Below are 72,089 nucleotides of genomic sequence, written 5' to 3'. Positions count from 1 at the left end.
GGAGCCTTGAGGGAACTTAGCATAGAAACAAGAAGCCCATTATTTAGCAGTCAGCAGCTGCAGCAACCCCCGATGGTGCACCCTGAGGGGACTCAGGATGAAAAAGCACAGGATACTGGCCTCAGATAGCTGAGGTCTATATCAAAGGAATGATTACAGTGAACCTAGATTTTTGCATCTTCTCATACATAGAAAAGCACCAAATTCCTAATTTTGAGATATCTGGCTTTCTTAACTTACCAGTAATCTTTAGATATTCCAACTACCTGGTCTCTATTACAAAAACTCCTATACATCCTGGCTCCTCTCCTTTCCTCTTCAGAGCAGTCTCTCAGAAATATCCAACACGCTTTGTCCCAGGCTGAAGACCTCAGTTTTGTCTGCCAAATAAAACATAACTCTCAACTTTTAGGTGCATTTTCTTTCAGTCAGCACAGTAATAGAGAAAGTATAAGACCTCAGGTATTCTGGCTGCAGTTTAGTATTTTGCTCCCCAGAAAAACATAAGCCCCTCGGGGACAGGTCCACACTGATAATGCCTATAGTAGAGCCTCAATATGTAGGTTACAGAAGGGAAAACAAATGGGTATGTTGACTCATGCCCATCCAGTCAATTTGCTTGGACTGTCAGGTCATAGCCCTTCCCATTATGACCCAGTTGCCCTGGTGACTCGGAGAAAGCTATGGCACTCCACTCCAGTATTCTTGCCTGGAAAATCCCATGGATGGAGGAGCCTGGTAGGCTGCAGTCCGTGGGGTCGCTAGGAGTCAGACACGACTGAGCAACTTCACTTTCAATTTTAAATTTCATTCATTGGAGAAGGCAATGGCAACCCACTCCAGTATTCTTGTCTGGAGAATCCCAGGGAAGGGGAGCCTGGTGGGCTGCCGTCTATGGGGTCACACAGAGTTGGACACTACCGAAGTGTCTTAGCAGCAGCAGCAGCAGCCCTGGTGACTCAGTCATAAAGAACACACCTGGCAAAGCAAGAGACACAGGTTCTATCTCTGGGTCAAGAATATCCCTTGGAGAAGGAAATGGCAACCCACTCGAGTATTATTGCCTGGGAAATCCCATGGACAGAGGAGCCTGGCGGTTTACAGACCATGGGATGGCAAAAGAGTCGGACATGATTTAACAACTAAACAACAGATATAATTAGATCTACTGAATTGAAAGGAATGCATCCCTTTCAACGCAGTGACTAGAGTCAAATACTTAAGTGCCTTAGGAGGGTTGTAGCCTGAGATCAGCTCCCCAGAGGTGATACACAGCACACCTGAGATGGTGCTCTCGCGGCACACCCAGGAAACTGAGTGGCTGGGGCTGGGGAGGTGATTAAGGCTCACAGTCCACCTGGGACAGTGCACTCGCCAAGCACCTGGTCGCCTGAGCTGTTTGGGCCTGGGAAGGGCACAAAACGCACGCCTAACCGAGTCTGCCTTTGTGGAGTACCTGAGAACCTGAACCTGGGAAGTGCATGAAATACAGAGCCTGCTTTGGACAGTTCCCCTGCAGAGCAACCTGGACCCTGAGCAGTGTAGATCCAGAAAGCTCACACCACTGTGAGCTGGGGCAAACCCAGTGTGGTCCATACACTGCAACCACTCCCCCCACACACCAGTGATATTTGTTTGCAGTGCTCCTCCCTCCCTAAAACACAGCTGAGCAGATGAGCCTAAATAAGTGACCACCTTCACCCCCTTGGGTCAGGATGGAAATTAGACATTAAAGAGACTTGCAAAAAGAGGAAGCCAAAATAAACAAAGAGGGAACTGTTCTGGAAGTGACAGGTGCAACAGATTAAAACCCTGCCGTTAACATTGACCAAGCATTGGAACCTAGATAGCATACTCGAAAGCAGAGACATTACTTTGCCAACTAAGGTCCGTCTAGTCAAGGCTATGGTTTTTCCTTTGGTCATGTATGGATGTGAGAGTTGGACTGTGAAGAAGGCTGAGCGCCCAAGAATTGATGCTTTTGAACTGTGGTGTTGGAGAAGACTCTTGAGAGTCCCTTGGACTGCAAGGAGATCCAACTACTCCATTCTGAAGGAGATCAGCCCTGGGATTTCTTTGGAAGGAATGATGCTGAGGCTGAAAATCCAGTACTTTGGCCACCTCATGCGAAGAGTTGACTCATTGGAAATGACTCTGATGCTGGGAGGGATTGGGGGCAGGAGAAGAAGGGGACGACAGAGGATGAGATGGCTGGATGGTATCACTGACTCAATGGACGTGAGTCTGAGTGAACTCCGGGAGTTGGTGATGGACAGGGAGGCCTGACGTGCTGTGATTCATGGGGTCACAAAGAGTCAGACATGACTGAGCGACTGAACTGAAGCATTGGAAGGGGCCTATCGACCTTGAGAAGAAATACAAGCTGGAACAAGAAACTATCTGAAACTGAACTGACCCCACACTGCCCACAACATCTCCAGAGAAATTCCTAGATATATTTTTACTATTATCATTTAAAATTAAAAAAAATTTTTTAAGTTCTTTATTACTCCTTTTTCATTTTTATAACCTTTCAAAAGGACCCATTTTTTAAAGCAAATTTCATATATATGTATATTTTAAAATAATTTTTGTGATTTTTGTTTTGTATTTTTAATATTGTATTTTTGAGAGTCTAACCTCTACTCTAGATTTTTAATCTTTGCTTTTCAGTATTTGTTATCAATTTTGTACCTTTAAGAATCTAATCTTCAGTATTCACTTTCACTTAGGGGTGTGATTACTTGCTTGATTGGTCTTTACCCTTTGACTCTCCCTTTTCTCCCCCAGGTCACCTCTATCTCCTCCCTTCCCCTTCTCTTCTCTACTTAACTATGAATCTCTCTGGGTGTTCTGGGCTGTGGAGAACACTTAGGGAACTGATTACTGGCTAGATTGGTCTCTCCCCTTTTGATTCCCCCTCTTCTCCTCCTGATCACCTCTATCTCCCTCCTCCCTCTTCTCTTCTCCATGTAACTCTGTGAACCTCTCTGTTGTCCCTCACTGTGGAGAATTTTTTCACCATTAACCTAGATGTTTTATCATCGGTGCTGTATGGATGGAGAAGTCTTGAGGCTACTGTAAGAATAAGACTGAAAGCCAGAGGCAGGAGGCTTAAATCCAACACTTGAGAACACCAGAGAACTCCTGATTCCAGGGAACATTAATAGATAAGAGCTCATCCAAATACCTCCATACCTACACTGAAACCAAGCTCCACCCAAGAGCCAACAAGTTCCAGAGCAAGACATACCACACTAAATCTCCAGCAAAGCAGGAACGCAGCCCTGAGCATTAAAAGACAGGCTGCCCAAAGCCATGCCAAACCCATAGACACCCCAAAACTCACTACTGGACTCTTCATTGCACTTCAGAGAGAATAGATCTGGCTCCACCCACCAGAACACAGACCCAAGCTCCCCTAACCAGGAAACCTTGACAAGCCACTAGTCCAACGCCACTCACAGGGAGCAAGCTCCACAATAAAGAGGAACCACAAACTTCCAGCCTACAGAAAGGGTACCCCAAACACAGCAATCTAAACAAAATGAAAAGGCAGAGAAATATTCAGCAGGTAAAGGAACATGATAAATGCCCACCAAACCAAACAAAGAAGAGGAGATAGGGAGTCTACTTGAGAAAGAATTCAGAATAATAGTAAAGATGATCCAAAATTTTGAAAACAAAATGGAGTTACAGATAAATAAACTAGAGACAAGGATTGAGAAGATGCAATGAATGTTTAACAAGGACCTAGAAGAAATTAAAAAAGAGCCAGTCAATACTAATGCAATAACTGAGATCAATAGCACTCTGGAGGGAACCAACAGTAGAATAACTGAGGCAGAAGACAGGATAAGTGAAGTGGAAGATAGAATGGTGGAAATAAATGAGGCAGAGAGGAAAAAAGAAAAAAGAATTAAAAGAAATGAGGATAACCTCAGAGACCTCTGGGACAAGATTAAAGGCCCCAACGTTCAAATCATAGGAGTCCTAGAAGAAGACAAAAAGAAAGGGCATGAGAAAATACTTGAGGAGATAATAGTTGAAAACTTCCCTAAAATGGGGAAGGAAATAGCCATCCAAGTCCAAGAAACCCAGAGAGTCCCAAACAGGATAAACCCGAGGCAAAATACCCCAAGACACATATTAATCAAATTAATGAGGATCAAACACAAAGAGCAAATATTAAAAGCATCAAAGGAAAAGCAACAAATAAACACACAAGGGGATCCCCATAAGGATAACAGCTGATCTTTCAATAGAAACTCTTCAGGTCAGAAGGGATGGCAAGACATACTTAAAGTGATGAAAGAGAAAAACCTACAACTCAGATTACTATACCCAGCAAGGATCTCATTCAGATATGAAGGAGAAATCAAAAGCTTTACAGATAAGCAAAAGCTGAGAGAATTCAGCACCACCAAACCAGCTCTTCAACAAATGCTAAAGGATCTTCTTTAGACAGGAAACAGAAAAGGTTTATAAACTCAAACCCAAAACAACAAATTAAATGGCAATGGGATCATACTTATCAGTAATTACCTTAAATGTAAATGGGTCGAATGCTCCAACCAAAAGACAAAGACTGGCTGAATGGATACAAAAACAAGACCGCTATATATGCCAAGATACCCACCTCAAACCAAGGGGCACAAACAGACTGAAAGTGAAGGGCTGGAAAAGATATCTCATGCAAATGGAGACCAAAGGAAAGCAGGAGTAGCAATATTCATATCAGATAAAATAGATTTTGAAATAAAGGCCATGAAAATAGACAAAGAAGGATATGACATAATGACCAAAGGATCAATCCAAGAAGAAGATATAACAATTATAAGTATATATGCACCCAACATAGGAGCACTGCAATATGTAAGGCAAATGCTAACAAGTATGAAAGGGGAAATTAATATAACACAATAATAGTGGGAGACTTTAATAGCCCACTCACACCTATGGATAGATCAACCAAACAGAAATTAGCAAGGAAACACAAACTTTAAATGATACAATGGACCAGTTAGACCTAATTGATATCTATAGGACATTTCACCCCAAAAGAATGAATTTCACCTTTTTCTCAAGTGCACATGGAACATTCTCCAGGACAGAACACATCCTGGGCCATAAATCTGGCCTTGGTAAGTTAAAAAAAATGGAAATCATTTCAAGTATCTTTTCTGATCATAACGTGGTAAGATTAGATGTCAACTACAGGAAAAAAAAAACTATTAAAAATACAAATGTATGGAGGCTAAACAACACACTTCTGAATAACCAAAAAATCACAGATGAAATAAAAAGGGAAATCAAAATATGCATAGAAACAAATGAAAATGAAAACACAACAACCCAAAACCTATGGGATTCAGTAAAAGCAGTGTTAAGAGGAAGGTTCATAGCAATACAAGCTTTCCTCAAGAAACAAGAGAAAATCAAATAAATAACCTAACTTTACACCTAAAGCAGCTAGAAAAAGAAGAAATGAAGAACCCCAGGGTTAGTAGAAGGAAAGAAGTCATAAAAATCAGAGCAGAAAAAAGTGAAAAAGAGACAAAGGAGACTATAGCAAAATCAACAAAACTACAAGCTGGTTCTTTGAGAAGATAAATTAGACAAACCATTAGCCAGATTCATCAAGAAAAAAAGGGGAGAAGAATCAAATCAACAAAGTTAGAAATTAAAATGGAGAAATCATAACAGACAACACAGAAATACAAAGGACCATAAGAGACTACTATCAGCAACTATATGTCAATAAAATGGACAACTTGGAAGAAGTGGATGAATTTTTAGAAAAGTATAACCTTCCAAAACTGAACCAGGGAGAAATAGAAAATCTTAACAGACCCATCACAAGCACAGGTATCAACACTGTAATAAAAAATCTTCCAACAAACAAAACCCCAGGACCAGATGGCTTCACAGGTGAATTCTACCAAAAATTTAGAGAAGAGCTAACACCTATCCTACTCAGACTCTTCCAGAAAATTGCAGAGGAAGGTTTGGAATGAACTGCTAAATTCATTCTATGGGGCCACCATCACCCTAATGCCAAAACCAGACAAAGATGCTGCAAAAAAGGAAACTATAGGCCAATATCACTGAGGAAGATAGATGCAAAAATCCTCAAGACAATTCTAGTGAACAGAATCCAACAACATATTAAAAAAGGTCATACATCATGACCAAGTGGGCTTTTCCCAGGGATGCAAGGATTCTTCAATATTTGCAAATCAATCAATGGGATATACCATATTAACAAATTGAAAGAGAAAAACCATATGATTATCTCAATAGATACACAGAAAGCCTTTGACAAAATTAAACATCCATTTATGATAAAAGTCCTTCAGAAAGCAGGCACAGAAGGGACATACCTCAACATAATACAAGCTGTATATGATAAATCCACAGCAAACATTATCCTCAATGGTGAAAAACTGAAAGTGTTTCCCCTAAAGTCAGGAACAAGACATGGGTGTCCACTCTTACCACTACTATTCAACATAGTTTTGGAAGTTTTAGCCACAGCAATCAAAGAAGAAAAAGAAGTGAAAAGGAATCCAGATTGGAAAAGAAGAAGTACAACTCTCACTGTTTGCAGATAACATGATCCTCTACCTAGAAAACCCTAAAGACACCACCAGAAAATTACTAGAGCTGAACATAGTAAATGAACATAATAAAGTTGCAGGATATAAAATTAATACACAGAATCCCTTGCATTCCTATACACTAACAATGAGAAAACAGAAAGAGAAATTAAGGAAACAATTCCACTCACCACTGTGATGAAAAGAATGAAATACTTAGGAATAAATCTTCCTAAAGAAACAAAAGATCTCTATATAGAAAACTATATAACACTGATGAAAGAAATCAAAGATGACACAGATAGAGAAATATACCATGTTCATGGATTGGAAGAATCGACATAGTGAAAATGAGTATACTACCCAAAGCAACCTATACATTCAATGCAATCCCTATCAAGCTATCAATGGTATTTTTCAGAGAACTAGAACAAATAATTTCACAATTTGTATGGAGATACCAAAAACCTCAAATAGCCAAAGCAATCTTGAGAAAGAAGAGTGGAACTGGAGGAATCAACCTGTCTGGCTTCAGACTATACTACAAAGCTACAGTCATCAGGACAGTATGGTACTGGCACAAAGCCAGAAATATATGTCAATGGAACAAAACAGAAAGCCCAGAGATAAATCCATGCACCTACAGACACCTTATCTTTGACAAAAGAAACAAAAATATACAGTGGAGAAAAGACAATCTCTTTAACAAGTGGTGCTGGGAAAACTGGTCAACCATCTGTAAAAGAATGAAACTAGAACACTTTCTAACACCATACACAAAAATAAACTCAAAATGGATTAAAGATCTAAATGTAAGACCAGAAACTATAAAACTCCTAGAGGAAAACAATAGGCAAAACACTCTCTGACATCAATCACAGCAAGATCCCCCATGACCTACCTCCCAGAGTAATGGAAGTAAAAGCAAAAATAAACAAATGGGGCCTAATTAAACTTAAAATCTTTCACACAACAAAGGAAACTATAAGCAAGGTGAAAAGACAGCTTTCAGAATGGGAGAAAATAGTAGCAAATGAAGCAACTGACAAAGAATTAATCTCAAAAATATGTAAGTAGGTCATGCAGCTCAATACCAGAAAAATAAACGACCCAATCCAAAAGTGGGCCAATTAACTAGACATTTCAAACCAAAGAAGACATTCAGATAGCTAACAAACACATGAAAAGATGCTCAACATCACTCATTATCAGAGAAATGCAAATCAAAACCACAATGAGGTGCCATCTCATGCAGTCAGAAAGGCTGCTATTCAAAAGTCTACAAACAATAAATGCTGGAGAGGGTGCAGAGAAAAGGGAACCCTCTTACACTGGTGGTGGGATTGCAAACTAGTACAGCCACTATGGAGATCAGTGCAGAGATTCCTTAAAAAACTGGAAATAGAATTGCCATACGACCCAGCAATCCTGCTGCTGGGCATACACAAGAACTGAAAAGAGACACGTGTACCCCAGTGCTCATCACAGCACTGTTTACAATAGTTAGGACATGGAAGCAACCTAGATGTCATTGGCAGACGATAAGTAAGTTGTGTTATATATACACAATAGAATATTACTCAACTATTAAACAGAATGAATTTGAATCAGTTCTAATGAGGTGGACGAAACTGAGACTTACCTACTATACAGAATGAAGTAAGTCAGAAAGAAAAACACCAACACAGTATATTAACCCCTGCTGCTGCTACTGCTAAGTCGCTTCAGTCGTGTCTGACTCTGTGTGACCCCATAGACGGCAGCCTACCAGGCTCCCCCGTCCCTGGGATTCTCCAGGCAAGAACACTGGAGTGGGTTGCCATTTCCTTCTCCAATGCATGAAAGTGAAAAGTCAAAGTGAAGTCGCTCAGCCGTGTCTGACTTCACGACCCCACGGACTGCAGCCTACCAGGCTCCTCCATCCATGGGATTTTCCAGGCAAGAGTACTGGAGTGGGTTGCTGTTGCCTTCTCCGATATTAACACCTACATATATGGAATTTAGAAAGATGGTAATGATGTGAGACAGTAAAAGAGACACAGATATAAAGAACAGACTTTCGGACTCTATGGGAGAAGGCGAGGGTGGGATGATTTGAGAGAATAGCATTGAAAGATGTTTATTACCACATGTGAAACAGATGACCAGTCCAAGTTCGATGCATGAAGCAGGGCACTCAAAGCAGTGAACTGGGTCAACCCAGAGGGATAGGATGGGGAGGGAGGTGGGAGGTGGTTCGGGATGGGGGACACATATACACCCATGGCTGATTCAAGTCAATGTGTGGCAAAAACCACCACAGTATTTTAAAGTAATTAGCCTCCAATTAAAATTAACTAATTAAAAAAAAATACAGCAGGACACAAGACATGAGGAGTAGACCTGGACAGCCCTGTGGCTGAGGACTGGAGATGGCAGTGTAAAAACTGGAGAGACAGCTCACAAACCCTGTCTTAAGTCACCACCCCCATTTCTGAGCCCTATTACTTCATACACATGCATGACCTCCCAGCCCCTGAAAGCTTTTGAGTTTGTGTAACTCTACCTAGTAGTGAGGATCAGTTAGCAGAGGGATGCAATAGGCAAGAGAGAAGGGAAGGCTGGACCAACGCAACAGCAGTGGGCCTGGATGGGAGGCCTGAGTGAAGCAGTTCAAAACAGAATGAATGGGATTAGGACAGAGGGACCTGGGAGGGGGGTCACTGGACAGACACAGACAGAAGTAATTTGGTTCTCTTGCTAATAATGTCACATCCCTGCAGAGCTATCCTTCCTGTTGTGCAAAGTGAAAGTTCAGAGTTGGAGACACGACTCAGAGTTTTCTGCCTAAAGATTGTATTTGAAGTTGTTTTCATAGAGGTAACCAGCAAGAAAGCAGGTATCTAGAGGAAGAGCACCAGTGACTACATGCAGCAGAAACAAGTTCCAACTCTTTGGACCTCCTACCACATATCCTTTCAGGAGATTCCTTTCTGTTTGCTGGCTAAGGGAGAGCTGTCTGAGGGACAGAACCAGTGCAGCCCCAGAGACCCAGGAGCAGGGACTTGGATTATGCACCACCTTAGGAATGAGCAAATTCCCACCATTTTCATTCTTCAGTCACTCTGCTCAAAAACCAAGTTCTTGGGCATTTGACGGAGTGTGTGTAGCAGTATCTAGGAAAGCCTTCCTGAAATCATGGGAAAGAGGCCAATAATATTCCCATTTTACAGAAGAAAGTTAAGTGGTTGGGCCCAGATGACTTGGCAGGATCAGGGAGAACTCCAGTTTCCTTACCTCAAAAGTAGGTTGAGAAGCAATGCCACTTTCCTGGCCTGATGCTGGGGACATTTCCACAGGTCAGTGAAGGGCTCTGTTTTATACAGAAGCATTATGACTTTTGTCTGCATATGTGCATTTTCACACAGTTAAACACTTATTACTTTGCATCTGTATTTCTTTTTCTTCAAATTATTTTTTATTTTTTATTGTCCTTGTATATGTCAATCTCAGGCCATATTTTGTCCTAGAAATTTAGACACTTTGAATTACATGCACAGTCCACAATCTCATCCAAATTAACATCTTTGATATGATTTGAAATGTAGCTACATGTTTTGGAATATAACTTATCTTTAACATGATGATGATAATATTTGAAATACCACCAGAAAAAAAAGTCCAGGCTGTATTTCTTAACCTGAGCTTGTATCACCAGTCTAGAACAGGAAACCAGAAATGACCATTGCCCCAAGACAGCATCCAGTGTGAGAGTGGGAGGGGTCCCCTGAGCAAAATTGGGGCATTTTATCATGTGGTTTTAACACTCATGCAGAGACAACCATGCTGATACTAGGGGAGGGCACTGCCCGGAACTCACGTGTGACCACTCATTCAAGAAAGCAGTCTCAACAGATGATGACACAGAACCTAGACTGTCTTCTCCTTCCCATCTTCTGAAATCCATGCAGAGACAATGGGGAGATAAATGTAGAGCAAACACTTAGGGAATGGGTTTGGAGCCATGCTCAAGGTTCAGTGCAATGTTCAAGCAACTCACTTGTGACTAAAAAGTAAACAAGCAACCAACCAACCTTGAACTCAAAAACATTCTTGGAGAATTTAAAAATACCTCTTTGGGGTATGAGGGGTTTAAAAAAGTCTCTGGAGTCAGAACCCTGTCAGCACTCCCTGTGTACCACAGCCATCACTCACAGTGATAAAGAATGACCATCTCTGTGAGCCTGGGCTGCCTAATGGGGCCTGGGAGAGCAGCTTCTCAGTCAAGAAGACCAAGACAGGGAAACTTAATGAGTTAATGTTTTCAAAAGCTTTTTAAGCTCTTTGATGTGAGCTGATGCACCACTACAAAGCAGCCTTTCATCTTCCCAAATAGTCTCTCTCTTCCTGCCTACTCCACCCTGCTAATCCTAACTATCTCCACCTAGACCACCACCTGCAAGAGGAGAGGACAGCAGGAAGCTAGCTCACAGAATGCTACCTGAGCACCCCAAGGTGTCACATCCTTTCCTTTGCTTAATGTACCCATGTACATTTTGCCCAAACAGCATCCTCAGAGACACATGCAGCCCTCCCTTTGATGCTCTTATGCCATTTGAGGAAGCAGAGAAAACCTGCTGCAAAATGAAAGCAAATAGATTCTAATCAACAGACAGAGCTCAGTTAGAGCCAACTTTAGCACTCTTCAAACATGTTGCTATTTTTCCTCTAGCTTACCCCACACAGCCATTTTGAAGTAGGTCTCTGACTTTGGGAGGGGCTTGTAAAACATGACCTCTTCAGGAAACACCATAGCTAGACCAGCAAACTTCTATTCTGCAAGCCAGAAAAGGGCTCCTTTTAAGGGCTCCTACTATAGACGGTTGAATTTAGAGTCACATTGACCAGGATTCTTGGCCTCCCCAACCACACTCTAGACATTGATCAGAGGCCAGATAACAATTTCAGGCAAGGTTTTATTGATGGCCCTACTATAGTAGAGGGGAGCCAAAACCAGTAACAGATTTCTTTGCTCATTCCCTGAAGAGGGGCAAGCTGGTTCCTTATATGTGGTGAGTGTAGGAGTGTGTCCAAGGGTCAGGCTAGAGGGGTGGCTTAGGTGGTTTGCCCACCCATTTGGTGGTGCTGTGTGCAGGGGGCTTTTGCTGTACTTTGCTTTTACTCCTGACACTTTGATTTGCTCCTGGCTTTTGAGAAGTGGCAGTTAGGTTGTTTTGAAATTTTTTTGGGGGGGGGTTGGTATTTTTGTATCTTCTTGTCCAAAATTTGCCCCAACTCTGCATGCGTGCAGTTAATTTTAGTCCTTTATAATTTCTTTGTATTTTGTTGCTTGAGGAGACATTTGTCCAGGTGTAAGCAGTTCAGTTCAGTCAGTTCAGTCACTCAATTGTGTCCGACTCTTTGTGACCCCATGAACCACAGCACACCAGGCCTCCCTGTCCATCACCAACTCCCGGAGTCCACCCAAACCCATGTCCATTGAGTCGGTGATGCCATCCAACCATCTCATCCTCTGTCGTCCCCTTCCCCTCCTGCCCCCAATCCCTCCCAGCATCAGGGTCTTTTCCAATGAGTCAACTCTTCACATCAGGTGGCCAAAGTATTGGAGTTTCAGCTTCAACATCAGTCCTTCCAATGAACACCCAGGACTGATCTCCTTTAGGATGGACTGGTTGGATCTCCTTGCAGTCTGAGGGGCTCACAAGAGTCTTCTTCAACACCACAGTTTAATAGCATCAATTCTTCTGTGCTCAGCTTTCTTTACATTCCAACTCTCACATCCATACATGACTACTGGAAAAACCATAGCCTTGACAGGATGGACCTTCATTGACAAAGTAATGTCTCTGCTTTTTAATATACCATCTAGGTTGATCATAACTTTCCTTCCAAGGAGTAAACATCTTTTAATTTCATGGCTGCAATCACCATCTGCAGTGATTTTGGAGCCCCCCAAAATAAAGTCAGCCACTGTTTCCACTGTTTCCCCATCTATTTCCCATGAAGTGATAGGACTGGATGCCATGATCTTAGTTTTCTGAATGTTGAGCATTAAGCCAACTTTTTCACTCTCTTTCACTTTTACCAAGAGGCTCTTTAGTTCTTCTTCACTTTCTGCCACAAGGGTGGTGTCATCTGCATATCTGAGGTTATTGATATTTCTCCTGGCAGTCTTGATTCCAGCTTGTGCTTCCTCCAGCCCAGCGTTTTCCATGATGTACTCTGCATAGAAGTTAAATAAGCAGGGTGACAATATACAGCCTTGACGTACTCCTTTTCCTATTTGGAACCAGTCTGTTGTTCCATGTCCAGTTCTAACTGTTGCTTCCTGAACTGCATATAGGTTTCTCAAGAGGCAGGTCAGGTGCTCTGGTATTCTATCTCTTTCAGAATTTTCCACAGTTTATTGTGATCCACACAGTCAAAGGCTTTGACATAGTCAATAAAGAAGAAATAGATGGTTTTCTGGAACTCTCTTGCTTTTTCAATGATCCATTGGATGTTGGCAATTTAATCTCTGGTTCCTCTGCCTTTTCTAAAAGCAGCTTGAACCTCTGGAAGTTCATGGTTCACATATTACTGAAGCCTGGCTTAGAGAATTTTGAGCATTACTTTGCTAGCGTGTGAGATGAGTGCAATTGTGCAGTAGTTTGAGCATTCTTTGGCATTGTCTTTCTTTGGGATTGGAATGAAAACTGACCGTTTCGAGTCCTGTGGCCACTGCTGAGTTTTCCCAATTTGCTGGCATATTGAGTGCAGCACTTTCACAGCATCATCTTTCAGGATTTGAAATAACTCAACCGGAATTCCATCACCTCCACTAGCTTTGTTTGTCATGATGCTTCCTAAGGCCCAGTTGACTTCACATTCCAGGGAGCATGGCAGCTGCAACAGAGCAGGAGTGTGGCTGAGAGGAGCTACCCCACATCCAAGGTCAGGTGCAGGGGCCAAGAGGAGCTACCCCATGTCCAAGATCAAAGGTGGCGGCTAAGAGGAGCTACCGCAAGTCCAAGGTAAGGAGCTGCAGCTGTGCTTTGCTGGAGCAGCCGTGAAGAGATACCCCACGTCCAAGGTAAGAGAAACCCAAGTAAGACAGTAAGACAGTAAGACAGTAGGCACTGAGAGAGGGCATCAGAGGGCAGACAGAGTGAAACCACAATCACAGACAACTAGCCAATCTGATCACATGGACCACAGCCTTATCTAACCTGAAACTAAGCCATGCCGTGCGGGGCCACCCAAGACAATGGGTCATGGTGGAGGGGTCTGAGAGAATGCGGTCCACTGGAGAAGGGAATGGCAAACCACTTCAGTATTCTTGCCTTGAGAACCCCATGAACAGTATGAAAAGGCAAAAGGATAGGACACTGAAAGATGAAGAAAATGGCAATAGGAAAATATATATCAATAATTACTTTAAATGTAAATGGATTAAATGCTCCAACCAAAAGACACAGACTGGCTGAATGGATACAGAAACAAGACCTATATATATGTTGTCTACAAGAAACCCACTTCAGACCTAAAGACACATATAGACTGAAAGTGAGAGGATGGAACAATATATTCCATGCAAGTGGGAAGCAAAAGAGCTGGAGGAGCAATCCTCATATCAGTCAAAATAGACCTTAAAATAAACAAGATTACAAGAGATAAGAAAGGACACTACATAATGATCAAGGGATCAATCCAAGAGGAAGACATAACAATTGTAAATATCTATGGACCCAACATAGGAGCACCTGAATACATAAGACAAAACACTAACAGACATAAAGGAGAAATGGTCAGTAACACAATAATAGTAGGAGACTTTAACGTCCCCCTCACACCAATGGATGGATCATCAAAACAGAAAATTAATAAGGGAACACACATCTTAAATGATACATTAGATGAGATGGATTCCATTGATATCTTCAGGACATTCCATCCAAATGCAGAAGAATACACCTTCTTCTCAAGTGCACATGCAACTTTATCCAGGATAGACCACATTTGGGTCACAAATCAAATCTCAGTAAATTAAGAAAATTGAAATCGTATCAAGCATCTCTGACCACAACGCTATGAGACTAGATATCAATTACAAGAAAAAAACTGTAAGAAACACAAACACATGGAGATTAAACAACACCTTTCTAAATAACCAACAGGTTATTGAAGAGATCAAAAGGGAAATAAAAAAATTTCTAGAAACAAATGACAATGAAAACACAACAATTCAAAACCTATGGGATGCAGCAAAAACAGTTATCAGAGGAAGGTTATAGCAATACAATCCTACCTCAAGAAACAAGAAAAACATTGAATAGACAACCTAACTTCACACCTAAAACAACTGGAAAAAGAACAAAAAACCCTAAAAATTAGTAGAAGGAAAGAAATCATAAAGATCCAAGCAGAAATAAATGAAAAAGAAATTAAAGAACCAATACTAAAGATTAATAAAACTAAAAGCTGGTTCTTTAAGAAGATAAAAAAAATTGACAAACCTTTAGCCAGACTCATCAAGAACAAAAGAGAGAAGAATCAAATCAACAAAATTGGAAATGAAAAAGGAGAGGTTACAATGCAGAAATACAAAGGATTATAAGAGACTATTATGAACAACTATATGGTAATAAAATGGATAACCTGGAAAAAATGGACAGATGCTTAGATAAATTCAATCTTTCAAGACTGAACCAGAAAGAAATAGAAATTATGAACAACCCACTTACAAGCCCTGAAATTGAAGCTGTGATTAAAAATCTCCCAAAGAACAAAAGCCCAGGACCAGATGGCTTCACAGGAGAATTCTATCAAACATTTAGAGAAGAGCTAATGCATATCCTACTAAAACTCTTTCAAAAAATTGCAGAGGAAGGAACACTTTCAAACTCATTCTATGAGGCTACCATCTCCCTGATACCAAAACCAGACAAAGACAACACAAAAAAAGAAAACTATAGGCCAATATCACTGATGCACATAGATGCAAAAATTCTCAACACAGTTTTAGCAGAGTTCAGAAACACATCAAAGAGTTCATACACTACGATCAAGTTGGATTTATTCCAGGAATGCAAGGATTCTTCAATATATGCAAATCAATCAATGTGAAACACCATATTAACAAATTGAAAGATAAAAACCATATGATAATCTCAATAGATGCAGAAAAAGCCTTTGACAAAATTCAGGACCCATTTATTATTTGAGTGAAAGTGAAAGTCACTCAGTCATGTCTGACTCTTTGCAACCCCATGGACTATACAATCCATAGAATTCTCTAAGCCAGAATCCTGGAGTCGGTAGCCTTTCCCTTCTCCAGGGGATCTTCCCAACCCTGGAATGGAACGCAGGTCTCCCACATTGCAGGCAGATTCTTTACCAACTAAGCCACAAGGGAAGCCCAAGAATACTGGAGTGGGTAGCCTATGCCTTCTCCAGCAGATCATTTATGATTAAAACTCTTAAAAAAATGGGCATAGAAGGGACCTACCTCAACATAGTAAAGACCGTATATGATAAGCATACAGCAAACATTATTCTCAATGGTGAAAAACTGAAACCATTCCCCCTAAGATCAGGAACAAGACAAAGGTGTCCACTTTCACCACTATTGTTCAATATAGTTCTGAAAGTCCTACTGTAGCAATCAGAGAAGAAAAAGAAATAAAAGGAATTCAGATTGGAAAAGAAGTAAAGTTCTTACTGTTTGCAGATGACATGATACTGTACATACAAAACCCTAAAGACAGTATCAGAAAATTACCAGAGCTAATCAGTGAATTTAGCAAAGTTGCAGGATACAAAATCAATACACAGAAATCACTTGCATTTCTATATACTAACAATGAAAAATCAGAAAGAGAAATTAAGGAATCAATCCCATTAATCATTGCAACAAAAAGAATTAAATATCTAGGAATAAACTTACCTAAGGAGAACTGGACAAAGAAGAGCAGACTGGTTCCAAATAAGAAAAGGAGTACATCAAGGCTGTATATTGTCACCCTGCTTATTAACTTATCTGCAGAGTACATCATGAGAAACGCTGGGCTGGAGGAAGCACAAGCTGGAATCAAGACTGCTGGGAGAAATATAATTAACCTCAGATATGCAGATGACACCACCCTTATGGCAGATAGTGAAGAGGAGCTAAAAAGCCCCTTGATGAAAGTGAAAGAGGAGAGTGAAAAAGTTGGCCTAAAGCTCAACATTCAGAAAACTAAGATCATGGCATCTGGTCCCATCACTTCATGGCAAATAGATGGAGAAGCAGTGGAAACAGTGTCAGGCTTTATTTTGGGGGGCTCCAAAATCACTGCAGATGATGATTGCAGCCATGAAATTAAAAGATGCTTACTCCTTGGAAGGAAAATTATGACTAACCTAGATAGCATATTAAAAAGCAGAGACATTACTTTGCCAACAAAGGTCCGTCTAGTCAAGGCTATGGTTTTTTCAGTAGTCATGTATGGATGTGAGAGTTGGACCGAAGAAAGCCGAAGAATTGATGCTTTTGAACTGTGGTGTTGGAGAAGACTCTTGAGAGTCCCTTGGACTGCAAGGAGATCCAACCAGTCCATTCTGAAGGAGATCAGTCCTGGCTGTTCACTGGAAGGACTAAAGCTAAAACTCCAGTACTTTGGCTACCTGATGCGAAGAGTTGACTCATTGGAAAAGACCCTGATGCTGGGAGGGATTGGGGGCAGGAGGAGAAGAGGACGACAGAGGATGAGATGGCTGGATGGCATCACCGACTCGATGGACATGAGTTTGAGTAAACTCTGGGAGTTGGTGATGGACAGGGAGGCCTGGTGTGCTGCGATTCATGGGGTCACAAAGAGTCGGACATGACTGAGTGACTGAACTGAACTGAAGGAGACAAAAGAACTGTACATAGAAAGTTATAAGACACTAATGAAAGAAATCAAAGATGACATAAAAAGATGGAGAGATATTCCATGCTCCTGGGTAGGAAGAATCAATATTGTGAAAATGACTATACTACCAAATGCAATCTACAGATTCAACGTGCTCCCTATTAAATTACCAACAGCATTTTTCACAGAAGTGGAACAAAAAAATTCACAATTCATATGGAAACACAAAAGACCCTGAATAGCCAGAGCAGTCTTGAGAAAGAATGGAGCTGAGGGAATCAGCCTTCCTGACTTCAGATTATACTACAAAGCTACAGTCTTCAAGACAGTATGGTACTGGCACAAAAACAGAAATATAGACCAATGGAACAAGATAGAAAGCCCAGAAAGAAACCCATTCTCCTATGGATATCTTATTTTTGATAAAGGAGGCAAGAATATACAATGGGGGAATAGACAGCTTCGTCAATAAATCGTGTTGGGAAAACTGGACAGCTACATGTAAAAGAATGAAATTAGAACACCTTCTAACACCATACACAAAGATAAACTCAAAATGGATTAAAGACCTAAATGTAAGACCAGAAACTATGAAACTCTTAGAGGAAAACATAGGCAGAACACTTGATGACATAAATCAAGGCAAGATCCTCTATGACCCACCTCCTACTGCTGCTGCTGCTGCTAAGTTGCTTCAGTCATGTCCAGCTCTGTGTGACCCCATAGATGGCAGCCCACCAGGCTCTGACGTCCCTAGGATTCTCCAGGCAAGAACACTGGAGTGGGTTGCCATTTCCTTCTCCAATGCATGAAAGTGAAAAGTGAAAGTGAAGTTGCTCAGTCATGTCCGACTCTTCACGACCCCATGGACTTCAGCCTACCAGGTTCCTCCGTCCATGGGATTTTCCAGGCAAGAGTACTGGAGAGGGGTGCCATTGCCTTCTCTGATGACCCACTTCCTAGAGTAATGGAAATAAAAAGAAAAGTAAAGTGGGACCTGATTAAACTTAAAAGCTTTTGCACATCAAGGGAAATTCTAAGCAAGGTGAAAAGACAACCCTCACAATGGGAAAAAATAATCACAAGTGAAACAACTGACAAAAGATTAATTTTCAAAATATACAAGCAGCTCATACAACTCAATGCCAGAAAAACAAACAACCCAATCAAAAAGTGGGAAAAAGACCTAAACAGACATTTCTCCAAAGAAGACATACAGATGGCTAACAAACGCATGAAAAGATGCTCAACGTCGGAGAATGCAAATCAAAACCACAATGAGATGTCACCTTACACCGGTCATAATGGCTATCATCAAAATCTACAAACAATAAATGCTGGAGAGGGTGTGGAGAAAAGGGAACACTCTTGCACTGTGGGCGGGAATGTAAATTGATACAGCCACTATGGAAGATGGTATCAGTTCAGTTCAGTCGCTCAGTCGTATCCGACTCTTTGCGACCCCATGAATTGCAGCATGCCAGGCCTCCCTGTCCATCACCAACTCCCGGAGTTCACTCAGACTCATGTCCATCGAGTCAGTGATGCCATCCAGCCATCTCATCCTTGGTCATCCCCTTCTCCTCCTGCCCCCAGTCCCTCCCAGCATCAGGGTCTTTTCCAATGAGTCAACTCTTCGCATGAGGTGGCCAAAGTACTGGAGTTTCAGCTTCAGCATCATTCCCTCCAAAGAAATCCCAGGGCTCATCTCCTTCAGAATGGACTGGTTGGATCTCCTTGCAGTCCAAGGGACTCTCAAGAGTCTTCTCCAACACCAAAGTTCAAAAGCATCAATTCTTTGGTGCTCAGCCTTCTTCACAGTCCAACTCTCACATCCATACATGACCACTGGAAAAATCATAGCCTTGACTAGATGGACCTTTATTGGCAAAGTAATGTCTCTGCTTTTGAATATGCTATCTAGGTTGGTCATAACTTTTCTTCCAAGTCATAAGCGTCTTTTAATTTCATGGCTGCAGTCACCATCTGCAGTGATTTTGGAGCCCCCCAAAATAAAGTCTGACACTGTTTCCACTGTTTCCCCATCTATTTCCCATGAAGTGATGGGACTGGATGCCATGATCTTCGTTTTCTGAATGTTGAGCTTTAAGCCAACTTTTTCACTCTCCTCGTTCACTTTCATCAAGAGGTTTTTAGTTCCTCTTCCCTTTCTGCCATAAGGGTGGTGTCATCTGCATATCTGAGGTTATTGTTATTTCTCCTGGCAATCTTGATTCCAGCTTGTGCTTCCTCCAGCCCAGTGTTTCTCATGATGTACTCTGCATAGAAATTAAAGAAGCAGGGTGACAATATACAGCCTTGATGTACTCCTTTTCCTATTTGGAACCAGTCTGTTGTTCCATGTCCAGTTCTAACTGTTGCTTCCTGACCTGCATATAGGTTTCTCAAGAGGCAGGTCAGGTGCTCTGGTATTCCCATCTCTTTCAGAAGATGGTATGGAGATTCCTTAAAAAACTAGGAATAAAACCACGATATTACCCAACAATCCCACTCCTAGACATATACCCTGAGGAAACCACGACTGAAAAAGACACTTGTACCCCATTGTTCACGGCAGCACTATTTACAATAGCTAGAACGTGGAAGCAACCTAGATGCCCATCGACAGATGAATGGATAATGAAGTTGGGGTACATATACACAATGGAATATTAATCAGCCTCAAAAAGGAACACATTTGAGTCAGTTCTGATGAGGCAGATGAACCAAGAACCTATTATACAGAGTGAAGTGAGTCAGAAAGAGAAAGATGAATATCGTATTCTAACCCACATATAAAGAATTTAGAAAAATGGTACTGAAGAATTTATTTACAGGGCAGCAATGGAGAAACAGAGAATAGACTTATGGACATGGGGAGAGGGGAGGAGAGGGTGAGATGTATGGAAAGAGTAACATGGAAACTTACACTACCATATGTAAAATAGATAGACAACAGGAATTTGCTGTATGGCTCAGGAAACTCAAACAGGGGTCTGTATCAACCTGGAAATGTGGGATGGGAGGGAGGTTCAAAAGGGAGGGGATATATGTATAGCTATGGCTGATTCATGTTGAGGTTTGACAGAAAACAACAAAATTCTGTAAAGCAATTATCCTTCAATAAAAAAATTTAAAAAATTTTTTGAGAAATAATCTGCTCAATAAAGTGTGCAAATCCTAAGTGAACAGTTTGATGGATACGTACATGTACACACACCCACCCAAACATGTATATTACCACTACACAAGTCAAGAGAAAGAATCTCTCCAGCACACCAGAGTTTGCCCTCAAGCTCCCTTCTAAATATCCCCTCACCAAAGATAATCAATTATTCTTTCTTCTATCATATAAAATAGGTTATCCTTTTTTTTTTTAACTTCCTATAAGTAGAATCATATAGATTCTGCTGTTTTATATGTATGGCTTCTTTCATTCAACATTACAACATACATGTTGCATATACTAGTCTAGTCTGTGAAAATACAATTACATATCCATTCTCCTTTGAGACATTTGGGTTGTCTGTAATTTGGGGGTAGTATGAGCCAGGCTGCTGAGACAGCTTGGGACCTGGGACCCTTTGCTGTGGTGCTTGCATCTGAAATCTCCTTGAGGAACAAAGTACAAAGAAACTATAAGGGATTAAAAATAACTGCCTGCACATCCAGTTGGGGCAAATTACAGACAAAATACAAAGAGACCAAAAATCCCAGCTGCCACTTCTGAAGAGTTGAGAGCAGGGTATCGGGAATAAAACCACATGACCTATGCACACACCACTGAAAGGGTGGGCAAACCACTTATGCCACCCCTTGGCCCAACTCCTGAACCCACTCCTACTCTCACCTGATATAAGGAACACCCTTGCTCTCCTCAGGGAGTAAGCAAGGAACATGGTACTTTTCACTACCCCCTGCTGCAGCAAGGTCTCCATTGTCTGGCCTCTTATTTCTGTTGACTAAGGAACCCACAAACCCTGGTTGGTAACACTGCTATGAACCCATTTCTTGTGGTTCTACATAGTTGGAAGTTGGATCTTATACATCCTTTACTCCCCCACAATATCCAGCAGGATGCCATACATAGAGCACTCTCCAGACAAGTCCCTGGGTCAATACTCAGACATTATGATAGTAATACTTAGTCAAAAGACTTGGACATTAAAGAACCCTCCTGAAATTAACTTAAAGCAGGTCAGCAAAGCTGTATTCCATTTCTCAAGTCAGAAAATGTTCGGGTGGGTTATTCACATGTTCAAGGTGACATGAATAGTTTGTGGCAGATTTAAGAGGAATTTTCACACAACTCTAGACATTTAGAGTTCTGGGCTTTCTTGCAAACAACAATGTAACAGATGTTTTATTTTAAATTATCTATGCCTGAACTGACTTTAGATCAGTTATTTCAGGATCTTGAGAGGGTGGTGCCTATGCATAATGTTTCAAGTGCTGAGAATCATCAGCTAATATCCCAGCCTTGTCATCTTACAGCACTGGCATGGAAAAAAAAAGGGGGGGTGGTGGTGCTGAAATAATGACCCTACATGCATGGTCTCTAGAAATTGCTGGGAAATACTGGAAGACACAGACGCACATGCATTCATAATCAATACCATGAGTGATGAACCTGAAATAATTCTGTCTTCATGTTCTATGGAAATTATCCTTAGGCTCTGTTTTTAGAGAAGCAAAAGTGCTGGATAAAAATGAGATACTCATACATTTCCATGATGTCTATCTAAGATAGTATTTTCTGAAAGCCTCCTATACTCCTGCCATTATCTACATCCTTAACATCTTCAAAATTTGGATGCAGAAAAGACCAAAGATCTTTCCTCAAGAGATGCCCTAACATATGCTATAGAAAAATACCTGTAGTCCAACATTTTTGTCTTGGGAAAAATGATTGGCTTTCTATTGTCAGTATTTGCTTTAATAGTCTCAGATCTTTCCATATGATATTATGCAGTTAATTTCATAGTGTAAGCACTTATCTAATACCAGTGCCTATCAGCACCCCCTCCAGAAAAGCTTTTAGGTGATAGTGTTATACAGAGTAGATTTCCTCCCTTCCTCCATCATAATGCCATCAGCAAATTAGTCATTACATTCCAGAGCCTAGCAGAACCCTCCCTTGTCAATTGCTGAATAGTCAGTTACAGTCTGGACATAAGCGGTTTCTCACCGATTAAAAAAAGAATTACAGTCATTGTTTCTGCTTTTCAAATTAAGGGACAACATCTATGTAATATAGAATTAGACTTGGCTTAACAAAATGATTAGGTGTTAGTTCTAAAAGGTCTTGTAGGTCTTCATAGAACTGTTCAACCTAACAGAACCAGAAGATATTAAGAAGAGGTGGCAAGAATACACAGAAGAACTGTACAAAAAAGATCTTCATGACCCAGATAATCATGATGGTGTGATCACTCACCTAGAGCCAGACATCCTGGAATGTGAAGTCAAGTGGGCCTTAGGAAGCATCATGACAAACAAAGCTAGTGGAGGTGATGGAATTCCAGTTGAGCTATTTCAAATCCTGAAAGATGATGCTGTGAAAGTGCTGCACTCAATATGCCAGCAAATTGGGAAAACTCAGCAGTGGCCACAGGACTGGAAAACGTCAGTTTTCATTCTAATCCCAGAGAAAGACAATGCCAAAGAATGCTCAAACTACCGCACAATTGCACTCATCTCACACGCTAGCAAAGTAACGCTCAAAATTCTCCAAGCCAGGCTCCAGCAATATGTGAACCATGAACTTCCAGATGTTCAAGGTGGTTTTAGAAAAGGCAGAGGAATCAGAGATCAAATTGCCAACATCCAATGGATCATCAAAAAAGCAAGAGAGTTCCAGAAAAACATCTACTTCTGCTTTATTGACTATGCCAAAGCCTATGACTATGTGGATCACAATAAACTGTGGAAAATTCTGAAAGAGATGGGAATACCAGATCACCTGACCTGCCTCTTGAGAAACCTATATGCAGGTCAGGAAGCAACAGTTAGAACTGGACGTGGAACAACAGACTGGTTCCAAATAGGAAAAGGAGTACATCAAGGCTGTATACTGTCACCCTGCTTATTTAACTTCTATGCAGAGTACATCATGAGAAACACTGGGCTGGAGGAAGCACAAGCTGGAATCAAGATTGCTGGGAGAAATATCAATAACCTCAGATATGCAGATGGCACCACCCTTATGGCAGAAAGTGAAGAGGAACTAAAAAGCCTCTTGATGAAAGTCAAAGAGGAGAGTGCAAAAGCTGGCCTAAAGCTCAACATTCAGAAAACTAAGATCATGGCATCCAGTCCCATCACTTCATGGGAAATAGATGGGGAAACAGTGGAAACAGTGTCAGACTTTATTTTTGGGGGGCTCCAAAATCACTGCAGATGGTAATTGCAGCCATGAAATTAAAAGACACTTACTCCTTGGAAGGAAAGTTCTGACCAACCTAGATAGTATATTAAAAAGCAGAGACATTACTTTGTCAACAAAGGTTTGTCTAGTCAAGGTAGTGGTTTTTCCAGTGATCATGTATGGATGTGAGAGTTGGACTGTGAAGAAAGCTGAGAGCTGAAGAATTGATGCTTTTGAACTGTGGTGTTGGAGAAGACTCTTGAGAGTCCCTTGGACAGCAGGGAGATCCAACCAGTCCATCCTAAAGACCAGTCCTGGGTGTTCACTGGAAGGACTGATGCTGAGGCTGAAACTCCAATACTTTGGCCACCTCATGTGAAGAGTTGACTCATTGGAAAAGACCCTGATGCTGGGAGGGATTGGGGGCAGGAGGAGAAGGGGACGACAGAGGATGAGATGGCTGGATGGTATCACTGACTTGATGCACATGAGTTTGTGTTAACTCTGGGAGTTGGTGATGGACAGGGAGGCCTGGCATGCTGCAATTCATGGGGTCGCAAAGAGTCGAACATGACTGAGCAGCTGAACTGAATTAACAAAATGATTACTGAAAAGAACAGAAAATTGAATTTAGAGGGAAACTCTGAGAGCAAGACAATGTGACTTTCCAAAAAGGTTGAAATCTGTTAGCCTTTCTAAATCCGGAAAATTGAAAGACCCCCAGGGAACTGTAAACAAATCTAATATCAATACTGTGTTGAAAAGTCAAAACGTTAATTTCCTCAAGCACTGGAGAGGATTTGTCTCACTAGCAAATTTTAGATATAAATACCAAGTCAGAAGTAATTCTCCAGTGACTGAGTATGTTACCAATGACCACAGATTTGAAATGCATTTTAGAAGCAATGAAATGGAATTAAATAATTGCCAGTGCTATAAAGCTTAATATTACTTTAGAAAGTGTTAAACTCTCTCATCTTCCTTGCAACTCATTTGGTACCTTGTAAGTGTTGAAGAAAAGCTAAGTGCAGGGGCAGTTTATTAATGTACCAAAAGCCACATCAATGTTAATATGCCTAACACCTTCAGAAAGTTTTTGAGAGATCTAAAATAAAATAGTATGTGAATTCCTAAAAGGCTTGTCAGAAAAATATCACTAGCTATCACCTAGGAGAGCCGCCTTTAGCACGAGGACCAACTATAAGTTAGGGATATTTGATTTTGCAAGAATATTCACAAGTTAACTGCAACGCATTATGCTTCCCATGAAAATAATGTAAAGATTCTAATTAGTTTTTAATTGCTTGATAAATTGGTCCAATTTTACTCAAAATGGCCTTTAAAGGGCTATACACCAAGATTATTTCAGTGAGCAAGACAAATTGAAAAGAAAATTGAAAGACCCCAGGGAACCATAAACTAATCTTATATCAATACTATGTTGAAAAGTCAAAACATTAATTTCCTCAAGCACTGGAGAGGATATGTCAGCCAACCTGGCCTTCAGGCAATAAAAGCTGAACTCAGAAAGCATGCATGCATGGTAAACTCCTAACTTTGGATGTGAGCAAATCAAATTAGAGTTGGTTAAGATTCTAGAACGTGAATGTGCTCAATTCAGAGTTAATGCCCTGTGATACCACCGTACCAATACTTCCTTTTATATAAATGCTCCAAAAATGTTTTTATAGTCAAATACCAACCATTCTAGTAAATATTTCAACAGAAACAAGTATAGAGAAACTCAGGAACTTGACCTAGTTACTAATTGGCTATCACAGAGTACCCTAACTTAGAGAGTTAACATAGAAAGACTCCATAACATAGAGTCTCCTAACTTCTCTCTCTACTAACACAGTCTCCCATTTCTTTTGGAAATGGTTCTCATCTCAGAAGGAGAGTGGTCCTGAAGGGAGATCTCCATTCCCTGCCCAGGAACAGAATCTGGGTAACCTGTTTAAAAACCAGGAATCCTAGCCACTACACCATCAGAGGCTAGAGGCTAGAAGCGAATTGGACCTGGCTCTTTCCGTTTGGAAACAAAAATGTTTCAAGGAGGCAAAAACTGTAAGAACAGGCACAAAGTTTATTATTAGAGACACAGTACAATGTATGGGAGAGTACACAGGAGAACAGTCTAAAATCAGAAGTTAGGTAGAAATACACCCCAGAGAGAAAGGGTATGGGCATCCTCTTTGATGAGGAGGAGCCCAGTAAGGTGATTTAAATCACCTATATAGGACAGTCCTTTCAGGTCTTTGCTTACATTTGACCAATTATCTTGTTTCTTTCTTCACATCTTGGACCTTCCCCAAGATGCATTTGTGACTTTTTCCTAAGATGGATTCTACCACAGGCCTATGGGTGCATGTCCTCACTTGTTATGGAGTGGGGCCCTCTCCCTTTCAACCCCTAAGAAGCCTTCCTGCACATATGCAGATAGGAAACTCTTCCTTGACCTCAAGAACTGGCACCTTATTGCTTTACTTTGGCAGAGCTCAACTTTTGCCACTAGCTTTGCCCTTGGAGTGTCTGGATGAGAATAAAGCTTGAATTTCACTCCACTTGACAAACACTAGGTGTCCAGCCCAGAGGCCGTCTTCTACCTTAGTTCCAACCTGGAGGATTAAAGAAGACTTCCACTTTCAGTGAAGATTAGCAAGTTTCAGATTTACCCTCCTGCCTTAAAGAACTAGAAAACTGGACAAAACATATGAGACAATGGTTTTCCACACATCAGACAACAGATAACACAGCACTGTGATACGTGAGATGGGAAACAAAATTACGCCAGCTTTCTGCCTGGAGGCAGTTTCCAGGCCTCAACACAGGGACAGGGAGCAGAGCACAGCTGTTTCACTAAGGTTAGGAAGCAGAAATCAAGAGTTTAGAGGCCAAGGCACCCAGAATTTGCAAGGCAAACTACCAGAGAAAGGAAATGTACAGGAGAGCTTCAGAAACCTGCAGTGGGTCCCCTTGAGTACGGGTTGAGTACCAACCTGCATATGTGTGAAAAAGTTACCCAAGGCTGGGGAAAGGGCCACCAGAAAAGAATGAGCAGAAAAAACTTCACTCTCACCAGCCAAAGTGAAAGGACCTCATAATATATGGGGCACCAGATAGATTTCTGGAAAAGCAAAGAAAGGTGTAAATTGATCCCAGACTATAAGCTGCTCTGAACCTGCCCAAACAGAGCTTGAAAACAAACACTGAAAGAATTCTACTGATTCCAAGTAACCGCATTCCAGGAAAAAAGAACAAAGCCAACACTATAAAGGACTAAAACAAACTACACATTAACAGAAAATTCATGATGCCTAGCATCCAATCAGAAATAAGCAACCAGCAAAGAAACAGGAAAATATGACCCATAACCAAGAGGAAAGCCAATCAATAGAAACAGACACAGAAGCAACAGAGATGATAAAGCTATCAAATAAGGATACTAATAGCTACAATAAATGTGTCCTATAGGATCAAGAAACTAGAAGACAATCTAATCATGTTAAAGAGCAAAAGGAAAGATGTTATAGTCACCCTGAAAAACCATCTTGGGATTAAAAAATACATAATATCTGAAATGGGTGAGATTAATAGCAGTTTAAACTATTTGGAAGAAAATTTTAGTAAACTTGAAGACATAGCAATAGAAACTATCCAAAGTGAAACACAAATGAATAATGTGTCAGTGACCTTAGGAACAAAATAAAACAGAGAAACATGTATGTAATTAGAATTAAGGAAAGAGAGACGAGAGAGAGGACAGAAAAAATATCTGAAAAAAATAAACTCACACAATGAATTCCATGCAGAATAAGTAAAAATAAAACAAATTAAAATCAACACAAAGATATAGGATAATGAAACTACTGACTGACAACCAGTGATAGAATCTTAAAAACAGTCTGCTTGCGAGAAACTATGAAAGTGAAATGATAGTGAACGACATCTTTAAACACTGAGATACACTGTCAATTTAGAATTCTCTAAGCAGCAAAAGTCATCTTTCAAAATTAAAGACAAAATAAAGGCATTTTCAGACAAACAAAACCTAGAATTCACTGTCAACAGACCTATACCAAAAGAAATGATAAGGAACATTATTCAGGTAGAATATGATACCAAATAGAAATTTGGATCTATATAATAAAAGCAGAGACATTACTTTGCCAACTAAGGTCCGTCTAGTCAAGGCTATGGTTTTTCCAGTAGTCATGTATGGATGTGAGAGTTGGACTGTAAAGAAAGCTGAGCGCCAAAGAATTGATGCTTTTGAAGTGTGGTGTTGGAGAAGACTCTTGAGAGTCCCTTGGACTGCAAGGAGATCCAACCAGTCCATTCTGAAGGAGATCAGCCCTGGGTGTTCTTTGGAAGGAATGATGCTAAAGCTGAAACTCCAGTACTTTGGCCACGTCATGCAGAGAGTTGACTCATTGGAAAAGACTCTGATGTTGGGAGGGATTGGGGGCAGGAGGAGAAGGGGACGACAGAGGATGAGATGGCTGGATGGCATCACTGACTCGATGAACGTGAATCTGAGTGAACTCTGGGCGTTGGAGATGGACAGGGAGGCCTGGCATGCTGCAATTCATGGGGTCACAAAGAGTTGGACACGACTGAGCGACTGAACTGAACTGAATGAAGAATGGAGTGTGCCAGAAATAGTCCATCCATTAACAAATATAAAAGACACATTTTTCAATCTTCCTGACAGCTAATAGTTTAAAGCAAAAACGACAGCAAAAATATTGAGGGGCTTATAATCTATGTAAGGATAAAATGTTTGACAACAATAGCACAAGGGAAAGAAGGGAAAATAGACCTTACATATAAGGGGAGAAGACAGTTTATGTCTATTGTAAACTGTAGAGCAAGGGTCAGCAAATTCAGGCCATAGGACAAATTCATCTTGCTACTTACTTTTGTTCAGAAGCTACGAATGTTTTATACATTTTGAAAGCGGGTGGGTAGAAGGAGATATAAGACCGTGTATTTACTATCTGGTTCTTTACAGAAAAAGTTGCTGAGGACTGCCTGGAGCAGGAGCTTTTCTTGGTACAACTGACATTTTTGGCCAAAATGTCATTCCGCGATGTGAGGGTAGGTACACTGTTAGATTCAGATGTTTACTGGCATCCCTGGCCTCTACCTAATAAACACCATTAGCACTCCACTCTAAGCTGTGACAAGCCAAAATGTCTCCAGACTTTGGCAAACGTCCTTTTAGGGTGGAGGTAAGGGGCCAAACTTGCCTCTAATTGAGAACTACTGCCCTGAAGCAAAACTATAAAATATATATTTAACACGTGTATATAAAATAAGCCAATGGTAGAGATAAAATGGATCCATTTTTTAAAAAAGTTAAAAAAAGTCAACCCAAAAGAAGGTAAGTGAAAGTCACTCAGTCATGTCTGACTCTTTGTGACCCGATAGACTATACAGTCCGTGGAATTCTCCAGGCCAGAATCCGGGAGTGGGTAGCCTTTCCCTTCTCCAGGGGATCTTTCCAACTCAGGGATCGAACCCAGGTCTCCCATATTGTAGGTGGATTCTTTACCACTGAGCCACAAGGGAAGCCCAAAAAGAAGGTAGGAAAAAAAAAAAAAGGTTTCCAGAGAAGGCATAAACTGGTACTATTAAGAAAATTAAAGCCCACACCACGGGCAGAAAGGAAATATTTGATTAAAAATTTGCATCCAGAATTAAAAAAAAAAAAACAAACCTTACAACTCAGTAAGAGAACCTGATTGGGGGGAATAAAATAAGAAAAGATGTGAATAGACACTTTGTCTATTCACTTTGGTGAATAGACACCAAAGATATAGAAATGGCAAGTAAGTATGTGAAAAGACGCTAAACATCATTAATCATAAAGTAAATGCAAATTAAAAACACAATGAGCTGCACATCCGTTACAATACTTAAAATTTAAAAGAATGGCAATTACCAAGTGTTAGCAAAGATGTAGAGCAACTAGAGCTCGCACAGACTAGGATACTCAACAGCTACACAATGGAAAACTACGCAGCAATAAAAACAAACTACAGACACATGAAATGATATAGATGTATGTTAAGAGCATTATGCTAAGCTTGAGAAGGTGGACACAAAGACTATATACTGAGTTCTTCTTCATTATGTATAATTCTAGGAAAAAGCAAAACTATGGGGACTGACAGCAGATCAGAGGTTGCCAGGACCCAACGGAAGGCAGAGGGGATTGACTGCAAAGAAAAATGAGGGAACTTTTATTAAAGAGGATGGGGACTTTCAATATTGTGATTGTAGTAGTAGTTACATAACTACATATTTGTCAAGATTCAAAAGGAGTTGTAGATTTAAAATTGATGATTTTTTTTTATTATACCAAAGAAAGAGATAAATGTTAATTTCCAAGAAGGTTTTGAAGGTTTTCAAACTGGGAAGTGAGGCTATATTTTCCTCTGGTGACTAGGAGGAAGAATAACTTGCTACAATGCAGGATGGCTAGAAAGTACTTCTATTCAAATTTGATTGAGTGCTAGTGATGTAGATTCTTGTAACAAAATATACACTTAGCTACAGATTATCAGACAGTAGTTTTTAAGCCAGAGGGTCAACTAACGGCAAACATGGGAATTTAGCATGATTCCAGTTAAGTGGGGAAAAAATGAACTAGTCAACAGACACTATCAAGAGAACTTGCTAACCATTGAGAGAAAAAGAATTTTACATCATAACATACATAAAACCAAATTACAGGTGGATTAGAAGTGTAAATTTAAATAAGCCTACTTGTACTAGAAGATAATATAAAATACGTTTATAAGCTTGTAATAGACAAGCCCTATGTAAACAATCACAAGACTCAGAAGAGTGGATTTGACTATACATTAATACTTAATCTCAAGTAAAAACTTTTTCCATGTCAGTATTTTCACTTGAACTGTCAAATCCCTCGAGGGCTCTCTCTATACTCCCTGAACTAAGTTATCTGAGATGCTCAATCCTCCCCAATAAGCAAAATGGACTCTATGTAATGGGATGACCAGAGAGATGTGTGGGAGGGAGGGGAGGGGGTTCATGTTGAACCATGTAAGAATTTAAGATTTAAAATTTAAAAAAAAAAAAAAAAAAAAAAAAAAAGAATATACTATGTCTATTCACTAACATCATTTGAACAAAAATTAATATATAGTAAGGTTAGATTTAAACTGAGATAGAAATGAAATCTGAAAAACCATCATCCTATAATAAGGAACAAAGAAGGTATTAACTTGACTTACCTGGTCATTCTCTTGACACTCTATCTAGTAAGTTACCAGAGAAAATAAACAAAATCTAAACTCTAAGATAAAACAGAAATTTAATCAGAAAACCAATTTGATCTTTTTAAGTTGAATAAATGGTTTTCAAATAAGAATTTAGCTCAAGTGATACAGAATTAATTGGTATTACTTTTGGAATAGGATTTTGGGAACGCATGTAAGAATTAAAGATTTTAAAATTTAAAAAAAATAAAAAATTAAAAAAAAAATTAGCATTAAAAAAAAAAAAAAAAAGAGTAAAAGAAAGATGCCTTGCAATGGTCAAACAAAAAATCTAACACAAATTCTTCCACACTTTTTAGCATCTGAAAAATAAAATTATAACTTATTCAAATTTAAGAAACAATTTCTCTGAGAAAAAATTTTAATATTCTTTCTGAAACACTAAAATGATGTCAAAATACTGTATGTACTTCAAAAGATCACACATGCACACATGCACTATGGCCCATAATGCATTTGAAAAAATATTACAAGATTCATTATTTTCATCATTGTAATTTTAATCAGTAGGAACATTAATGTCACATATACTTTTTTATAATATAAATATTTTTAAAAGCTGTACTTTACAATAAGATATCAAGAACATAGAGCTGATATGTTTATAGGTAATCATTTTGCCTATGTAAGAAATCTGATCAGAGTACTTTTATGGTGAAAGAAAAGTACCTTCTTTTTAATCATTCATATTCAGCAACAGGGAAAATGCTCTATGTACACACTGGCTCTGAATAACACATTTCATTCCTGTTTCAAACCTGCTATGCTGTTATTGCTTTAATGATTACATAAAAGTTCAACATAAAAAGGCATTTCCACTCAAGATTCTCAGTAAGTCTGATAAGGCAGGTCACCTCCCAATCATAAAAGCTTTCATGCAAATATTTTAAGTATTATGCAAATAAAGCATGGATATCAGACTCACTATAATTGGGATTAAAAAGACAACTCCAAGAACCCTGCATATTGATACACTATGTTTTTGTGCAATCACCTGGCATTCTCTGCCTTTTTTCTTCATCTTTGAAGTGCTAATTTATACTAGAAAGTTATTAATAGACTTAATGTGGGAACTATGTATTTGAGAAAGCAAGACTTTCTGGATAAGAATCTCCAAATATTTTCTATTTTGTTTTTATGACTTTATTAAACAAAGAGAGTGTTTTACGTGCAACGCTTGCAGAGAGAAATAAAGCTACATTTCACTCAAATCCAACTGAATATATCAGATACAAAATATAGACATGAAGCAAAGTGTGATAGCAGCAGTGATTCTTGGGGGCAACGTGCAAAACTCAATATTTTGCTATCTATTTACATCACAGTGGTCAAAAAAGAAATGTGCCAAAACTCCCTTTCCCATTCCACTTGAACTGGTTCCCCACGATTGAAACAAACATCTCCTGTGACATTAAGTTGTCATCAGCTTGTGTGATCCCCAGTTCACTCAACCTTTTCTTCTTCATCTGGCCTTTTTGTGTGGAGGCAGCAACTAGTTCATTTACAATTTCACAATTGCCTTCAACTTGCTCAGAAAGCTCAGCTCTCGCATAAAGCTCCATTTTACCAGTTGCGCACTGAATCAGCTCTTCGAGATCCACTCTCCCAGCCTCATCTCCCTCTCCACTTGTCTGAACTTTAAGTGCTTTATTTTCTGGGAAAAGAAAAAGCCATATTATAAAAATTGAGTTAAATATACAAACTAACCCAACTAAAACATGTATTTCTACAGTCTATCAGAGCTTTCAAGTTATTTCTGTCAAGGGGTCCTGTGTCATTTGACTGGACTTTCCAAACTCTCTGCCATAGTGTCTCAACAAGCAGTTGTATTAATTGTCAAGGCTTCCTGACCTTCATACAGGATTACCAACTTCGAATTTTCTCTTTTTATCCTAGATCTCATTCATTCAACAGACCTCTCCTGGGTATTTACTAAGCACTGTATTAGAAGCTAGATACAAAGATAAACAGAACAGTACTAGCACTTTAGTTTCCCTAAAGGAACTCCCAATTTAGCAGCTTTATAAGTGATTGCCTATGACAGGCAGAATTCTAGATGGCCCTGTGATGGCTGCCCCTTGTTACTTTTACGACTGTTAAATGGTAAAAGGACCTTGCAGATGTAATTAAGGTTACTTATCAGTTGACCTTAAGAAAAGGATATAACTCAGGTATTCCTAACCTAATCATATGAATCCTTTAACAGCAAGGTTTTCCCTGGTTGGATGATGAAGAAGAAAGCATAAAGAGATTTAAAGCATGAGAAAGATTTGAAGCGTGAGAGATTTGCTTTGAGGGAGGTCCTCTGTTGCTGAAACGGAGGAGGTCATGGGGGCAATAACCCAATAGCAATCCCTAAGAGCTGAGAGCAACCCCTAGCCAACAGCTGGCAATAACAATAAAAAATAAGAGATCTCTGTCCTACAACCTCAAGGAAATTGATTCTGCCGAGAACATAAGGAACTTGGAAGCAGATTCTCTCCCAAAGATTTCAGATAAGGGCCCTGCCCAGCTGATACCTCACTTTCACCCTTGTGAGACCCTAAGCAGATAACCCAGCCAAGCTCACCTTAACTTCTGACCTATAGAACTGCGAGGAGAAAAAGAATGAACAGATAGCTGGAGTGGACCTTGAAGGATGAGAAGGACTGCTCATCATCCTTTAAACGTTCCTCACCCATGCCAAGGCATAATCCTGCATGGCCGAGATTTCATAGTGATCTGGGTCATGGCTTGGAATTCAAGAATTTCCTGCAAATCAAAACCACAATGAGGTACCACCTCACGCCAGTCAGAATGGCTGCTATCAAAAAGTCTACAAACAATAAATGCTGGAGAGGGTGTGGAGAAAAGGGAACCCTCTTACACTGTTGGTGGGAATGCAAACTAGTACAGCCACTATGGAGATCAGTGTGGAAATTGCTTAAAAAACCGGAAACAGAACTGCCATACGACCCAGTAATCCCACTGCTGGGCATACAGACCAAGGAAACCAGAATTGAAACAGACACGTGTACCCCAGTGTTCATCCCAGCACTGTTTACAATAGTCAGGACATGGAAGCAACCTAGATGTCCATTGGCAGATGAATGGATAAGAAAGCTGTGGTACATATACACAATGGAATATTACTCAGCTATTTAAAAAGAATGCATTTGAATCAGTTCTAATGACGTGGATGAAACTGGAGCCTATTATACAGAGTGAAGTAAGTCAGAAAGAAAAACACCAATACAGTATATCAATGCATACATATAGAACTGAGAAAGATGGTAACGATGACCCTATATGTAAGACAGCAAAAGAGACACAGATATAAAGAACAGTGTTTTGGACTCTGTGGGAGAAGGCGAGGGTGGGATGATTTGAGAGAATAGCACTGAAACATGTATATTATCATATGTGAAACAGATCGCCAATCCAGGTTCAGTGCATGAGATAGGGTGCTCAGGGCTGGAGCACTGGGATGACCCTGAGGGACGGGAAGGAGAGGGAGGTAGGAGCGGGGTTCAGGATGGGGAACACATGTACAACCAGGGCTGATTCATGTCAATGTATGGCAAAACCCACCATAATATGTAAAGTAATTAGCCTCCAATTAAAATAAATAAATAAATAAATAAATAAATAAAAGAAATTCAAGAATTTTCAACTGAGTTAGCTCAGCTTTGCTGCCAAGAAAGACAGCTGTCAGGGAGACATTTACTTTTACAAATAAAAAACAGAGGCAAACTCTGTGATCCCCTCCAGTCAAATGCAGTTTTCAACCTGGCACGTTCATTTTCCTGCTTCCATCCTTAAATGCTAAAAGGACTTGGTAGCTACAGCCTCCACTGCTAGTGCATGCCCATCCTTATTCTATAAATCTAGAGAAAACCAAACACGAGAAGGGAACTGCAGGACTACAGAAACCACACATCAAGGCTTTGACCAGCTGACCTTGAAAGTTTCTTTCACACTAGACTCCATATTATAGCTTTACCAGGCTTCTCTATCTCTGTGCCTAAGTGTATGCTAGTTATCTTTTTTTAAGGAGAAGATCTCTATCTTTTATTGGAGCTTAATGCTGAAATAAACTAGGTAGAGATTTTATTTAGAAAATTACTAAATATACCATACCTTCAGTTTCATCTTGGGTGTCTTCTTGCAGATCAGAGAAAATTGTAGGTTTCACCAAGACAACACCATAACCTTCATTATTATGTATGACATTATTCACCATGGATATTTTGGGAATGTCATAATGTTCATCTAAGAAGTCCTGTGACATTGAAAACAAATGTTTCAAGGAACTGTCACATTCAACACTGCCTGCTTTAAAAATCTTCTCACTTTTTTCAGGCTATTCTAAAAATAAAATAGAAAGCTATGCTTATTAATATGCAGTAGCACAATCTGAGCTCTGAATGACACAGCATTCCTGTTATTTCTGCAGATCTATGGGCAGCAAAGTATTCACAAGAGATTTTCAACCACCAACTATTGATATCATTAAAATTTATATACTGTTTATGCTTTTTAAAACAGAAAACAGAAATAACATGGGAATTTCATAAAACATAACTGTTTCTTAGGTAAAACCTAAATTCTACCCTTTGGAAAGAGGGTATCTCAGCAGGGGCTCACCTTAATGAGGATCCCTTCCTTGCAGTGATGGATCCCGTTATCACTCAGAGTGCACTTACTCCCAGGATATATTTCTACACCAGCACCCTACAAATTACATTTTAAAGTAATCACAGTCAGTTTTAAATAGGCAGGACTATAAAAGAAGGTTTATTACTTCTTAGACTTCTAATGTAGCACAAATATAAAGTGTTTTATAGAAAGTTTTATTAAGTATTTCTAATCAACATTTCCATTTGCTTAATTTCCAGCAAGTTGTCTATCATTTATCATATTCAGATATCATATAGACACACACACACACACAACAATGGCTAAGAGTTTCAACACTTGATTACTATTTCACTCTTTCATTCTGGACAAATTAGTTTTCTGACTCTGCCCCAAAAATGTCAGTTAACAATTACATTGAAAGAGGCACATACTAAAAATAACCATTCTCTTAGATATACTCAATTAGTTGGAGAACAGTGTTCAAATCTAGTAAAATATTGTAAATTGTAGATAGAAATAAGGCTCTACATTTTGAAAAGCACACCAGTTCAAGAATATACCAACATAACTTGAAAATCATTTCTGTGAATTAAAATAACTAATGCTCCCCACTACTACACAGTTTCCAGCAGAAACTCTGAAAGCCAAAGGGCACAATATATTTAAAGTGATAAAAGGGAAAAAAACTAAAATCAAGAATACTTTATCTGTGAAAATAATCTGAAAAAAATACATATACATATACGTTTTAACAGACTTACTTTGCTGTACACCTGAAACTAACCCAATATTGTAATATATCAACTATGCTTGAACAAACAAATAAACAAAAAAGAAATCCCCATATTGGACACCAGCTGATAAAAAGGCCAGCATACTTCATGGTCTGTCCAAAAGAAGAGAAAGGCAACAGGGATGGCCAGGGACACATAAGACATTCCTGGCCTGAAATGTGGTGGGAAGGAAGATACCCTGCAGGGACAGTGAAGTTAAGCGGGGGTTAAGGAGAAAACTGGAGCCCAGAGGAGGCATCCCACCATCCTGGCTGCATCACTCCCCTTTTACTGAGATACAACTCACATACCATGCAATTCACCCAGTTAAGTTTAATGTACCATTCAATCGTTTTTAGTATATTCACAGAGTCGTGCAACCATTACCAAAGTCAGTGTTAAAATACTTTCATTGTCTTAGTACAAGACCCTGTACCCTTTAGCTATTACTCCAATCCCCTCTTCCCCACTCTATGCACAGCCCTAGGCAACCACTACTTTATTTTTAATCCATATAGATGTGGCTATCCTGGACATTTCACATAGAATGAATTATATACTATGTTGAAAAAAGAGAGAGAATACTTTATCCAGCAAGGCTTTCATTCAGATTTGATGGAGAGATCAAAAGTAAAGCAAAAACTAAAAGCATTCAGCACCACAGAAGCAGCTTTTCAAGAAATCTCAAATGGAATTCTCTAAGCAAACAAGAAAAGGTCACTACTAGAAACATGAAAATTATGAAAGGAAAAGCTCATTGATTGATAAAAGCAGCTATACAGTAAAAGTAGTAAATCAACCACGTACAAAGCTCACAGAAAGATTAAAAGATATAGTAAAATCATCTATATGGGCAATAAGTAGTTAAGGGATTACAAAAGGATGTAAAATAAAATGTCAAAAAACAGTAACTGTAGGGGAAGGGGAATAAAATTGCAGAGTTGTTAAAAATGTATTTGAAATTGAGACCAGCAACTTAAAATAATTACATATACATAAGAGTTGATATATATATATATAAATCTCACTGTAACCACAAATCAAAAATCTATAACAGACAGAAAAAGAGAAAGGAATCCAAATATAACAGCAAAGACAGTCATCAAATCATAAGGGAAGAGAACAAAAAGAAAGAAAGGAACAATAAAGAACTACAAAAACAACCCCAAAACAATGAACAAAATGATAATAAATACATCTCTATCAATACTTTAAATGTAAATGGACTCAGTTCAGTCGCTCAGTTGTGTCCGATTCTTTGCGACCCCATGAACTGCAGCACACCAGGCCTCCTTGTGCATCACCAACTCCTGGAGTTCACCCAAACTCATGTGCATCAAGTCAGTGATGCCATCCAGCCATCCCATCCTCTGTCGTCCCCTTCTCCTCCTGCCCCCAATCCCTCCCAGCATCAGGGTCTTTTCCAATGAGTCAACTCTTCACACGAGGTGGCCAAAGTATTGGAGTTTCACCTTCAACATCAGTCCTTCCAATGAACTAAATTCTCCAATTAAGACACAGAGTAGCTGAATGGATATAAAATAAGACCCATGTATATATACTCTCTACAAGAAACTACTTCAGATCTAAAGACACACAAACTGAAAATGAACGAATGAAAAACGGTACTCCATGCAAATGAAAAAAAAAACAAAAACAAACTGGGATAGCAATATTTATACCAAACAAAATAGACTTGAAAACAGAAACTGTAACGAGAGAGAACAAAGGAAATGACATAAATATAAAGGAGTAGACCCGACAAGAAGATGTATCAATTGTAAATATGTATGCACTGACACAGGCGAATATAAAGAAATGGACAGTAATACAATAATAGTAGACTACTTCACATCCCCTCAATGGATACATCTAGGGAGAAAGACCCCAAATAGCCAAAACAATCTTGAGAGAGAACAACAAAACAAGAGGTATCATGTTCCCTAATCACAAGCTATACTACAAAGGTATAGTAATCAAAACAGTATGGTACTGGCACAAAAACAGGAGAAATCTTTGCACCCTAGGGCTAGACAAAGAGTTCTTACACATAGAAGGAAAAATTGATAAACTGGCCTTCATAAAAATTTAAAATTTTGTTCTGTCTGTAAAAGCCTCATGAAAACAATGAAAAAACAAGCTACACACTAGCACATCTGTAAATGATGTACCCAACTGAGGATTCCTATCTAGAATTTATAAAGAACTCTCAAAACTTTATAGCAAAAAAAAAAATAATAATCCAATCAGAAAATGTACAAAAATCTTGAATTTTTCACTGAAGGTAAGGGTAGCAAAAAAGCACATGAAAAAAATGTTCATCATTTATTAACCACTGCTGCTGCTGCTAAGTAGCTTCAGTCATTTCCAACTCTGTGTGACCCCATAGACAGCAGCCCACCACGCTCCCCCATCCCTGGGATTCTCCAGGCAAGAACACTGGAGTGGGTTGCCATTTCCTTCTCCAATGCATGAAAGTGAAAAGTCAAAGTGAAGTCGCTCAGCCGTGTCTGACTCTTCGCGACCCCATGGACTGCAGCCTACCAGGCTCCTCCGTCCATGTGATTTTCCAGGCAAGAGTACTGGAGTGGGGTGCCACTGCCTTCTCCTAGGGAAATACAAATTAAAACACACCTATCAAAATGGCTAAAATTAAGAAGTAGTGAAAATACCAAATATGGATCATTGGATCCATAATACCAAACCAAAAATTGGATCCAATACAAAAAATTGGATCAAAAATACCAAACTGGATCATTCAGACTTTGTTAGTGGGAATGTAAAATGGTACAACTAATCTGGAAAACAGTTTGGCAGTTTCTTTTAAAAAAGTAAGCATATAACTAACCATAGGTCCTGCAACTATACTCCTAGGTATTTACCCCAGAGAAATGAAAATGATGGTCACACAAAAACCTGTACACCAATGTTCACAGTAGCTTTATTTACAAAATCCCCAAACTGGAAACAACAGATGTTACTGAACAAGTGAACAGTTCAAAGTGTGGAACAATCATACACGGAGTACTACTTAGCAATAAAAAAAGAACCTATTGGTAGATGCAGCAACCTGTATGCAGATCCAGAGAACTGTGCTGAGTGAAAAAAGCCAATTCCAAAAGGGTATATACTGTATGATTCTATTTACATAACATATTTGAAATGATGAAATAACAGAAATGGAGAACATATTAGCATTTGCCTGTGATTAAGGAGAAGGTCAGAAGGAGAGGCACACAGACAGCTTTAAAGAGCAACATGAAGGATCCCTGTAGTGATGGAAATATTCAACTTAACTGAATTTTATCCTGGTTGTGATGCTGTACTATAGTTTCGGAAGACATTACAATTAGAAGAAACTGGTAAAAGGCACACATATAGGCTATTTCTGTATTATTTCTTACTACAGAATGTGAATCTACAATTATCTCAAAATAAAAATTTGATTTAAAAACAGCAAACAAGCTTCAATTACTACATCACTTACAAAGTTACAACTTGAAAAGTCTAACCTCTTTTTTAAAGGTATGACAGAGAAACTGTGAGATGCATTACTGTCTTCCTAATAATCTGTTTTGAAAATGCTAAATAAGAAGAACATTATACAATTGAGTCTGGCCAACTTAATGCATGTAAGTATCTGAAGTTCTCTGAAGAAAGAGAACAGAAGTATGTATTTACATCTTGTCCTACATTTTATTTATCTATTTAGAACCTAAAACCTAAGCTGCTCCCCAAAAGGGTAAGAGATGATCATACCTTGGCACCATATAAATCTGAGTTCTTCATTAAAAATTCTGCTGAAGTTCGTACTGTGACTCCTGTGGTTTCACACTGCAGTACACAGTTTTCCAATGTAGTCTTGCCACGGTGAATGACTATGATGAAAACATGCAATCAAATGCTTTAAGAAGTAATGTATCTTTTATAATATTCGAAATGGCCTAGAGTTGATATTAGATACAGTCTAAATAATTCTCATTTAAACTTTGTTACTGAAATTATGAATTCTTAATTTATAAAAACAATGACTATTTTGAGCTATTTTCTAAAATCTAAAAGCAGTATTTTTAAAAAAGAATGACTTGACCTCAGAAATGCAAAATCATGTCAAAAATCACTTCTCATTACAAAAAAAAATTATGAAAATAACTTTCATGTCTGTCTTACAAGAGAGAAGAAAAGGAGGCCCAATTCAAAATAGGGGATACAAATCCCAGGAAACAAATACTATCACAATGTGAAGATAGCTGGTTTGAGTCCAAGACTAAATCAAATACAAAGAACACAGACCACATATTGGAATGTTCTAGTAGAAAAAAATGATCACTCAGAAACAAATATAAAATTTTCAAGAATACATTGAACTATTTTTCACTTTAGAGTAAGCTTCCTAAGTTGTCTAGCTATGTACATAATTAACCAGCTTTTCATACTACTCAAAAGTGGTATTTCATTAAATTCTATCTTCCAGGGGAAGTAAAGCTTTTCTTCAAAGTCTGGAAAAAATAATAAATGAAATATTCAGATATTTACTCAAGATTCCTTCTACGGCATCATGCTGGACAAATTTTATGCTTGAGATTTTAATATCTGCACCCGTACAATCCACAAAAGTGTCTCCTTTGCCTCTCTTTTCTATCACAATATCATCTGGTAGACCATATCCTAAGGAAGAGAGCAAGAACATTTAGGATGGGGGAGGGGAAATGTCTAAGCACAAAATTTCTATGACACATTTCTTCATTTCAAATGACTCGAAATGATATTTAAGACCAGTCAACCCAGTTACATGTAAATAAAATCGAGGGACTTTCCTGGGGGTTCCGTGGTTAACACTTGCCTTAACTGAGCGACTGAACTGAACTGAACTCCAACGCAGAGGGTGCAAGTCAGATCCCTGGTTGGGGAGCTAAGATCCCATGTGCCTCATGGTCAAAAAACCAAAACATAAAACAGAAGCAATATTCCAACCAATTCAATAAAGACTTCTTTAAAAAAAAAAAAGGTCCACATCAAAAAAAGAAAAATCTTAAAAAATAAAAATCTATTTCTCCACGTATCTAGCTTGAGTTTTACCAAGGCATACAATTTGTTAACAACTGCTTGCATATCAGGAAGACTACCCCCTATCAGTCATCTCATACCAGTTTCAGCAGTAAACTCACTTACAAAACTGCTACTAAAAAATAATAATAATCTTAAGTACTCACAGCTGGGTCAGAAGGCTTTAATCCATTTAGCCTTTATAAATTTTTACTTCCCAACCCAAAGATTCTATTATTCTAATGCAATTAGATTTGAAAAAGCATAACCATTTTTCAAGATTTTCTCATTTGTATATTCTCTTAACCAGATTGACCTAAAATCTGACAAACTGGCTTAGAACAGTTTTAACTATTGGAAAAATAGGTCTACCTTGTTAACCAATAAAAAACATTGTTCTCTACAAATCTTAATCAAACTAATAATGCAGGTAGACCTCTGAGTGGGCTTATGAAAAACCAGAGTATCAAAAACTAGAAAACTTTGCCTGACTTTATCATAAACCAGAAATTACACAGACAAAGCTTTAAGAATTAACTCTCATTGTCTAAACATCAAAGACTCATTGTTGAGTCTTTGCTTGAGGAAATGAAAGTCGTAAAACGTTAAACAGGCAAAATCTCTAAAGTTTTCTACATTTGAAGAGGATGGGGGCACTAGAGAATGCAAGAGGACCCCACCCATGGGAATGCTACTAATGCTGCATTCTGGATGACTAGATTGTAAATGTTTTCCCCGGATTCTTTTTATGTGTCTATGTGTACTTTGCACATTTTTAAAAATAATAACTTTTTATCATCAGAAAATTAAAAATATAAAAAGGATGGCCATGTTACATTATATAAACAAGTTACATAATCCTAGCCATTTAAAACACAAAGCCTTCACCTAAGTGAATGGATTTTCTAAACAAGAAAAATTCTATTATAAGTACTATTAATACCATGCAAATAGTGGGTACTCAATATATATCATTTGTTATAAGTGTTATCTATAGATCAGATAAGCTATCATATAAGCTTTAATCTACCTCATAAACAATTACTCCATATAGTCACACCAGAGATACCATCTGATTCCCCAAATTCTCAGAAATGCCCTATGTTCATATATTTATAGTCATTCTTACACTTAACTATCAGAATTCTATGTTTATTTATGCACTTAGTTGTTCAGTTGTGTCCGACTCTTTGTGATCCCATGGACTGTTGCCTGCCAGGCTCCTCTGCCCGTGGACTTTTCCAGGCAAGAATACTGGAGTGGGGTACTTCCTACACCAGAGAATCTTTCTGACCCAAGGATTGAACTCTCATCTCTTGCATCTCCTGCAATGGCGGGTGGATTCTTTACCACTAGCACCACCTGGGAAAGTGGAAGTTGCTCAGTCGTCTCCAACTCTTTGCGACCCTATGGACTATACAGTCCATGGAATTCTCCAGGCCAGAATACTGGAGTGGGTAGCCTTTCCCTTCTCCAGGGGATCCTCCCAACCCAGGCATTGAACCCAGGTTTTCCGCATTGCAGGCAGATTCTTTACCAGCTGAGCCACAAGGGACATCCAAGAATACTGGAGTGGGTAGCCTATCCTTCTCCAGGGGGATCTTTCTGACCCAGAAATCAATCCGGGGTCTTTCATTGCAGGTGGATTCTTTACCAACTGAGCTATCAGGGAAGCCTTGGTTACTTGTGGCACATGGCACAATTACATTATAATTTCCTCACCAATCTAGGAAGAATGCTTATCCACCATATAATCTATAATATCAATGCTGTTTGCACTATGCCAAAAAAATTAAGTGCTTTTATTGCTGTGATTTATTCTACAGATGTTATTTATAAAACACACATCTGTCATATATCAAATGTTGGAGAGGAAACAGAACAAAAATTATACACATAAAATAAAAAAGGGGGTGAGGTGATGTATTGGTGAACAGCAGGATATTAAACTCCCAGCCTAGCTTCTATTAAGCAGTTTTGACAAGATAAAGAACAAAGCTTAAGCAGTTTGCGAACAGCTGCAACAATCCCAAAATAATATAGGATTTTTTGCATTACAAGTTTTATTGCTAACTTGAAGTTCTTTTGATAAATAGTTGAACAGGTGCATCTAAATTTGACAAGCTATGGAAATACAAAAGACCAAGGTGAACTACTGTAAAGCAACCTAAATTTAGGAATCACTCTAAATGTACAGTAAGATTATAACAGCTAAAAGCTATTTTTAATAGACTCAATGCTAATGTTCTCAAAAGTACACTTTAGAAGTTGTGACATTCAGAAGTTCTTAAAATAATTAAGATAAAGATTTTCAGTCTACTTTCAAGTTGGACCTATACCTCTCACAAAAATAAGCTAAATTTAAAACAAAAACCATGCACCAATATATCTACAACATACATGAAATAAGTGGAAACAACAAATTAAAAAATAGTAAACTTTAAAATAATATTGCTGGGAATTTTTTTTTTATTCTAGAAATGAATTCATTTTCATCAACCACCTATAGTCTGGAATTATGTTTCTCCCTAGTGGTTGTTCCTCTATATTTTTGTCTTCCCAACATTTATAATGCCGTAAAGACTCATACTTCACGTTGCTCAAACACTGAGTCAATAACCTATACACTTCAAAAACCCTTAATGTTTCCAGGCAACTCACTTGAAATTAATTGGGTTGAAATAAAATTCTTAGAGCTTCAACAAGATCAGTAATTTCCTGTTTTCTTGAGTGTCTCATGCAGGAGAGTTTGGTTGTATCATCTTCCATACTCACCTTCCAACTCAATGGAGTCAGCAATGGAGAAGGCACCGTGTACCACATAATGGCCAGGACAGACAATAACGTGTCGCCCTCATAGCAGGCATTTATAGCAGACAGCGGATCACTATGGAACTAGAAAACAACAACAACATATTGCAAATACACACCCCTCAAATGCAACCTGAGTATTACTCCAGGTGCCTTCATGTTTCACTTTGAAAAGGGAGCCAAGACTGTATATTTCTCTCCTTTGCTATTGCACTGAGCCCAGTATGTGACTGATGACTAGCGCTGTGGAAAGGCAGTACTCTCACTGCTTCCCACTCCACAGAAAACCAGCTCAGGGAAACGCCTATAAACTTTCTGTAGAATTCAGGAAAGCCTAGGGTGAATCAGACAGAAAAAAGCAACCGGAAGAAGAAACTCTCCTTTTACCTGAATTTCTGTTTCTTCCTTACAAGGCTCTGGGCAAAGCCTATCCCTGAGCAGGGACTGCAGCAGACCAGTCGTCATGGTGGAGGAGACCACATGAGTGACCTTCTGGCCATTTGGACGGATGCCTTTTGCTTGTATATTAGAATTCTTCTGATAACCAAATACATATCTTAAAGAAACCAAACAGACCTGTCAGTTCTCAGTAAGACAGCTGGTTAGAAAAGATGCTGACTAGTTGAGAATAACAAAAATACACATACCTCAACAAAGGATTCTCAATGAGTTTTAGCTTTTGTTTCAACTGTTCGATCTCTGAATACAACTTTAACCCTTCCACCATGGAGATATTTTCCTGCTCAGAATCAGAGTTACAATTTGACAAACTGCTTCTCAGATTTAAAAATTTCCTGTAACTCTCCTCACATTGAGTTAACAGATTTTGGTAGTCAACAATAAGTCCTGAAGGAACTCGGTCTTCAAGAATGTCATAATGCCTGAAAGTTTAAAAGCAAATTGAAACCCATTGCCTTTCAGACACATTTTTCCATCACTAAGACAGCCATTTAGTCCTCAAAGACCTCATTAGAAAAGCATCTCAGAGTATGCAACTCAGCAACATGTTAAGTCTCACTAAATAGGTGGATGTTATTGAAAGTTTAAGGGCCACTTCATTAAGGCCACTAATTTTTCTTTTGAGGAGTTGCTATTTTTTTTCCCCTTAGATCTAAGCATTTGTGTTTTTGAAGCACTGAAAGCTTATGCTGCACAATTTGTAATTATTATTTAATAAGAAATTATTTTCTCATATATTAAATTCAAAATCTTAATAAGTGGGTGGCAGTGGACAATCTGGAGATGGGGTGGGGAGGAAAGCATCCCAAATAGTTCATAACAATGTTTAAGATTACCACATTTACAGGATTAAAAAATTTAAATGATTCAAATCATCTAGTCTTTTCCTGCATTTTAAGCACTACAGAGCAGAATTTGCCAAATATTTCTTCAGGAAGATTACTAGAGTATTTAAAAAACACAAGCCTTTGAGATTCTGAGAAAAAAAATAAAGCTGTTATTACTAAACTAGAGAGTGATTTAAACAAAATAACCTTGTATTTTGTATTGGACAACACTGTTAGCACTTAAAAGTTTATTATTAATTTATATACCTTCTCAAATATATAAACACAACAAAAAGTTCTTTTAGATGCAATAATTTATAAATGTGCAATTAAGTTAACGGATAGGAAATGGATCTGAAAATAAATTATAGTATTATTTCATTACCTATAGTTTTAAAATAATTGCTTTATTTCTCAAGTATATTGACTTAGGGCAGAGCTTTTTTTAAAAATTGATTTATTTTAATTGGAGGCTAATTACTTTATAATATTGTGGTGGTTTTTGCCGCATCGACATGAATCAGCCACGGGTGTACACGTGGTCCCCTCATCCCATCCTGAACCCCCTCCCACTCCCTCCCCATCCCATCCCTCTGGGTTGTCCCGGTGCACCACAGGCTTTGAGTGCCCTGCTTCATGCATTGAACTTGGACTGGTCATCTGTTTCACATATGGTAATATACATGTTTCAATGCTATTCTCTCAAATCATCCCACCCTCACCTTCTCCCAGAGTCCAAAAGTCTGTTCTTTACATCTGTGTCTCTTTTGCTGTCTTACATATAGGGTCGTCGTTACCATCTTTCTAAATTCCATATATATATGTTAATATACTGTACTGGTGTTTTTCTTTCTGTCTTACTTCACTCTGTATAATAGGCTCCAGTTTTATCCACCTCTGAAGAACTGACTCAAATGTGTTCTTTTTTATAGCTGAGTAATATTCCATTGTGTATAAGTACCAGAACTTTCTTATCCATTCTCTGCCGATAGACATCTAGGTCGCTTCCACATCCTAGCTATTGTAAACAGTGCTGCGATGGACACTGGGGTACATGTGTCTCTTTCAATTCTGGTTTCCTTGGTCGTATGTCCAGCAGTCGGTTTGCTGGGTTGTATAGGCCAGAGCTTCTTAACCTTGGCTGCTTATTAGGATCACTGGGGAACTTTTAAAAATACAGATGCTCAGGTCCCCATCCAGACCAATTAAATTAGTCTTTAGAAGCAGAGGAGTATTTTTTTAAATTCCCTGGAGATCCTAATGTACAGCCAAGGTTGTGCACTATTGCCTTAACGTCTTAACTTTGTCATGCTCTAAAGACAGGAGGACAAAAAAAGAAAACCACATCCTAAACAAATTTACATCAGATTACAGCGAGCATTTAAACAGTATTTAAGATGAATAAAAAATACTTTCTCCACTTTTCACGTAAATGAATTAGGTGAAGCTTGAAAAGCAAGGATTTTGTCTGCTTTGGTTAATCCATACTCATTTAAAAATATTCTAGAAATCCATTTTGCAGACAAGAAACTGAGGAACCCAATCACTGACTGCTTGATCAGGTCTATTAACTTATGGAGATTAAGACTCAAATTTTAAAATAAGTTTCTTAGTACTACCAATATCCATGCCATTCAGCTTATTTCTTCTCATTATAGTGATGCTTCATAGTCTGAAAGTAATGAACCAATACCTGTGTCTCAGACCCATAACCTTTGAAGCAGAGTGTTTTGAATTAGAAAGGAAAAATACTTACTTCACAATGCAAAATCAAGACAATATAGTTTTATTCCCTTTAGCTCTTGCCTGTTAATAGCTCTACTCCTGTCCTAGCCCAGGGACCTTTTAAAGAGTCTGTCTGTATTTGATAACATTCTGGTTTCCCCATCAAGTCCCATAGTTTCTTCTCCATAACTGAAAACAATTCCTCTCTTATGCTTTTCCATCTGCCAGTGAAGTATAAGATATGTATGTAAATCATTTCTTATTGTTTGAACACGTAAAGCTGTCAAATCGGAATATTTTCCAAATAAAGATCAAATTTGCCAGATACACGACATTCATCCATTACATTTCCCTTCAATCAAAACCAATCACTGCTCTTTAAGAGCAAGTGTATCAAAACTAGAAAATATGCAAGCTTATTGAAAGCCTGGATTTTATTGACTACGTTATAGAAAAACAGGAAATGAACAATGGAAAAATTGGAAAGGCTAAACAAAAACCATAGCCAATTTATGAAAATCTGAAATTAGACATTCATAATTCTAAACCAAGTAGAACCAACCTTAACCAAACTTCTCAGGTATTTTTTACTTATGATTTACTATTTAAACCAAGGGAAACTTACTAAATCAAATCAGTTCTACAGAAATGTAAAGAGTACTGCCTTATCTTATGTAATCACATCATCTTTTACACAGGGAAAAAAATTACCTTCTGCAATTTATTTTTATCATGCAAGGTCTAATTTTATTCTTATTGCAGCACTGCCTATTAAATTACAGTGCACAAGTATCAAAAAAAATTATCTGATCTTATGGCACCATCTAGTGGAAACAACATTTAACAAAGTCAGTGCAGGACAACTACTTGGGTTGCATGGTTAATTTGGGGTATTTTTATAATGGAAGGGTTTTTCCCTACCAAAACAACATGATATATCAGAAGAATGTGTTTAGGTACTTTGTTTACTTAAGTATGTGTTATATTTGTTTAGCTATTTTGGAAATTTTTTTTCACCATCAATATTAACTATGCAGTATTTTTATCTGTAAAATAAGATTTAAGGAAAAGAACGTGACAAAACATCCTGAGGTAAATCTGTTTAGCCTAGTACTTTACTTAGAGTAAACCCGTGTCTTTAAAAGTAGTCTTTAAATTAAAAAGAAGTGTTCTATAATTCAATTAATTTCACTGTTTTTGAAACAATTATCTTTGAATTTGGTTCTTTTTAATATATGCTCACTGAGTTTTACTTAAATTCAAAAACAAGTAAGCTATTAACTTATATGTTCTTGAATTCTCTGCTTTTAGATTCTAAAAACACTACAAGTAGGTTTATAAACACAAAGTAGGTTTCTCTGCACTTATACAAATTTCATTTAATAACTTGTCAATGGGTTATTGGAGAAGGGCAATGGCACCCCACTCCAGTACTCTTGCTTGGAAAATCCCATGGATGGAGGAGCCTGGTAGGCTACAGTCCATGGGGTCGCTGAGGGTTGGACACGACTGAGCGACTTCACTTTCACTTTTTACTTTCATGCATTGGAGAAGGAAATGGCAACCCACTCCAGTGTTCTTGCCTGGAGAATCCCAGGGATGGGGGAAGCCTGGTGGGCTGCCATCTGTGGGGTCGCATAGAGTCAGACATGACTGAAGCGACTTAGTAGCAGCAGCAACAATGGGTTATACTATTTGTCTCTGTCTGTAGGCCCCTGGAATATACATACAGTATACACAAAACACAGGTTAAATTAAACCATAAATAGCTATTTTTTCCAACATGTTCAAGGCCACAAATAAATACTTACAATCTCAATCGAGGTTCAACACATCTGACAAAATAATCATACTCATCCTCCTCTTCTTCATCCCAACTCCTCCAAATGTTCTGATAGAAAAACCTGAAAAGTAAATCAGTATCACTCAGTCACTGGCTCAAAATGTTAGTGAGGTAAGAGTAAATCAAACAAGTCTACCAAGTATGAAGAAGAACGCATATCTGCTAACTTGACAATCATGAGACCCACAAGAACTTCTTTGGATTGGCTAAAGAAGTTTTTCTACAACATTGGTTCTGTTACAACCTTATTTTTATCAGAAGAACTATTGACCATCTGAAACTTGGTGGAAAGTAGTGCCATTTGATTAGAAAAGACTGGGAGAGAAACAAGTTTAGGGCTAAAAACAAAGAGTTCTGTTTACACTACGTTCAGGTTGAGATGCCTATTTGAACTCCAAGTGGTGACGTCAAGAGTGCAGATGAAAAAAAAAAAGAGTGCAGATGAATATACAGAACCTGAGCTCAAGAAAAAGGTCAAGGCTAGAGACATAAATCTGGAAGTTGTCAGCATATAGATGGCATTAAAGCAATAGATGAGATCATCCAGAGACATAAAGCAGTAGTTCTCAACTCTGGCTGCACATTGGAGTCCGCTGGGAAGCCTTTAAAAATTGATTTGCAGCCCTATCCCAGACCAATTAATCAGAATCTCTTGGGTGGGAGATGAGAGAGAGTGTACAGGATCCACATTTTTTTTAAGTTCCCCAAAGTAATTTAACAAATCTTTTATCATCGAAAGTTTCAAACATTTACAAGAACAAAAAGTATCATGAATACCATGTATCCATGATCCAGCTTTGACAACACCAACTCCTGGCAATCTCATTTACCTCTACTCCACCCACTTGCTTCTCTGCTCTCCTACCCCCACCATACTGACACTGGATTACTTTAAAGCAAATTTCTGACATATCACTCCTAAGTGTTTACTTTGTGCCTCTGAAATAAGTCCTTATACAAAAAAGTTTTAATTACTTAATAACCAAGTATCCTCAGTGTTTCGTTTTCCCTGATTATCTCTTTCTTTCATTGTTGCTGCTGTTGTTTTATTATATTTGGCTAATTCAAATCAAGATCCAAACAAAGGTCAGCCATTAAATTTAATTAAATCACTTTTACTCTATAGATTATCCGTCCTTCTTTTTCACCTTGCAATTTATTTAATAGTTTCCCACACTCTGAATTTTACTGATTGCATCCCCATGGGGTCATTTAACCTGTTCTGTTTCCTTTGTTTCTAGTAAACTGACAGTAAGAACTAGAGGCTTGATCATCTTTAGGAAAGACTTTTTGGCAAGAACGCTTCAAGGGATATAATGTACTTTCATCGCAAAGCACATGATGCCTGGCCATCTCTATTTTATTATGGGTTGCAAATACTGATACTCTCATCATTATTTCTTCATGTACCAGTTGGAATACTCCTATAAAGAAAAGTCCCAGGAGATTCTAATGTGTTTCTAAAGCTGATTAGAGAGAGAGGAGTAGATAGCCTAGCCCTAAGCCCTGGGAGATTACACTCCGAAATTTGAGTATGAGAGGAAGAGCCGGCCAGGCCAAGATTACTAAAAAAGCAAGCCCATCATAAGGTGGTGTCCCAGAAGCTGGGAGGAGAGGATATTAAGAAGATGAGAATTGTCAAATAATTAGAATATGACCAAGAGGTCAAGGCAAGATGAGATCAGAGGAGTGATGACTAGCCATGAGAATATAGGTGACCTTAAGCACAATTTCAGTACTGTGGAAGTAGAGGCGTGAGTGGAAAGCTAGTAAGTATAGACTATATAACTGTCAAAAAGTTGAAAAGGAGGGAGCAGTGAACATGAAGCTATCTTTGGATTCATGTTGATGTTTGACAGAAAACAACAAAGTTCTATAAAGCAATTATCTTTCAATTAGAAAATAATTTTTTAAAAAAATGAAGCCATTCTTTTAATTCTTATAGTCTCTTCACCGTCTGGAGTCCATCTCTTAAGAACAAAAAAAATAAAACAAACTTGAGCGTGCCTTTGTGTGAGTGCGTGCTAAGTCGCTTCAGTTGTGTCCGACTCTGTGACGCTATGGACTGTAGCCTTCCAGGCTCCTCTGTCCACGGGATTCTCCAGGCGAGAGCACTGGAGTGGGTGGCCATGCCCGCCTCCAGGGGATCTTCCCGATCCAGGAATTGAATCCACGTCTATTATGTCTCCTGCACTGGCTAGCGGGTTCTTTACCACAAGTACCAGCTGGGAAACCTGAGCATGCCTTTACTCAACCAAAAAACTCTGCTGGCTCCTTGCTGTCCTCAAAACAAAGTCCAAATTCCTGAGACTGGTGATATTAGATGGACTTACAATCCACTTCTAGAGCACCTGTCTTGCCTCGGAGCCCCTATATGCAAACTTCCAATTTCACAAGCTCTTTCAAACCCACTGTGACATGCTGGTCAGGCTGTCTTCCACCTTTTTCATCTGGTGAGCTTATATTTGGCCTTCCTGATGGCTCAGACGGTAAAAGAATCTGCCTCCAAGGCACGAGACCTGGTTTCAACCCCTGGGTCAGGAAGATTTCCTGGAGAACGGAATGGCAACCCACTCCAGTATTCTTGCCTGGAGAATTCTATGGGCAGAGGAGCCTGGCAAGGTACAGTCCCTGGGGCTGCAAAGAGTCGGACAGGACTGAGCGACTAACACACAATCTTATATTTATACTTCACTACCCAGCTCAAAACTGGTCAATGACCTTTCATTCACATCTGCACTTCCACCAGTGTTTATCCTCTCGAGACAGAAACTTGGGAGTCATCCTTGCCTTCTCCCATATCCATTCCACCATCAAGTCTTAGCCATCCTACTTTCTCAATAAGCCTAATCTGTATTTGCTATATCTCCACTCTAGTCCACTCTGTCTCTTAACTGGTCTCTCTACCTGTTCCCCCTCCATTTACTTTCTACACAGCAGCCAGAACGAAACTTTTAAATAAAAAGCTGATCATATTCTCCCTTGATTGAAAACCCTTCACGGGTTTCCCATTGCACTTGAAGACAAAAATGATTCATTGGCTAACAAATCCCTGTGTCTTCTGACCCCTGATAACCTCTAAGCTGGTGTCCTAAGTCTCATCTATCACTGTCTACGTTCCAACCAATCTGGGCTTTTGGCTCCTTAAATTCAGAGCTTCCCAACATGTTTCTTCCTCCACCCTGCCGCAACAACTTTCACCTAGCAAACCCTTCAGACCCAAGTTCCAATACCATTTCCTCAGGTAATAACCGTATTACAGAAACCTGAGCTAGTCTTAGAACACTCTGTAATCCCTCACAGCACTCACTGCAGTTTCCAATCACACACGCATCTTTATGTGATTATTTCACCAAGGTTCACCTCCCACATTTAGACTGCCAACTCCCTGGTGATGGTGACTGTGCCTGTTTTGTGCACCACTCAAATCTCATCCTCAACTCAAGACGCAGCACTGAAACACTTACTGAATAAAATGAACAAATGAAGACTCTTATAATCTGACCTTTTCTTGACAGTGATCAGAATCTGAGCCCTCAAAATGAAGAATAATTTAGCCAGGTTCTCCTTCAAATAATACTAATTCCAGATACTTGTCTTTCTACCAACTTCTATACCCATGAGATTAACTCCCTGATTTCTAATTTCCTAAATGCATCAGTTATCCCTTTACTTTCAAATGTCTCAGTTGACAGCTTTTTAAAGTGAGAGAAACATAAGGGAGTTATTTTGGTTCTGGACATAAGCCAGTTCTTCAGATTTATATTGTTTGGCTTAATACTGAATAACTACAGTTGAATGTCCTTGAATACAATGAGAAATCTTCCATGAAGTGTCAGAGAAAGGGTGCAAGACACTTTGCTTCTTTGTAGAGTATCAAATTAAGTTCAAGAAAACCAGGTTAACTCACGAATGGTATAGAAACTGGAAATTACTTTTTGAACTACACAACACCAAGCAGCATTATTAACATGACCTTTATATTATCCAGTCTTCCAGTTTATGGAGGAATATAAGTCTACTTTCAAAAGGCCAAAAATAAGCCTTCCTTAGTAAATATAAAAAGATGATTCAAAAGAACTATCTGTATCAGGAACTACCTGACAAAAAAAGTTATCTGAAACTAAAGAAAACATGAGGTATGAGTTTCCTTCTCATTTAAGAGACAAGGCATGCACCTGTACAAGAGGAAACCAACTGAGCCAAAAAAGGTTGAAAGGCATGCACATCCCCTCTAAGGATCCCAGAAATGGCCTGAGAAAACATCTTTGGCTAGACACATCCGTGAAAACATTGTATGTTAGTCTTATCAGTGCACAGGTGATGGTATATCAGTTTCTTTCCTTTCCTTATATTTAAGTGTATCAACTATAGCCTTAGCATCCAGAATTTTTAAGGCAGTTTCTAAACATATACAAACCAAATTAAGAATCCCCTGTCTTTTGTTAATATTTGGGGACACTGAGAAAAGGCTATACAGGAATCCCTAGTACTATTATTCTCAACTTTTCTGTAAGTCTGAAATTAGCTCAAAATGAAAATTTTAAACATTGAAATCATTCTTTAATTTAAAAAAGATCCCTCTATCTTTGAATATTTTAATAGACGTCTGCAGTGACCAGATTTACAGTTTGAGCTTTAAATCTAGGTATAATACAGACCAGAATTACAGCATTTCATCCAAAGTTTTTGGCCACAAGGTTACTTTTATCAATCTCTATTCCTACCTGACATGCTCAATTGCAAGTGCTGTCTGGTCAAATAATCCAGAATCATCAAACACCACCCACAGCTCCTGCAGGGGCAACCGGTATTCCTTCAGATCAAGGAGTTCTTTCATACACTCCAAAGTAAAAGCGCTCACTTGTGATTCACAGAGGTACGGATCGGCAAGCCTCACCACTGCCTTCAAAGCTGTGAAGTCTACATCTGTGACCTGAAATTTAAAATGTGACTTAACATACGCAAATGAAAATTAAGATACATCTAAAACACTATTTACAGCCTGATTTCTTTTTTAAAGCATGAAATGGGAGTGGAGAGCCTTCTTCCATACATAAGGACAAACAGAACAGACCTGGCTTGTACCCACATGGAGCTGACATTGTAATCAAAGTGACAAATAAGGTGGCAACAAGTATGTGACAGAGAATAAGTAGCAGGGGTGGTGGTCTAGTTTTACTGGGAGGGTTGGGGAAGTCTCTTTTGAGCTGGGATGAAAAGGAAGCAGCTGTTTCAAGAGGAGGAAAGATGAAAAGGCCCTGAGGCAGAGATGAGGTTGGCAGCTGAAGAGCAGAGCAGCAGTTTTTCTTGCTGGAACAAAAGGAAGGAAATGAGGTAGGGGCAGCAGGAGGGGACAAGAGAGGCAAGATCAGGACAGGAAGGGCACTGAAGGAGCTTGGCTTTTACATGTTATCTAACAATGAGAGGCCGGAAAGCCAAAACCAGACCTCTAGTATATGCGATGCATTAGAGGAATGCAGGGGAATGGCACATTTCTGTTCTAAAATAATGATTTTGGCTGCTTTTAGAGAACTGAGGTATGTTGAGGGGAGGGCGTTACTATCATAATCAACTTAATGGCCTGAACTGCAACCAAAGGTATTAGCATAATCCAAAATTTAAACATCCATGAGCAGCAGCTGCTTGCAAAACACTGCCTCATATACAGTTACTGTGGGATGTGATGTCATTTTCTAAAGGGGCTGCAGATACAAGCTGTACACACACTCCCTGGTTTACCATTTTAGTTTAATGGGTTTTTTTTTTGTGGTTCAGTTAACAAACACTGAGAAAAATTCACAGCTCTAAGTAGAGTGCAAATTTAATGTAAAAGGCCCAGCCAGTTGAAAAATAACACTGTTTTTACTTTCTGCAGTGGAACATAATATCAATAGATTAACTACATACCTACAAATCTGTTAGGCAAAAAATAGGCTAGTTTTAAAATGCCTACTTGGTTTGAGCTACTTTAATGGGCTATAACTAAAAAGATAAAAAATTAATTCAAACCCCACTGACTATATAAGAAATTAATTCAAACCCCACTGACTTTATAATTAGGCACCTTATTTTTTAAATGGTCTCAAATACCTCCCCCACTTCATAGGTTTCTAGTCCATTTCCCTTTTTTAAAGGACAGTGAAACTTAAACCACCCCAATTCCCTCTTGAGTTGCCTTTAAAATTTGCAGAACACTTCTTACACCACAGCAATTAGGTGTGAAAAAACACGCCATTTGCAATCAGCTCATAAATCTTAATTAAAAATAAGCACTTTGGTTACAACAGTCTGAGGGAAAGTGTTTTTAGGTAGAGATAAATGTCTTAACAACAGAATTAAATTTACCTCAACTAGCACCTCAAACACATTAGTGTGCCAGACTGCCCGCCATCCAGATGGTTCAAGGACCTTCTCTAAGAACTCAGCTGTGAATTCTTTTACCTCAGAGGCCTTGCAGTCAGCTACAAACAAATTAAACACAATAAGAATTGAGACAGTGTAAAGCAGAGAGGTTAATAAATCCTTGTAAGTCTGCTTTCTCAGAGCCAGCAATGGCAGTCTGAGGAACTGAGACAATCTGCCTGTAAATTAAAAGATAAAAGAAGCAAAAAAAAAAAGGACCTACTCACCTAAAATGTAATCTTGATAAGCTCTGAATCGCTCATAGAACAAAAGTTGACTTGTCTGGAACATTTCTGGGAAATGAGTTTTTCCTTCTGGCACAAAGCTTTGTAAGCTACTACCTGGTTTAGCATGATCACTGCAATCACTGCATGAATCTTCATTTTCAAACAAACCTAAGAGAGCAACAAAAACAGTCAGGTGCAACTATCCCAGACACCTCGAATGCCTATCAACCGCTTCTATTTTCATATATTTGCTTAGAAATTTCAAATAAAATATAAACAAGGATTTGGATATAATGCTTTACTTACCTCTATCACTATCAAAAAAAATTTTTTTCCTAAATTTAAAAATATCTCAAAACTCAAGTTTTACTTCAGAACAGTTAAGAACTTAAAATCTTCCATGGGTTAGGTTTTTGTTACTGTTCTGTGAGGCAAAGAAAGAGGGTTGTTTTTTAATTCAGTGGAAATCACCCAAGTTCTCCTTCAGAAGATATAGCTATGATTATTACTAGAGCTATAGAGGAAGAAAAACAATGACAAACCTAGGCAATGTATTAAAAAGCAGATATATTACTTGCCTACAAAGGTCCATATAGTTAAGTGGTTTTTTCAGTAGTCATGTATGGATGTGAGAGCTGGACAAGAAAAAAGGCCGAGGGCAGAATTGATATCTTTGAACTGTGGCACTTGAGAAGACTCTCGAGAGTCCCTTGGACAGCAAGGAGACCAAACTAGCCGATTCTAAAGGAAATCAACCCTGAATATTCATTGAAGGACTGACGCTGAAGGTGAAGCTCCAATACTTTGGCCATGTGATGGGAAGAGCCGACTCACTGGAAAACACCCTGATGCTGGGGAAGATTGAAGGCAGGAGAAGGGGATGATGGAGGATGAGATGGTTGGATGGCATCAATGGACATGAGTTTGAGCAAGCTCCGGGAGACGGTGAAGGACAGGAAAGCCTGGTGTACTGCAGTCCATGAGGTTGCAAAGAGTCAGACACAACTGAGGGACTGAATAACAACAGCAAAGCAACTCATAATGGTCAAATATCCTACAATCATTAAAAAAAAAAATTCCATAAAGCTGTATTAAATGTAGAGGTGGTTTCCGATATATCATCTCAAGACAAATTGAAACTTCCCTTTAATTTCTACAATATCACCTGGCAATACCACTCAATAAACACGGATATGCACTCTTTAATAATGCATGACATCTATCTCTTTTATACTTGAATAAAACTTTATTACACAAAAGCTCTGAGCGATCAAGCCTCGTCACTGGCCCCAGATTGAATTCTTCTCCTCCAGAGGCCAAGAATCCGGGCGTCTTTTGTGGTTCAGCAGCAACCTTTTATCTTGGGGGCCCGTCAGGGATTCTTTAGGACATGGCAAGGATGCTTGCTCTAGTTCTTTGTTCTCCTAGCGACCATGTTTTCTGCTATAATTTACTAACTCTACAGTGTGCTTGTGTGAATGAATGACATGCCCCACACAAATCAAGTGAGGAGCCCTGTTCTTCAGTTCCACGGTGACCTCATAGGGCTTATGGCAGGGGGTTTATATCGACCTGCCAATGGACTCCCCTGGTAGTTCAGATGGTAAAGCGTCTGCCTACAGTGCAGGAGACCAGGTTCAATCCCTGGGTCAGGAAGATCTCCTGGGGAAGGAAATCGCAACCCACTCCAGTGGGTCATCCATGGAAAATCCCATGGTTGGAGGAGCCTGGTAGGCTACAGTCCATGGGGTCCATCACAAAGAGTCGAACATGACTGAGTGACTTCACTTTCACTTACTTCACCAAAGCTACTAGGTTTCTCCTCTTTAGTTTCAGTGCCTGTGTCTAACGAAAGGATTAGAAAATGCTAATCGAATTAGGTTTGGGCTGTATGTAATTATGTTTCACAAGGCGTGATTGAGCTAGTGGCATACCTAATTCTGTGTAATATGATGTTTTTAACAGCGGTCATTTTAAAATGACCACTATAATAAATAAACATGCTGAGGACAGCATTTAGATCAGCTAAGTCCTTTCCAGTGGTTTCAGGAAGGTTATCTGAGACTTTTAGCAGGAGTCTCTTTCTCTTTCCCCATCCCTTATATTTCTCCCTCCTTCCACTTCTTTGCCCCAGTTTAGGGCACCAGAATTATGAGACCCCACAGACTGTAACAGGGAAGAACAAATTTGACTCCATATTGGATCTGTTTCTTGTACTTTAATCTTTGTATTCTATTACTTTGATACAAGAATGTTGCCTATAGCCTGAAATAGACAGGATAGCTCATTCTCAAGGCTCTGACCTTTAAAGGTATAACAACTTTCCCCCATTCATATACAGATAAAACGTTGCAGAACAAAGAATAACATTTGTTTTGTTGAAGGTTTAAAGAAACATCATGACTTGACCTACCCAACAGCTGCAAGAATAAAGGCTTCTGAAACAAAGAAGTGTGCAACAACCAGCCACACCCTCTCCCCTTTCAGTATAAAGGAAAGCTGAATTCTAACTTTGGCAAGATGGTTCTTTGGGACACTAGTCCACAATCCTCTCGGTCTGCTGGCTTTCCAAATAAAGTCACTATTCCTTGTGCCAACAACTCCTCTCTCAATTTATTGGCCTGTGGTGCAGAGAGCAGGAAGTGAGTTTGGACTTGGCAACAAGATAACCAAGGTGTACACTAGGGTTTCCGGCTCATAGACACCAATATACCTGAGCTTCAGAGGACATCAATATCTTATCAAATGTGTGAAAATCTCTCTGAACCTCGGGAAGATGAAAATAGTATGCCAACTTCAATTAAGAGAATAAACTATTTCACACCATCCATCACATAATATAGATATGTTTTTTAAAGAAATAATACTCCATTTCACACACATTAGGTGACTATTATCCAAAAAACAATGAGAAGCTACCAAGAAAACAAGTGTTTAAGTTAAAGATGTGGAGAAACAGGAACCCTTGTGGGCTGTTGGTAGGCATGTAAAATGGTATAGCCACTATGGAAAACTTACAGTGATTCTTCAAAAATTTAAAAATAGAATTACCATATGACCCAGCAATTTAAAGCAGGGTCTCCAAGAGATATTTGTACAGGCATGTTCACAGCTAACACTATTTAGCTTTAAAAAAGGAAGAGATTTATGATTATGCTGGATGAACATTAGGCGGAGTGAAATAAGCCAGTCAGTCACAGAAAGACAAATACTGTGTAATTCTACTGATATGAGGTACTTAAAGTAGTCAAAACCATAAAGGCAGAAAGTATAACGGTAGTTGCCAAGGGCTCGGGAGAGGGGCGAATGTGGAGTTATTACTCAACAGGTACAGAGTTTCAGTTTACAAAATGAGAAGAATCATAGTAACAGATGGTACAGAGTTTCAGTGTACAAGATGAAGAGAGTCATAGTAACAGCTGGTGGTGATGGCTACACAACAATGTGAATGTGTTTAATACCACTTAACTGTACACTTAAAACTGGTTAGGTACTCAGTGGCTAACCAACTCCGCCACCCCATGGTCTGTAGCCTGCCAGGCTCCTCTGTCTATATGATTTTTCAGGCAAGAATCCAAGAGTGGGTTGCCATTTCTTATTCCAGATTATCTTCCCAACCCAGGGACTGAATCCATGTCAAAAATGGTTAAGATGGTAAATTTTACGTTATGTGTGTTCAGAGCCGATCTGAAATACTTTTCACACATTACTTCACTTAATCTTCACCACTCAGCAACACTACTACCTCATCTGTTTTGCAGATGAGAAAACTGAAGTCACCTGACTGTTGCAGATCACAAAGAGGGGTGAGTAGTGGAATTAAGTTCCACTTAACGTTTTCTCACTTCTCCAGGACTCTTGCCACTACACAATACAACTGAAAATGTTAAAGTAAAAGCCTGAACCACCTTAAAATATCAGGGGGGAAAAACGGAGTCTCCAAGAAGAGACAGAAAGGACTGAGAATTAGACCTGGGTTCTATTTTTTTACACTGTGTCACAAATTGGCTCCCCTTCCTTTGGGCACGTCACCTGCTCTCAATGCTCAGTACTGCTGTCTAGGCCAAGCGTCCAATTTCCTTCGGGAAAGGGGACAGTGGTACGTGATCTCCTTTGAGATGCAAATAAAAAATATGCGTCCACTCTAAACACACAAACTCACGCACAAGGGCGGGGCAGGGCGGGGTGGAGGGACACCCACACAGCAACAGGAGGGATCTCCGCCCCGCCCCAGTCCCTCCAGTCTCGAGGAAGCTGAGGCCAGATTGGGCGAGGAGGAGAGGTGTCCTGGGTACCTCCCGATTCGACGTCCAGAGAGTGGGCCGGGGCCTCGCCCAGTCACAGCCGCCACCCAGGCCAGCCAGGTCCGGAAGGCCTGCGCCCCAGGCGCCCCCCGCGCTGCCGACACGGTCTGTCGCAGACGGCGGCTCCTCCCGCACGGCGGGTGCTCACCTTTCTCCAGGCGCTCCAGCTCCTCCTCGGCCGCCCACCCAGGAAGCTCGGGCTCCGGCGCCATTGCTTCCGACCCCAGCCCACCACCCGCCAGCAATCCGTCAGCCATTTCAAATTTCCGCGGGCGGCCTCCCTGCCCAGTAATGTGATGACGCAGCCGCTTCTAATTGGATAGTGGGCCGAGGCCCTGGGACCAATTAAAGGAAGGCTGGGGTGGCTCGGGTGTCGGCACGAGCCCCGCCCCCTTCAGTCTCCACCCACCCTGGAGGGGAGTGTCTGGGCGCTATCTACTGGCCTGGTGGACTGCTGTTCTCGTCCAAGATCTTACTCTTTTTGTTTACTGGGGTGAACTTGTATGAAGTTAAATTAGGACATAATTTGGGATAATTTCCAAAAAAATAACAAGCCATACCTGGAGTGGGGTAGAGTGGAAAAGGCACTGGCTTGAGAGTCAAAAAACAGTATTTAGACTTGTTTCTTCCATTATTACCACTTCGCCTCTCAGAAGAGCATCTTCAATTCTAATAATATATTGACCTAGATGGTTCCAAAGCTTTCACCACCAAAAATCTGTTGCTCTCTGGCTTTCTCTTTCCCCTTCTCTTTCTTTGACTATCTACACAAAGAGGATATTTTCAAAAAATATCAAATTATATTTAGTATGTAAAAGTATGTTTTACCCACATTTATTAATCAACAACAGATATAACCTCCAATGATAATAGCTAACATTTATTGAGTACTATGTGCAAGACCCCTTTCTGCATATTTTACCTACAGTGTCTTATTCAATCTTCAAAAACTATCCTATGAGAAAAGAAATTTTACTATTCCCATTTTACAGATGAGGAAGCGGAGTCACCAAGAAAATAAGCAGTGCCCAAGTTAACCCAGCAAAGCCGGTATTAGAAACCAGTCAAATTCCTGAATCCACCCTTTAATGGCTCTGGCAGATCATTACTAGTCAGAGTTGAGATGGCCAGCAACGGCAGGGGTTACCAGAACACCAGGAAGGGTGAGACCCACAGAAAGACAAGGGCCTGGTCATGACAGTGTCATCACAGGGAAGACATTTCCACTTAATGCCTGTAAGGAAAACCTTGGGCTAAAGTCTCTCAGATCCCTCACAGCTGAAATGAAATGGAACCGAAGAGGTGACTATAAAAACCTGCACTTAATTCAGCTAGCTTTTCCAGAAAACAAGATTTCTTTGACTCTCATATACAGAGTCTGACCTTCCATTTATTTGTTCACTGAATGAATATTTATTGAGCACAACAAGGGGGAAACACATGAAACAGTAAAATCAAGACTAGCATCAGGCCTTGAAGACTAAGTTATCTTTCTCCTAAGTCTCCTTTTAACCCTACTGCCACAAACCCCACAAGTGAAGGGATTTCTACTCACCCACCCCTGTCTGTGCTGGAGACAACATTGTTCTTTCCTTGTTCAATTACAGGATATTTCATCAGCCGTCAAGATATTGCTTCTGGAAAAAATCTTGGAAATGAACATGTGGCCACAGAGTCAGATGAACACCTGGGTTGCTGCAAACTCCATAAAGGACAAATCATTTATTAAACTGCATACGTTTCCTGTGCAACCTATGCTTACATGGATTATATGGAAGGTTTTTAGAGCTTTCCCCTAAATGGAGACCTTTCAGGAGCACACATGTCTTAGGAGTTTGCTTTCCCTGCCCTCTCCCCCTTATCCTGATGAAACGGTTTTTTAATTCTTTTTTTCCAATCTGTCCATCTGCAGCCCATCTCAGCCTTCCATCTGCCTTAGGTGGAGTTGCACCCATTATTTCCAGTCTTTTTTATATCTTCAGTCTCTTTTTCGGCACTAGGTCCTTAGACTCTGTCTACACAGGGGCTCAAAACTTACTGCCCTCTCCTAGAAACTTCCAAAGCCCAACTGAAGTCTTGAGATACTACATCTATACTTTGCTTCTGGATAGCACCAAATCATTCCTGTTGCAGCAAAATAGAAATGAGTGAACAGCCTGTGGCACATACCAGCCAAACAGGCCTACAAGAGTTAAACAATCTTGGTTAGTCTTTAGCTGTTACTATCAACAAACGCTTGTAGCTGGACTTGTCCTTCACAAAGAAAATTACTCTCTGACTCCATATAGATTATATTTGCACCTGACATTCGTGTCCTCCTACACTCTCTTGTAGCATTCAGCATTTCAAAAAGGACATAGGCGGATTACTTCAGGTCACCAGACCTGGTTGTTGAGTTGCCTGATGCCAGCTGTGGCCATTTTGAAACCTTACAAAAGAAAGAAAGAAAAGAAAGCACAGACTTCAAGAGGATATAAACCTCTCCTTATTCTTGAGACGGAGAAGGCAATGGCACCCCACTCTAGTACTCTTGCCTGGAAAATCCCATGGACGGAGGAGCCTGGTGGGCTGCAGTCCATGGGGTCGCACAGAGTTGGACACGACTGAAGTGACTTAGCAGTAGCAGTAGTCCTGAGAAGGGGGGCACAGTTCTTGAGGCCTTAGCCTGCTGTGTTTCCCTTTTGCCTGGCAAAAATAATAAAGCTACTCCTTCCTATTTCCTCCAAACTCTGTCTCCATTTTTCTATTTGGCATCAGTAGACAGGGAACCAAGATTTTGGCAACACCCCGGGTAGTGCATTTTCTCTCCTGCTTTCTTACTGGCCAGTAGCTTCCCCCAGGGGCCCACTGTCCCTCGCGCCCGTCGGCCTCCGCCAGCAGCAGCACTCATGGTCCAGCACGCCCGCTCCACTGTCTTTCCTCCGGTGGCCTCCGGGCCCTCCCTGTTCTGGTCCTCCCTGCCTCATTCCTCTTCCTCCGCCTCAGATTCCTGAGTCTGTCTTCCTCAGGAAGTAACTCAAGTGAGTGAAGAAGGCAATGTGTGGACTCTAGCACTCACTTCAAGCTCATAGGAAAGCGCATGTGCTGATTCACTTGACAAATAATAAATATAGAGAGTATAGACTGTGTGCCAGACACTGCTCTAGGCTCAAGGGAAGCAGGGGCAAAGAGGACAGACAAGGTCCTGCCTGCATGGCGTTCACAGCCTAGGGAGACACACAACAAACAAAAAAATTCAATTTATAAGCAAAATTCAACTATGAAAGATACTACTAATAAAATAAAATTCAGTGATGTGATAGAGAATGATGAATGGAGAAGACAGATTCAGAATTTTATGTGAAAATTTTATGTGACTTTAAGCTGTTAGCAACTTAAAAAATTTTTTTTTAGTTTTTTTTTAATGTGGACCATTTTAAAAGTCTTTATTGAATTTGTTACAGTATGGCTTCCGTTTTATGTTTTTTGGTTTTTCGGCTGCAAGGCATGTTCAATCTTAGCTCCCCGACCAGGGATTGAACCCACACCCCCTCCTTTGGAAGGTAAAGTGTTAATCACTGGACCTCCAGGGAAGTCCCACAACTTTTTAAAATGTAGACACTATGCAACCCTGAAAAACCTCATTTCCTAGACAAAATTTGGCCCACAGCCCACTAGACTGGAACCTGTCTTCTAGCCCCAAGCTTTCAAAGTATAGTCCCAGGGACCAGGAGCTTGTTAGAAATGCAGTTTCTCCCCTATCCCCAGATCTGCTGGATTGGAATCTGTGTTTCAGGAAGAACCCCAGTCCTCAAGCAACATCATTCATATTTGCTACAAAGATCTTCGGACCTGAGTTCTCTACTGTGGCTATTTCAGTTTTCATTTCCTGCTGAAAAATTTGACTTGGAATTCTCGTTCACAGTCATGTTCATTATGCTCCAGAGCCAAGAGCAGCCCAACCCAGTGTATAAGGCTCTCATCTCATCACACTCTCCCTGTCATAGCCTCCTGTGACCATCACCATCTCCCATGCAGGCTGTCGAGATGGCACCTGGGAAGTCACCACACCTGAGAAGACTCATTCACCCTCTCACCTGCTTCAGAGTTAATTGCTCACCTCTCGCTGCTCCTAAGGGAGCAGGGATCCCCTAGGACCCTGCAGAGGTCTCAACACAGTGCCAGGCTGGCCAGGCAGGTGACAGAAAGGAGAGAACGGAGAACTGGTGCCAGTGCCATAGGATGTGATGGGTGTGGACCCCATGCTGCTTGTCATCCAACTGAAGCCAGAAGTCTAGATTTTTATAAGAAATTCCCCATATTAAAAAGTTGGCAACTAATTTTTGAAAACTTAAAACACTATGCCAGCCAAATAAAACATATCTGCAGACCACCAGTTTGCAACTTCTGAGGCCCAATCTACTTGTGACATTTCGTGAGACGCTGTGGTTCTTTGAAGGCAAGTACCGTGTCATATTCATTGTTGCATTGCTGGTGCCTACGACTAAACTTCACTTAGTAAAGGGACAAACTAAATTAACATTCCTCCTTTTATATATATTTAATGCATCGTGTAATATTACTATGGCATTAGCCAAAGGCTCAGATTTAGAGCCATTTCTGGGCCAATTCTGCTGCTACTGCCCAGAGACTCCCTACCCAGAACCACAGATTCAACGTTACTACCATTACCTAAGTCAGGGTCAGCGAATGCTGCTGGTATCAGGGACCCTCTATCCCCAAACAGCTCCCCCAGGACAGAAACACTCTGAAGTGTGCAGCTCAGGGCTTTGATTCCTGGGGGACAGAAGCCCAGCAGAGCCCCCACTGCCCCACTTTAGAATGTGTCCGCGCATCCATATGAATGGGCTCCCGAGTGCAGACATGGACTGAGACACATAGTGAAAAAAATTTTTTTTGACTGTGCTGGGTCTTCCTTGCTGTGTGGGCTTTCCTCTAGTTGTGGAGAATGGAGACTGCTCTCTGGTTGGGGTTCGTGGGCTTCTCATTGTGGTGGCTTCACCTGTTGAGGAGCACAGGCTCCAGACATACGGGCTCAGCAGTTGCTGCCCCCAGGCTCTAGAGCAGGCTCAGTAGTTGTGGCAACTCGGGCTTAGTTGTTCCGTGGCATGGGGGATCTTCCGAGATCAGGGTGGAACCGGTGTCTCCTACATTGGCAGGTGGATTCTTTACCACTGAGCCACCAGGAAGGCCCCATGGTGCCAATCCTGAACATCAGAGCGGAGTGGGGAGAGCACCCAGATCCTGGGAAGGGTGCTCCAGGGGGAGGCCGGTCCCTCCACCTGGAGTTGTGGGGAGCTCCACTTGGGCCTGGGGTGGGCAAGTAGCCCATAAGATCCAGAGAGAGGAGAGATGCTAGGCCTCTGCTATTCTGATCTGAGAGTCTGGGGCTCTCATTGACAAAAACAAAAATGAACAAAACCAGGGCCCAGTTTTGGCTTGTATTTTCCACTAGAGGGCAGCTTAAACTTTCAAAAGAAAAGAAATCTTTAGCAACTTGGTAGAGCATTGAAGGCAATGGCAGCCCACTCCAGTACTCTTGCCTGGAAAATCCCGTGGATGGAGGAGCCTGGTGGGGTGCAGTCCATGGGGTCGCTAAGAGTCAGACACGACTGAGCGACTTCACTTTCACTTTTCACTTTCATGCATTGGAGGAGGAAATGGCAACCCACTCCAGTGTTCCTGCCTGGAGAATCCCAGGGATGGGGGAGCCTGGTGGGCTGCCGTCTATGGGGTCGCACAGAGTCGGACACGACTGAAGCGACTTAGCAGCAGCAGCAGCAGCGGCAGCAGAGCATTGAGAAGTCCTTTCAGCAAGTTTCTTCTAGAGCCTCTGGGCCTTGTAGAAGGCTGCAGGGATTAGAAGGGAACAAGTAACTTCTTACCTCACAGAACCCACAGTCTGTTTAGGGGAGAGACATATTAAGCAAAAGAATACCTGGTGAATATAGTCAGACCTGGGATAAATGGCACCAAGAAGACAGAATCTTAGGTAGAGCCCTCTTTGAGGGGTACTGAGCTAAAACCTTCAGGATAAGACAGATGCAGCCATTGGTGGGAGGTGGAGGGGGACTCAGGAAGAAGTGCAAATTCAGGAAGGAAAGTGGGGTGACTCAGGAAGACAAGAGCCCCAGTTCTAGAAGCCTTGAGACAGAAGAAAGTTTGGCATGTTCCAGAAACAGAAAAAGTGTCTTAACTGTGATGTTGGATATATCAACCTACACAGGTGTTAAAGTTATATAGAATTTAATACACACACACATACACACATGATGAGCACAAGTAAAACTATGGAAATCTGATCAAAGTCAGTGAATTGTATCAGTGTCAGTATCCTGGTATTCTATATTCTATATTCTATTATAGCTTTGCAAATGTTCAGTTCAGTTCAGTCACTCAGTCATGTGGACTCTTTGCTACCCCATGAACCGCAGCACGCCAGGCCTCCCTGTCCATCACCAGCTCCTGGAAATGTTACTATTGGAGAAAACAGGGCAATGTATTTATTCACCCTGAGGAGAAACCAGAGTATTCATTTCTTTGTTCACACCAATATTATTGTTAAGAATAAATTATATAAATGAAAATATACCCTTTTAACGTATACACTTCTAGAAGTTTTGACAATTTATGCAGTTGTATAATCACCTCCACAGCAAAGGTATAGAAGTTCTTCATTGCCCCAAAAGGTTTGTTTATGCTTCTTCCCAGTCAACTACCCCCAAAACTGCTGCTTCCAGCCCCTGGTAACGGCTGATCTGCTGTCATTATAGGTTCGTCTTTCCTAGGTTTCATATAAATAGAATTATACAGAGTGTACTTTTTTTGTGTTTGACTTCTTTCACTTAGAATAATGTTTTTTTTAATTCACTCATATTATTGCATGTAAGAGTAGTTCATTATTTTTACTCCCAGTATGTAGTTTTCCCCCACAATTTATTTAACCATTCACTATTGGTGGATATTTATGTTGGTTCAATTTTTGACCACTATGGATAAAATTTTTGTGACTATTTGAGTACAAATTATTTTGTGATCATATGTTTTCATCTTTCCAAAGTAAATGCCTGGGAATGGAATTTCTGAGTCATATAAGTGTATACTTAACTTTTGAAGAAATGGCAAAATTGTTTCCATAAGTAGTATGATGGTTGATTTTGTGTCAGTTTTACTGGGCCATGAAGTATCCAGACGTTTGGTCAGACGTTATTCTCAATGTTTCTGTGAGTGGTTTTTTTGTTGTTGTTGTTCAGTCGCGAAGTCGTGTCCAATTCTTTGCGACCCCATGGACTGTAGCACGTTAGGCTCCTCTGTTCTCCACTATTTCTCAGAGTTTGCTCAAATTCATGTTCATCACGTTGGTGATGCTATCTAACCCTCTCATCCTCAGCCACCCTCTTCTCCTTTGGCTTCCAATCTTCCCCAGCATCAGGGTCTTTTCCAAAGAGTCAGCATCCGGTGGGCAAAGTATTGGAGATTCAGCTTCAGCATCAGTCCTTCCAGTGAATATTCAGGGTTAGTTTCCTTTAGGATGGACTGGTTGGATCTCCTTGTAGTCCAAGGGATTCTCTAAAGTCTTCTCCAGAACCACTCTTGGAAAGCATCAGTTCTTCAGCACTCAGCCTTCTTTATGGTCCAACTCTCCCATCCATATATGACTACTGGAAAAACCATAGCTTTGACTGTACAGATCTTTGTTGGCAAAATGATGTCTCTGTTTTTTAATACACTGCCTAGATTTGTCATAGTTTTCTTTTCAAGGAGCAAGCATCTTTAATTTCATGGCTGCAGTCACCATCCACAGTGGTTTTGGAGCCCAAGAAAATAAAATCTGCTTTCAATTTTCCTCCTTTTATTTGCCATGAAGTGATGGGACCAGATGCCATGATCTTAGTTTTTTGAATGTTGAGTTTCAAGTAAGCTTTTTCGCTTTCCTCTTTCACCCTCATCAAGAGGCTTATTTGTTTCTTGTTACTTTTTGCCATTAAGTGGTATCATTTGCATATCTGAGGTAGTTGATATTTAGGTTGAGATTAACATTTAAATTGGTGGACTAAGTAAAGTTAGTCTTGATGGAAGTGAAAGAGAAGAGTGAAAAAGTTGGCTTAAAACTCAACATTCAGAAAACGAAGATCATGGCGTCTAGTCCCATCACTTCATGGCAAATAGATGGGGAAACAGTGGAAACAGTGGCTGACTATTTTTCTGGGCTCCAAAATCACTGCAGATGGTGACTGCAGCCATGAAATTAAAAGACGCTTACTCCTTGGAAGGAAAGTGTTGACCAACATAGACAGCATATTAAAAAGCAGAGACATTACTTTGTCAACAAAGGTCCGTCTAGTCACCTGATGCGAAGAGATGACTCATTGGAAAAGACCCTGATGCTGGGAAAGATTGAGGGCAGGAGGAGAAGGGGACGACGGAGGATGAGATGGTTGGATGGCATCACCGACTCAATGGACATGAGTTTGGCTGAACTCCAGGAGTTGGTGATGGACAGGGAGGCCTGGCGTGCTGTGGTTCATAGGGTAGCAAAGAGTCGACACGACTGAGCAACTGAACTGAACTGAACTGAAGTAAAGCAGATTGTCCTCTTTAATGTGGGAGAGCCTCATCTGATCAGTTAAAGGCTGGAGAACAAAAAGGCTGACTCTACTCCCAGTAAGAGAAAATTCCTTCTACCTGTCCACCTTCAAATTGGGATAACAGCTTTTTCCTACCTGTATGTGTGCATGCTAAGTCACTTCAGTTGTGTCTGACTCTTTGTGACCCTATGAACCATAGCCCACCAGGCTCCTCTGTCCTTGGCATTCTCCAGGCAAGAATACTGGGGTGGATTGCCATGCCCTCTCCCAGGGGATCTTCCTGACTCAGGGACTGAGCCAGCATCTTTTACGTCTCCTGCATTGGCAGGTGGGTTCTTTACCACTAGATCCACCTGGGAAGCCTTTTATACTTGAACTTTATTCTCCTGCCTTTATACTTGAACTGAAATATTGGCTCTTCCTCAGTTTCAAGCCTGCCGGCCCTTGGGCTGAAACTATACCATTGGCTCTCCTATGCCGGCCTCTAGAGTCAGACTGTGAAACTACCATGAGCTCTTGGTCAGCAGCTTGCTGACTCATCCTGCAGATCTTAGGATCTGTTTGTATTTCAGTTGTTCTACAGAACTCTATTATAAGTAGCTATGCCATTTTCCATTACTTCTAGCAATAAACAAGAGTTTCAGTTGTTCCACATCCTCACCAACACTTGTTTTAATTTAGATAACTTTTGGACACTTTAGTAAGTATATGGTGCTATCTCATCATGCCTTAAATTTGTATCCCTTAAAAATTAATTATGTTGAACATGATATCATGTACTTTATTGACTTTGTATATCTTCTTCTGTGAGTTGCTTGCTGAGGTCTTTGGCCTTTTTTTTTGTTGTTGTTGCTGCACTGTGCAGCTTGCAGGCTCTTAGTTCCCTGACCAGGGATTGAACCCATGCCTCCTGCAATGGAAGTGCAGAGTCCTCACCAGGCAAGTTCCCAGTCTTTGGTATTTTTAGCAACTTTATTGAGATATCATTCACATGTCACACAATTCACCCACTCAAAGTGTACAGTTTAGTGACTGCTAGTATATGAACAGCATTGTTCATCCATCACCACAGTCAAGTTTAGAAAAAATCACTACTTCAAAAAGGAGCTCTGCATCTGTTGACCATTACTCCCTAAACGCCAACCCATCTTCCACAGTCATCAGTTCAGTTCAGTTCAGTTCAGTCGCTCAGTCGTGCCCGACTCTTTGCGACCCCATGCATCGCAGCACGCCAGGCCTCCCTGTCCATCACCAACTCCCGGAGTTCACTCAGATTCACGTCCATCGAGTCAGTGATGCCATCCAGCCATCTCATCCTCTGTCGTCCTCTTCTCCTCCTGCCCCCAATCCCTCCCAGCATCAGAGTCTTTTCCAATGAGTCAACTCTTCGCATGAGGTGGCCAAAGTACTGGAGTTTCAGCTTTAGCATCATTCCTTCCAAAGGAATCCCAGGGCTGATCTTCAGAATGGACTGGTTGGATCTCCTTGCAGTCCAAGGGACTCTCAAGAGTCTTCTCCAACACCACAGTTCAAAAGCATCAATTCTTCGAGCTCAGCCTTCTTCACAGTCCAACTCTCACATCCATACATGACTACTGGAAAAACCATAGCCTTGACTAGATGGACCTTAGTCGGCAAAGTAATGTCTCTGCTTTTGAATATGCTATCTAGGTTGGTCATAACTTTTCTTCCAAGGAGTAAGCGTCTTTTAATTTCATGGCTGCAGTCACCATCTGCAGTGATTTTGGAGCCCAGAAAAATAAAGTCTGACACTGTTTCCACTGTTTCCCCATCTATTTCCCATGAAGTGATGGGACCAGATGCCATGATCTTCGTTTTCTGAATGTTGAGCTTTAAGCCAACTTTTTCACTCTCCTCTTTTACTTTCATCAAGAGGCTTTTTAGCTCCTCTTCACTTTCTGCCATAAGGGTGGTGTCATCTGCATATCTGAGGTTATTGATACTTCTCCCGGCAATCTTAATTCCAGCTTGTGTTTCTTCCAGTCCAGCGTTTCTCATGACGTACTCTGCATATAATTTAAATAAGTGGGGTGACAATATACAGCCTTGACATACTCCTTTTCCTATTTGGAACCAATCTGTTGTTCCACAGACATAAGAAATCACTAATCTACCTTCTGCCTCTATAGGTTTGCCTATTCTAGGCATTTCATATAAAATCAATCATACTGTCTGTGGTCCTTTGTGACTGGCTTCTTTCACTTAGCATGTTTTCAAGGCTCATTCATGCTACAGTATGTAACAATACTTCAGTGCTTTTTATGGCTGAATAATACTCCCTTATAATGACATATCACATTTTGTTTATCCGTTCATCAATTGATAAACTTATGGTTTTTTACATTTTTTTGCTATTATGAATATTGCTGCTATGAATATTCATGTACTACAAGCTTTTATTACAAGACATATATTTTCATTTCTCTTGAATACATACTTAAGCGTGGAATTGCTTGATCATACTTCATGGCAGATAGATGGGGAAACAGTGGAAACAGTGGCTGACTTTATTTTTCTGGGCTCCAAAATCACTGCAGATGGCTATTGCAGCAATGAAATTAAAAGACGTTTACTCCTTGGAAGGAAAGTTATGACCAACCTAGATAGCATATTAAAAAGCAGAGGCATTACTTTGCCAACAAAGGTCTGTCTAGTCAAGGCTATGGTTTTTCCAGTGGTCATGTATGGATGTGAGAGTTAGACTATAAAGAAAGCCAAGCACCAAAGAATTGATGCTTTTGAACTGTGGTGTTGGAGAAAACTCTTGAGAGTCCCTTGGACTGCAAGGAGCTCCAACCAGTCCATCCTAAAGGAGATCAGTCCTGGGTGTACATTGGGAGGACTGATGTTGAGGCTGAAACTCCAATATTTTGGCCACCTGATGTGAAGTGCTGATTCATTGGAAAAGACCCTGATGCTGGGAAAGATTGAGGGCAGGTGGAGAAGGGGACGACAGAGGATGAGATGGTTGGATGGCATCATCGACACAATGGACATGGGTTTGGGTGGACTCCGGGAGTTAGTGATGGATAGGAAGGCCTGATGTGCTGTGGTTCATGGTGTCACAAAGAGTCAGACATGACTGAGCGACTGAACTGAACTGAACTGAAAGTTGACTCTATGTTTAACCAGTTGAGGAACTGGTAAACTGTTTTCAAAGTGACTGCACTAGTTTCCATTCCTACCAGCAGTGTATTAGGATTTTATTTTCTACCAATCCCCATCAACCCATATTATCATCCATCTTTTTTATTATAGCTATTCCGGTGAGTGTAAAGTGGTATATCTTA

General features: G+C 40.0%; 1 protein-coding gene across 1 annotated transcript; it reads right to left on the bottom strand.

Annotated features, from left to right (window-relative positions):
- SHCBP1 (SHC binding and spindle associated 1) lies at positions 32,271–60,471 on the bottom strand. The gene is given in 14 exon segments (XM_018061980.1): positions 32,271–32,804; positions 35,270–35,411; positions 35,777–35,863; positions 40,303–40,421; positions 41,080–41,211; positions 44,365–44,433; positions 44,436–44,484; positions 44,788–44,956; positions 45,048–45,281; positions 49,223–49,315; positions 53,982–54,190; positions 55,603–55,718; positions 55,887–56,054; positions 60,339–60,471. Coding segments are annotated over 14 exon segments (2,022 nt in total). The 5' UTR covers positions 60,448–60,471; the 3' UTR covers positions 32,271–32,478.

This window comes from Capra hircus, chromosome 18 (genome assembly GCF_001704415.2).
Source record: "Capra hircus breed San Clemente chromosome 18, ASM170441v1, whole genome shotgun sequence".
Taxonomy (NCBI): domain Eukaryota; kingdom Metazoa; phylum Chordata; class Mammalia; order Artiodactyla; family Bovidae; genus Capra; species Capra hircus.
This window is presented reverse-complemented; position numbering and strand designations above follow the sequence as displayed.